Consider the following 72,089-nt stretch of genomic DNA (forward strand, 5'->3'; position numbering starts at 1 on the left):
ATTGCCACACTATCCATTAGAAGGTGCATAACTTGTATTCATTTAGTGTTTAGAGAGCATTTCAATCAAAAAAAAAAAAAAAATAAAAATGTGTCTCTATTAGCAATTGATGCGCTTCGGCGAATTGCCCCTTGGCGGGAGAACTAGACTAGGCACATGCCCGCCAAAATTTAGAACAGTCACAAAGCTTTCACACTTTTATTTCCCTATTCTCACTCTCTTCACTCCATATATTATTTTGCAAATTATCAGTGTTTATCTTGTCCAAATAATATGCCGATATACGATTACTGTTTAATGCAATGCTTAATTGCTGTGGTTAATGAAGTATATAGTGTCAATGGTTTTTCTTATTTATCATCCCTACGAAATCCGTGCCCTTGTACACTGTAATTAAAACCTTGTTTACTTTTGAACACATGACTGTATGTGTAAGTATACTACATCATCATTATCATCATCATCATCATCATCGTCATCATCGTCATCGTCGTCGTCGTCGTCGTCTCCTTCATCATCATCTCCTCCATCTTTATCATCATCTTATTATTATTATTATCATCATCATCATCATCATCATCGTCGCTGTAACCATCATCTTCATCAGAATTCCGTGAACATGACAAATTGTTATCACCATTCAACATGGACCATCATTACCATCACGTGACCACAGTAACCAATTTAAAAAAAAAAAAAAATCATTATTTCCATTAATCTATCATCAGTATCATCATTGACATTCAGTAAGGATCACGAACAACCAAAGTTGTTGAAAGGAAACATCCAATGATATTTCGCTTTAATAAAACTTCAGACAAACTCCCGAAAATAGCAATACGACTTACTAACAAAAGAGAACTGTGGTACACGTATATACGTCATGATATAAGACATGAATTATGCCAGAAGATGATCGGCTGGAAACTAATGGACGTGGAAGTACATACAATGCAGGACATAATATGGGCACGCGACATTTGCTCCTATGACAATATTGTTCCAATCTTATTTTTCCAAGGACTTGGGGTTAGGGCTATAGGGCTGTGACAGGGTTTTAGGTTCAGCTTGGCGTAAGGAATATGGGGTTAGGATTATTTTTTGTGGGGAGAATAGATATTTATGTTTGACTTTGCGTGTAGATATTTCATGGGAACAATAATTATCGCAGGAGCAAATGTCATGTAACACATAATACATCATAAAAAAAAAAATAATAATGGAAAACGATGGATGAATGTCTCTCTGGATGATGTATATAAATCAACAATGACTGTGAATGCAACTACCAAAGGAAGGACATGACAATGGCTATTCTTGCACATTGTGATGGTGAAAGGGTACTGAAATATACTCGGCCTGATAGGCCACTTATTATCTTTGTCTCTTTAATAGGGGCGCTTTGACGGGGAATTCATGGGCATCAAAAACAACAATCAAACAAACAAACACAAATATGTCGTTGCCAACATATAAACAAAGAAGACATAACATACGGCAGAACGGGATACGGCAAAACATAAAGTACTAGGCCTATAGCAACAAAAAACAGAGCATTCAAAACAAAACGTAGATTCTTTAACACTATTCGCTCATACTCAAGCACCAAACACGGGACATTTTCCAGTGGCAAGTTGACCAACAAGACACCACAAAGGAGTTTTGGCGTATTATACAGTATACATCGTGTAAGGCCTATTTACACTGTACAGAAGTCAGCATGAGGTAGATCATGTGAACATCTTTATATGACTGTTTTACTTCAGTCAATAGAGTTCAAGGTGCAGCATTTTCTAAAATGGCAACAGCAGCAACAAAAACAAGAAACAAAAAACAAAAAACAATATTATGCGGATAATGTGTCGACATGAGATGAAGCTACTATCTATAGTACTCATTTACCAGCGAAGTTGACTTAAAGCTTTACTTTACATGAATCATAATCATGTATACGATTTGTACTCATGCTTTCACTGCATGAAGCAGAATCCGTTCATGCTTTTAACTGAACCACTGCATGGCGAAGTTTAAAATGGACCAGACAGGCGTTATACCTTGACAGCCAAATGACAAAGGGCCGTTTTACACAATAAACAATGCGTAACAAACATTCGAGAGTCAACATCATTCAACCATTAACCCTAAAAGGGCCGGGGGGGGGGGCGGAATCCGCCCCCACCCCCCCCCCCCTCGACGTTTCGCGCTATAATTCTGTAACGCGAGAAGGCCTCGTCGCGAGGCTTCTTGACTTTCTTCGTTCAAGTCTCGCGCAACTTTTGAGACGAAATTTGCAATGTCCGCGCATACTTTTGCGAAGCCACGCCCATTTTTGTAACGGAATGTCGCCCCAAAACGGGCAAAATTTTGTGATTTTGTGTACATTTCCTATGGAAAACGTTCTGTCACGAAAGTCATAAAACCTGATTATTTTTACATTAATCACTTTCATTGATTAATTTTGTGCTAATTATGGTAGAAAAGTGGTCAGTGACAATTTCCAAGAAAAAGCAAAGAAAAAACAAAAGTTGAAAAACAAGGAAATACATAAGAAATTCTGAAAACAATAAAATACATAAGAATTGAAATGAGTTTTTAAAGTTTTTGTGATGTACAATTGTTGAATATGCTAAAACAGATTTACAGATCAATAATTAGACTCTCAATGCTTTTAATTAGGCTAAAATATCATCTTGAGCTTAATTTGCATAATTAATTGATTAAAATTAGAAATTGATTGTTTCAAAAAATCTTATGACACAATCTTGTAGATTATGACGCGGGTCTCATGCATGCAAAATTTCATCGCGATCGCACCTCCCATGGCCGACATCTCGGGGGGGGGGGCGGAATCCATCCCCCCCCCCCCCCCCCCCGGTCTGAGCATAGCCAAAAAGCCCGGCCCTTTTAGGGTTAACTCCGAAACACGTACATGTACAACATGTATATAGGCTTCGTCATGTGTGCATTACCATGACTGTTCTACTTGCCTGGTTCTGAAATCATGTCCAAAAGCGTAATATGTACTTTTCCTTTGACTGATTAAGTTTGACTAATAAATCAACATTTCAATTAAAGGAGAACGTCACACAGTTGAAAACTACCTTAGAATAGTGCAAAATAAACAAAACTGTAAACCTGGTACGACATGAGAGCAAGGATTAACACTTTATGATGTAGACAAGTGAAGTTTAAACGAAATTGGAATGTGCGACACAATATATTTCCGGAATGCAATACATAGTACAATATCCCTAAGGTTATGGTGACCTAATCGTACAATGTACTGAATATGACTCAACTCCCTCAACTTTTCCTTGAGAAGTCTAAAACTGACGTGTTCAGTTTTATCAACTTCAGTAAAAATGACTTTCTGTATCGTGAGTACGCGATGACAAGCCGGATTGCCAAGATATACCTTTCTTATCAAAACTGTTCGTAAAACCTTGCTTTCCCCATCATTTCTCGTGATTTCGATTTACATCTTTTTTTCTATTCGTCGATTGAATCTTTGTCGGCAGCTCCTGCATCCCTCTTCAGTCGCCTTCGCGTCCCCGTCTTCCTCCTCCTCCTCCTCGTCATCGTCATCGATATCACCATACTCGTCATCGATGTCGATGTCGTCGAGGTCATCGTCTTCGTCCCGCTGACCGGGAAGCCTTGGTCCCCGACTGGACTTCTTTTGCTTCATGCGCCGGTTCTGGAACCACGTTTTCACCTGACGATCAAGAAAAGAAAGGTGATCAACTTTGATTAGAATGATGTGAAATGATCTGCTGGATTTTTGCTTTCATTCAAATGATACCCATGGATGCTTTATCCACATCTGTGACGTGTGTACGAGATGGAAGAATTAAAGTTAGGTTCGGATTTTAATAGACTAAACAATCAAGGAGGTTTTGTCTAGAATCATTTCTACAAGCGATCTTCATCAGATAAATCATCTCGCACACGATCAAAATCTAACTTCCCATCTAACTTCCCAAAATCTAACTTCCCATCTCTACCAAAACTATACCATGCGTTTAGAGGTTATCGCATGATTCAATTCAGTTCAATTTTATTCATTTCGATTATTACCAAATTACAAAATCATTGTCAAACATTAACCATATGGTTCACATCAAAATTTTACAATTCATGATAGTATTCCCACAGTTGGTGTTTTCGATGAACACAATTTTATATTCATTCATAAACTTTCGGAACTATTGTTCAATCGATTAGTGCCCAAATAAGCTCTTATGCTCAATGTCACATTACCATGACAGCAAGCATGTTATGTCAATGTGTTCAGAATAAGAAAGCCAATCGTAACACTGAGCTCGCCTGCCAGTCAAACTCTAAAAAGAAGTTTATGCATATACAAATAATGTAGATTATAGGCATTATATATCTTGTCATGTCGGGTTTTTCTTGACCAAAGTCAGGGGCGGATCCGGGAATTCCGTAAAGAGGGGCGCCTTTTCAAAATAAAGGGGGGGGGCACCCGCCCCACCTCATATTTTTTTTTATTGCTTTTGTTTTAAAAAGTAATAAAGTGGCGCCCTGTGCGCCCCTGCCTGGATCCGCCACTGAAAGTAGCAACTGACTATTTGGTCGAGTGTGCCCGGCATTTTAAATCTTTAGCGCAAATGCTTTCTGTTTCTTCTCACCTCCCTGCTCTACAACTGTAGTTACCCTAAAACCACATGGCTTGTTTGCTGGCACATAATCATGACACCATCATTATCATGAAATACACAAAAGCCTCTTTGCGAAAGACTAACCATGGCAATTTAAAGGGATGAGATAGTTTTAGATAAGACGGAGATTCAGATACTTTTTGCGAGATAATGAGAAACCACTTATATGGAATATTTAAGAGCATGCATTCTAAGAGGTAAATGTATTCAAAGATTGTATGATGAAAATTGATTTTGAAATGGCTGAAATACATGTATTCAGAAACAATTAATACATCATAATAAAGGGTGTGGTGAGACCCACCTTTTATTAAGACCCATTAGTTTCATTTTGTTTTTGAATATCTCAGCCATTTCAAAACCGATTTTTATCGAATCAATTTGAAAACCTCTGAGGAATGTACACATGTTCTTCGATATTTCATATGAGTAGTTTTTAATTATCTCGAAAAAGGTAAAATCTGAATCCCCATGTCAACCAAAACTATATCGTCTCTTTAAACCTGCCCGTTGCAGAGATCCCTTATTGAAGTACAGTACAACCTATCTCCCGAAACCTTTGGCAAACTGAAAATATTTTCGTGATAGGAAATAAAGGTAGACATTATTACGACGAAACGATAATTACGTAGAATAGGGAGAGAGAATAATCTCAAGCAGGTGGAGAGAAAGTAGGGGTGCTCTTCAAGAGGATTAGAGGGTAAAGAAACACCCCTTCAGCAGGAATGGTCATTAGGCTACGCCATGCCGATTAGTAGATAAGCATGAAAAAGGGGGATAAAAGGGGAAGACGGATAGGAATTATTGCTGACAAAACAATCCTCACTTTTGGTTTCTGCTCAAGACTTCTCTCTTATCCAAAAACAAAAGTGGTCCTAAAAATAGGTGGGTCCCAACTTTCATTACAATTTATCCTCTTTGTTTTTGCTTTTTGTTGATATCTCAGCCATTTCAAAGTCGATTTTCATCACATAAGCTTTGAATTCCTCTTGATAATGTATTCCTTTTTATATTTCATAAGTAGCTTCTCATTTATCTCACTAAAACAATGACATCAAAATCTGAAGCACCATCTCAAAACTATGACTTTACTTTCTATGAGATAAAGACAAAGAACGAATACTGCCAAATGATTCACTTTATTATAAGACCCTATAGACTCGCATATTCTGCCCCATCTTCCAATCTATCTTTCAAACTGAAGAAAATAAATCAAATAAACAGACAAACAAACAAATATTAGGGAATTTCCCGTAATTAACTCACTTGTGATTCGGTGAGGAAGAGAAGGTTGGCAAGTTCGATGCGCTCGTGAGTAGAGAGGTACTTTGGCTGACGAAGCGAGCCTCCAAGCCTGCAGCTGGTACTCCGTGAACACAGTCCGGGCCTTCCGCCGACGGCAGTAGCGTAGCGACGAGTAGCGTAAGTCTGACGGGAAAGGTGACGGGATACTGTAACCGGCTGTGCCAATAAGAGGAAGGAGAAAAAAAAAGTGTAAGAGAGTTGGAGCTACAGATAAATTTGCACTTAAAGTCCATTAAATAAAAGTTTCAACGTTAGTATTATGATTACGTTTACGGTGAGAGAAATGAAAACACAACAAACATAACAAACAAACACAGTCCTATCAAACTGTGAGGAGAAAGAAGCAAAATGCAGCTTGGTAACGCAGAACAAGGAACTCCTCATTTCGTATTTATAAAATCAACGCGATTCCATATAGATAGTACAAATGTATTTACTTTTACATTTGTATGCAGGGGTGGATCCAGGAATTCTGTAAAGGGGGGGGGGGGGGCGTGACTAATTATTTCTGGTGCCACTTCCGGCTTTCATTTCATTTTTTATTTTTATTTCTTTTGTTTTTAACGAAAAATAAAGGGGGACGTGCGCCGGTTGCGCCCCTCTGGATCCGCCACTAGTATGGGAGGCTAGTCTGCATAACCCTTTACCTGTGACAGAGGGTTTCGCATTATTCAGAATTAAAATTTTTCAGCATTAGTCAATGGGATAGGGGAAAGAATAATACCAATACTCAAGTATGATTTCTTTTTCTTTCTTTCTTTCTTTTTTTTGGCTAGGACTCTGTTTAAAGGGATGATATACATTTTGGTTGAGATGGGGATTTAGGTTTTATCTTTTTGTGAGATATTATAGAAACCACTTACATGAAATATGACAGAGTATAAAGAGGAATCCAAAATTAATTTGATGAAATTTTGTTTTGAAACAGCTGAAATATCCGAAAAGAAAGTAAAGCAAAGTGGTCCTCGTATAAGAGGGAAATGCTACCTTTTATCAGGACCTCTTTGTTTTAGGATGTATATCTCAGCCATATCAAAACCACTCTTCATATATGTAAGAATTGTATGCTCTTCATATTTCATACATATCGTTTCTAATAATATCGCAAGAATTAAAACCTGAAACCCATGTCAACCGAAACTATACCATCCCTATCAGATTCATCAAGGGTAATATGCGTTCACGCCAGACGATAAGGGAAGGATGAACACAATGAGATGTATATAAATACAGCAAGGATGGAAAGAGTATAGAGATTGACGTCACATTACGATCAAAATACAGCAACAAGTTCTCATTATTCTTCCCATCACCGTCCTTTGTTCGAGTAAAGTTTAAAAAAATCCAATGCATTGTTTCATTGATAACTCCTTTACTGCTGTTCAACAAAATAATAATAATGTCAATTCTTTTCTTATTTTGAGGGTCAATTCCCATTCGAATCGTCATATGCATTATGACGTACTCAAACCATCACCCTACATTTTACAGATACCAGACTCCGTGTCACCAACCCCGGAGAAACCTCGTCATCGATCAATCAAAACCCAAGGCTGAAGTACCGGAGCAGCGTCTTATCTCGTTAGAGGAATTAACAATTCTTTGGGAACAGCTTTAGGGCCCTTTGCTGGGAATGCGAGACAATGCGCAAAACCCAATCATCCAATCAACCTGAACTAGGGACCATAAAAGAAACACTAACCAGCAATGACACGGAAATGGGTATTTAGCCCACGACCACAACAAGAGGAGTGGGTCGATGAGTATCGGTGAACTCTTCTTCAACAAAATATTTGGAAAGATCACGATACTCTGGACTTATTGGTAGTCCATAGAAATGAGAGAATAGAAGAACTAAAGGAAGCACCCCTCCTGATACCAACCCCCTTTGTGTGTTATGAAAGTGTTACCGTTATGCTCGCCGTCCCATGAAGCCTTAACAGAAAGACAATGACAGATAATTGGATTAGTACAGATGATCGTATCGACTTTTCTCTTCCCTAAAAGAATCGAAGGAATTGGACCAATGTCAAGGAACTATCAGCTGGTCTAAATCGGGCACCTCTTTTTCGCTCATCAGTGTTCAACCTGATCCGTGACATCTTCTCTCGTGGGGGTGAACTTTTCTGAACCCTTGTGACTCTTTCGTTTGCTTTCTCATGCGGAGAAAACAACAACAACAACAACAACAACAACAACAACAACAACAACAACAGAAACTTAAAAATTGTTTACGATTAATTTTCCCATTGCTGCATTAAACAGTCTTCATATTTTTAGAATAATCACTGATGTGTTTAAAAAGGAGAATGGATTGAAGAGTCCAACCATGATGTTGGAAGAGAGAGGGCCTAGTTTGTTCGAAAGAGGACATATACCTCTTTTTTCATTCAAAGTAGTATGAAGACTACATATAATAAATAATACATATACTAAATATCAGTTTAAGATTTTTTTTCTTTGCTCACGATCATAGTCCCGGGGCCCGTTTCATAAAACTTGTCATCAGTGACAACTGCCACATTTCTATGACAAATTTGCTCTCAGCCAATCAGATGCAAGAATTTCAGTAGCTTGTCACATCTATGACAACTTGTCACCGATGACAAGTTTTATGAAACGGGCCCCCGATATCTTTAATAATATCAAAGATGATTGATTGCAAGCATCGCATACGACGGAGAAGGCAGAAGAGATTATATGATTTTCTCAAAGCAAACTTTTACCCCAATATATACTCCTGACAATGTGCTATGGATGAAGTGGATGCCCTAATTACAGAAGCAGTGGTAGAACATTTTATCATAAAAACTCTCAGTGAATCCTTTCAAAATTTGTTAATCTTTAATGGTGCATGGTCTCATCCCAGTGCCATCTTTGGAACCTGGTTACCTGTGTGTTAAGTCTATGGGTATTTAAGAATTAAGTGTGGAACGGGTTTAAAAATAACTGCCAACACATTACAATTAGTGGAACGAAATAATGAATGTATTACTAACATAACATCGTATTTTTATATATATATATATATATTTTCTAGGATGATTAAAGGACTTTTTAAAATCAAGACAAGGATAACAATTTATCCCCTTCACATCAAATCAAATATGTATACTCATCTTGAATAAACTCAACTGTGAAATTACGAGAAACTAAAGAATTCTATAACTGTCTCATTTTTACTTTTTTTTTTACTCTTATTTTTTACTCTTTTTAAATTTTTACTCCTATCATTACTTTAATGGTGTAAAGTGCTGCTTCACTAACAACAAGACAGGAAGACGCTTATTCCATTCGATCAATAACGAAAGTCCTGAAATTTCTTCGAAGGTTTTCAATAGAAAGGGTGATGGATTGGTCAATGTCATCATTTTCAAATCAGATGCTCTGATGATGCGTATCGTCTCTCCATATTCCCACCAAAATAAATGACTTGCACGGAAACCTTAAATCCCACATCCCTAACTCTTCCATAAATTAAAGAGAGATTCCTCCTATTCATTGGTTCTATACTGCTTCATAAATTGCTTATTGAGTTATCTAGTCATATTTTCTTCTGTGTTTTTTTTTCTCTCTTTTGGAGGTTACGATGCCCCAAATATGACGGACAGTGACACTTAACAGTAACAATCCCTTTCAGAACTATGAAAAAAAAAGGAGGGAGTTCTCCCCCTCCCTACTTCGACAGACATTCATGTTCGACGCGACGTGCCTTGACTATTACGTTTGTCAGTATGTTATTGTTTAACAGAACATATAGTACATGGTAGTTCAACCATTATTATTCACTGAAAATAACTTGTCAACTTCTCAGGGAAGACGTGGACGTCTCTAGCATGCGCGTGTATACTTGTGGAGTTGTACTTCAATACAATTCAATTCAATTTTTATTCCATTTTTCGACAAGAAAACCCATAATTTATGTACACATCACTTTATTTGGTAACAGAAAATAAAGTTACATTTTACTGTTGCATATCAATATATTACGTACATTGGGATTGTGTAGTTTTGAGATGGGAGATTCAGATTTCAATTTTTTGTGAGATAATTAGAAACCACTTAATATTAAAGAGCATACAATTCTAAAAGTATTCAAACCGAATCAAAGGTTATATGATGAAAATAGGTATTGAAATGGCTGAGATATAAAAGAAAAACAAGGTATAACAAAGTAGTCTCAACAAAATGTGCGTTCCATCTGTTATCATGATCTTTTTGTGTCTGAATACCTCAACCATTTCAAACCAATATTCATCAAGTAAACTATGAATTCCTCTCAGAATTGGATGCTCTTTCATACTTCATTAAGAGGTATCTCGCAAAAAGATGGAAACCCGATGCACCATCTCAACCAAAACTATACAATCCATTTAATGATCTTATAATTCTGTTTTGATGTTTTACATCTTGGTATGATGAAACCCTAGTTTGGTATCATAATCTCACAAACTGCAGTTGTAAATCATTGCAAGATAGTGTAAGGTTCACAGTTGCATACTTTTATTTGGCTTTGAATCATTTGATCTCGATGGTAAAAATCATTTCAGCATTTGCTTTGTTCTCTTACCGGGAGTGAGAAGAAAGTAGGGTTCTTCACACAGCTGATCAGAACACGAGCAGTTGTAAGGGTGTATCTGGCCAGGTCCTGGCGCCGCGGGGCAGAAGGCTGGCGGGAATTGCGGATGAGGCTGCACCGGGTATTGGGGATGGTGGTGGGGACTCACGGGAGAGAAGTACGGATGGAGATGGGGGAAGTTCGGGTAGCCGTGCGGGTAGAATCCAGGAGCAGCAGCAGCAGCGAGTTGTTGCTGGTGGTATAACTGTTGCTGCTGCTGCTTCCTCTGCTGCCGCCAAATGAGCTCGTTGTAAGAGGCCAAATCGAGCTGCTTAGTTTCCTTCTCATACTCTGAGTCAAAAAGTTCCCCCGAATCCGTTGTTGAGCTGGGACTCGAGGTGGTACTGGAAGATGATTTCCCGCCCTTTCCACCCCCTCGCCGAGTTGCTGTCGTCTGCCCATGACATTTTGGAATTCCCGCGTCCCGGGTGTGCTGACGAGAGAGAATCCTGCTGATGGAAAATTCGGATCCAGTCGTCGCCTTCGTACACGGGCTCTGTGTCGAGTTCATCTTCAATGACTTCGGAGAGGACTGATCGTCAATGGCCTCATAGCAGTCTCCCTCAACATTTCTCTTGCGACTCCCCAAAGCCCGTGGCTCTTCCATGTCATCACCCATTGCACAAGAGCGGCGATACAAGTGATATGTAGAAAAGCTTTAGTGATAACTGCACGAAGAATGTGCTCGCGGTATCCTCTTATTTCAGTTTCCACGTGTCGCTAGTACTAAATAGTCACACAAAATCATTTCTGATTCATCTTCTTCATCTCATCTCAGGGCAAAAAGTGAAAGACGATGTTGCAAGCCTCTCGGATGAGAGAAACATACGCGATGCGAAGGTGAACAAAAAAGTGGCCGTGATGAACGATTACGGAGAACAGAGAGGTGGGTGAAGAAATGAGGATTTTAGAGGATGAATCTTCCAGGGCGTCCTCTTCTTGGAATAGAAAAGAGGATGATTCTCTCAATCTAAGACAATTGCTCCTACAAATTAAACGCGCTGAGACAAGAGTGAGCTATCCATCCATCAGTCCATGGGCGGCCGAGGAGTTAGGCCAAGTCTGGAGATAGCACGGAGATGATTCTCTCGACAGCAAGGCAGGTGGAACAAATCTGACGAGAAAGGGAGCGAACGAGAAGCAGAGGGGATTTGGGAAGTGGGGTGCGATTACGTAATCACGAAGCTCACGCTGTGGTAGTCCCGAGGTGGGTGAGATTCCTATCTGTAGCGGTCTGGGGAGATGCGAAACGCGCCAACAAGTGTTTCGGATTATGTCAATAAATCGAACAATCAAGATGTCTGTTATGTTAGTTAGTGGCATAATCCCAGCCAGTTATCACATCAGTCAGAAAGCGTGGAATTCAAGCGTGAAAGCAGAGGGGAGGGGGTAGGGCGTGGAGAATTGCGTAATGGTCCTTTTCACATTCTTTTTGATAGTCTCGAGACGAGACACTACTGTGTGATAATTTAGGGAAGTTTGGACATGATTATATTTGATAAGATGATGTACAATGTAAGATACGGATGCGTTGTTCAGCATGATAATTATAGCCCTGGTGATACACAACTGAGGGTTCCATGATGATCCTTGGTCTGCGTATTGAAAGTTGTGGATGCATTCAGTGAGTTTGAATTTTATGCAAACTTATAAGAAACTTTTTCATTTCAGCGTCTTCTCGCAAATTCTGTGAGAATTTGTCTTGGTCAGGGAGAGAAACGAAGTACATTCTTTGTGCATATTTTGTATTTCTGGGCCCCGTCTTATGAAGACTTGTGATTGATTCAAATCAATCACAACCTTACGAATGAATGAAAATCCATCTTTTAAAAAGTTATGATTGAAATTAAGACGGAGAACTGCAATCAATCAATCACAGGTTGCGAATGATTGCAGCTTTCAAGAAATTTGTGATTTATTGATTTCTATCACAAGTTTTATAAGACAGGGCCCCGCTATATTGTACACTGTATCTGATTTGTACCTCGCTCGGGTGATCATGCAACTCTCGAGAAGTCTTGTACCGCGGACAATGTTTTCTTTGTCTTTCCTTTTTCTTTTTTTTATTCTTCGACGATTATATTTCCCCAATTCACAAATTGTCATTCCTTTTAATTGCAAATATCAAGTAAGAATTAATCTCACATCCGCATCCGGGAATCTACACACTACAAGCAGTGCTTCTATGTAGATTCCTCATATTTCACATGTTAAATTATCTTAATAGCTGTACTTTGTTCATCCATGCTTTTGTATTGTTATGTTTATGGTTTATCTACTTGTTGAAACAAGTAAAAAAGAAGAGAAACTGCACGTCAGATAGAAAAAAAAGGAGGGATTGAAAGTGAGAGAGAGAGAGAAAAAAAAAGGAAGAAATATTTATATAATATATATGTAACATTGTGGTTTTTGTCAAAACAAAGAGAAAGAAAGATTTTTAAGAATCAAAAATTAAAAAAATGTAACATAAAAATACATTTTCTGGAAAATGAGTCACCCTGCGTCATTCAGGAAGTCCAATCCTTCCGGTCACATTCTCCACTTTTACTTGCCAAATTTGGGCATAATGTCCACTCTCTGCCCTCCTTGGGTCAAGCTATGACCTCATAGCCAGACATAGCCCTCCACCCAAACAAAGTGGCAGTAAGAGTGACGTAGAACTGTGCGTCGGTGGATTGGAATTTAAAGTTAAAATATATCTTTGGGAAGGGTCCTAAACCCAATAAATAGCGAAGTTTTCCTCTCCTCACTTCATATTGGAATCTTTGACAACGAAGAAGCAGCAAGATATTTTGAAGCAGAGCGAGTGATCGGGAGTCAGCTATCTTTGTCTCCGGCAGGGGGTTTGGGTTCGGTTTGATGATCAGAACCTGCGAATAATAAAGAACACCCGTAACCAACATAGCGAGTCCCGGCTCCATTTGTTGTCGTTACAAAAAATTTGGCGTCACGGACAGGATCGCATGTGTTCACTGGTCATCAACAGCCCCCTCGCCGGAGACATGATGGAGAAATCAGCAGAAATCGAGGTGTTGAACGGAAGTAAGCTGAAGACGGAACGGGTGGAAGAACGGTCATGTTCATGGTCTCTGGCCGTGTCTATTCAACTGTAATGAAGCAAGCGTTCAGTCGCAGTTGTTGAGGAGTGGGATGCCTCAACATTACCAAATGGACTCGTTCTCCTACCTACTTTCGTAAGGGTGCCCTCCTCGGGAAGAGTTCCTGTCCAGATGGTAAACTTCAGCAACAGCGACATCCAGCTTCAAGGACGCCGACAGGTCTTCTTGAACTATCTTAAGGCAATCCCGATTCATCTGGCGAGCGTAATGCTGTTTTGAGAGGATACGCGTGGTTCCTCCTCTGGCCTCAATTGGATATTGAGGATGATGCCCAGATGCGATGACGGAGAACCTGGAGATAGCTTAGGAGCCCTGACGTCCCCAGAGCAGTCGTGTATAGGTGACAACCCGGACGTCAACTACCGGAACGACAGTGACCATGTACCAATGACAGATGACGGCGAGGCAGCCATCATGAGGGAGGACGACCTCCCTGCTTTGGAAAAAGCAGGGGAGCGCCCAGAGGATGGACCAGAGTCAGCTCCAATCCCAAGGCGCTCGGCTAGGCTGCAGGGAAAGCCGCCGCCAACCGTCACTGAGGAGATTCTCGCAGATGTTGCAAGTCGCACTTGCTACTACTTACTCTACTTTCGGGTAGAAATCAAGTGTCTCATTAATTGATATTAAATAATTATGTTCATTGTTATGTTGTCAGGGATGCCAACATGAAGCAGGGGAGAATGTAACATTGTGGTTTTTGTCAAAACAAAGAGAAAGAAAGATTTTTAAGAATCAAAAATTAAAAAAATGTAACATAAAAATACATTTTCTGGAAAATGAGTCACCCTGCGTCATTCAGGAAGTCCAATCCTTCCGGTCACATTCTCCACTTTTACTTGCCAAATTTGGGCATAATGTCCACTCTCTGCCCTCCTTGGGTCAAGCTATGACCTCATAGCCAGACATAGCCCTCCACCCAAACAAAGTGGCAGTAAGAGTGACGTAGAACTGTGCGTCGGTGGATTGGAATTTAAAGTTAAAATATATCTTTGGGAAGGGTCCTAAACCCAATAAATAGCGAAGTTTTCCTCTCCTCACTTCATATTGGAATCTTTGACAACGAAGAAGCAGCGAGATATTTTGAAGCAGAGCGAGTGATCGGGAGTCAGCTATCTTTGTCTCCGGCAGGGGGTTTGGGTTCGGTTTGATGATCAGAACCTGCGAATAATAAAGAACACCCGTAACCAACATAGCGAGTCCCGGCTCCATTTGTTGTCGTTACATATATTACAGTCTACGAGACAGAAAAACAGGATCTTATATAGTAAGCAGCTGTGAAAATAAGAGAAATAGCGAGGGACTACCTTTTCTGACTACCTGTATTGAAGGTTTGTAAAGATTTTGTTGTTGTTGTTGTTGTTTCTGCTGCAAAATTAGCTTATAAAACATAATATTATTCCGGCTAACATAACGTCAAAATAATGATCAAGATGAGACTGGGTCACAAATGCCTTTGAAAAGAAATATAAAAATCTAATAATGTATTACAAAAAAAAAATGATAGTGCAAGTTATCAGGCAATGACATGAACTCACTCATGTTCATGAGTGAGTTCACTGCTGTATAATTAGCGAAACTTCACAAGAGAATATTTCATAACTTTCCTCATCTAATTATTCGATTTTCATCAAATTTCACTATTGTGCTTATAAAATTGATAAAAAAGAATAAAAATTCTGAACTGGTCCGGCATTGTGTTGTTAGGGTAAACTATAAGAGATGCTTTCTTGTCCAAATTTTGTTGCCCTGGTTCCCCCCCCCCCCCTCCCTTTAGTAGGCCTAGTAAGATGTCTCCGGAGGTGGGAGGAAACTTAAGTTGAATCTTGAATCTTGAAACAGACAAACAAGTAAAACATACTAGGAAAAAACTTTATTTTGACTCAGATTAGTACCTGGTTGAACCAAGGCGTTATTTAATGATTCTATCTTATTTTATTTTTTAGTTTATTTCTTTTTATCTATCTATCTATCTATCTGTTATTATTATTATTATTATTATTATTATTATTATTATTATTATCATTATTTTGATTATTGTTATTATTATTGTTATTATTATTATTATTATTATTATTATTATTATCATTATATTGTTGTTATCATGTATTTTTTTTCTTCGAGTGCTGAGTGGCACCGTTCCCGTCCGCAACACTGTACTGACTATCGAAAGTCCCTGACACAGAGGGTCAGTGCGCAGTTAAAGTTGCAATCATTAGTAGAAGCACAGGTACTGGATACTATTTTCTTGCTACAGCAATTTGTGTTTGTTAGTGTAAATTGATGTCAACTTTTCAAATTAATTTGCATTTGACCTGAACACTTTCTCTCATTGCCCTAACCAATGAGCAAGCTGTGAGACACCGATCATCTGCTCTCCAAAATAATCTTAGTCTTTAAAAAAAATGTAAAATTCGACTAGTGTCCTAACGTTCTTGCTTGCTTCATATCCGATTGTGATACAAATTCTACTGGTTTGACATCAATTCATAACAATTCAATCGGGACAACTTACTGAAGCCCTGCATTACATGGCCATTGTTCCCATCTGGACTCTCAAACCATGGACCCTATTAGGGCTCACACCTGTAAATAAAATGGACTGTCCCAGACCCATACCAAAACAAATGAAGAAAAAAAAATAATTAAAAATCAATGATGTAGTTTGGCAAAAAAATGAATAGCTGTAGACATTGAGTATGAATTCCTCTACAAACTGCATTTTGATTGGAAGATGAAAGCTTCTCTGATGGAATTTGAGGGGACTATATTTCTTTGGGTACGTGTACGGAAAATAGGTGATTTTTTGAGTGACAAGAACACGTAGTCTGGCTTTGCTGACCCCTGGACAGAATTAGAGCAGAACAACCCACCCTGGAAATCTGATTGATGAAAGGGTATATCTCCCTTATTCAGGTTAGTGAAGATGAAACACCTCATTTCTCCCTCCAGCTATTTTACAGAATTTTTTGAAATTTGAATTTTAACACACGTCTCTATGGGGAATTATTTACCCGTGTGAGCCCTATTAGGTAAGGTCCATGCTCAAACAATTTCAAAGAGATTGGTTTTCTCCTCACTCATCACGGAATACTGTAAAAGTTACAGTACACGCACGTAGTTCCGTGCGAGCTCATTGTTATGCAAGGCAAAGCTCTATACACCTCTAGATGGCGCAATTATGCCGCGGGAGTTCGAATCGGAACCAGTGTTGACTGTCGGAGTGTCGGAATTTCTAATATCGAAATTAAATGAGAATTTCACTTGGGATGACTGCGGTGTTTTCAGAGGAGTTCAGATCGTATGTTTATGAACTGTGTAATATACTAGTAGTAGTGCTTTGTAGCTTTGTCCTTTGCAGTTACTTGTGTTATGTCGCTTGGTTTGGACGTTGTCGTTGCGGTGCTGAAACACTTGCTTTGTAATCAGTCCCATACGCTTATTTTCGTGTGGTGTGCGAATATTCACATTACAGGTGGGTAGTGGGGAAGGTTCCGGAATGGAAAATATTATCTTAGTTGATAGTAAAATTCAAGTATGACCACAGCCACAGGTAATCTAAAATTTTATAGTTACAGATAGTCAAGACAGATGCATTTATACACCTCCACACTTGACTTGGTGTTAGCGGTCAGTAAATTTCATTTGGTCTGATTCAAATTTGATCTCCTCTTTTTAAATTATTAAATTTTTACTTAAAAATTCACATTCACCTTCAATAATGTTAGTAGTTCCCAATACAATTTATAGGCTACATTATGCTGGCTAGATCCCTACTCCCTATTGAGTCTATGACCAGTGACTATTCAATTTCTTATGTAGGCCTAAATCAAATCATTCAAAGAATGAGAAAGTAGGACCTACTTTGCACCTTGCCTGTTGCCTCAAGTAAGTCAGAACCACACTGACACCTGACTCTGATTCACCCTGACAGTCTCTGTAGTCTGAAGATCTTATGATGAAACGGGTTTTTTCTATGTGATGAACCTATTAGATCACCCTTATGTTATAGCTTGCATGATGGTGATGATGATTTCTAGTCAACAATGCAAATCATTATTTCTCTACGATACTCACAACTTAGTTGTATGTTTAGAATATCTAGTAGGCCTAGGTTCCTACCGTTGTATTACTCTTATAGTCTTTTAATATACGTTTTAAGTATGTTGCACATTTCAACTGCAGTGTTTTCAGTCTATTCTATACAACTGTAAATGTATTAGAGTACATATCTACAAGCTTGATATTATACCCATCATCATACCCTTTGTTTAGGACAGACAACCCATTTTATGATGAGCCAGAACCAAGGACATTCTACCATCCTACGCTTCCGAAAAAGTTGAGCAAAGCAGAAAAGAAGGTGAGCTGTTTGAACTGTGTGTGATACCATGGTAGACAATTACATGTGTTAAACAAACTTGTAAAAATGGTATATATTATGAGTGACTGTCCTCTGTGAGCTAATTATGGCCTGATAAAACTAAAATATGAAAGCTGACATCCTTGTTTGTACATATGTTATAAGCTTTGCTTTCTTTACTGTTCATCAGTAAAATGTGTCAGGCATCAACAGCAACATCAATATAAAAGCAAACACAAATTGTTGAAGACAAGCACAAAGAAGTTGCTCCAAATGTAAATTTCTGTACATTTCCACTTGATGTATGTTTGCACATGTGTAGCATATTATCATTATTTGATAATTTTCAGCTTGCCCTGAGTCCAGAGCGGGTGCAGTCATCGCTGCGCCCCACCCGTCCTGCCAAGGATGAGGGTGATGATGGGAGCCACAATCTAAGTCCAGGAGAGAAGGGATTCCTGCAGGGATCTAACACCATGCTGGCCAAGGAGCTCCCAACACACGACACACCGAGTCCTGGGTAAGGTTGTCCACAGGTCCGAATCAGCAGGGCACTAACTAATTATAATAAGGAGCGGCTTTGAGGGAGATTCAACATTTATAGCCTGAGGTATGATTCGTGGATGATTAATGTTATGCCCCCGAAAGGAACCAGTCCTTAACCCTATTCTAACGGGGGGGGGGGGGGGTCAAATTGAACCCCCCCCCCCCTCGATGTTTCGCGGCATGATTTCGCAATGCGCAAAGCTTTTGCCGCCTTTTCACGACTTTTTTCATTGAAGTCTCCCGCATATTTTGAGACCAATTTTGCGACGTCTGGGTACACCTTTTTGAAGTTACGTAATGTTTTGCATATATGCATGTCAACCAAAAAACAGCTCAAATTCATGATATCGTGTGCAAATCCAATGCAAATTGTGTTTTTTGGTTAAATTGATATAAATTAGATTATTTCAACTTTTAACCATTGAAATTAATCAATTCTAGTGTAGATAAGCCTGAAAAAGTGCCTGCAACAAGTTTTGGCAAAAAAAAAACAATAGAAAGCAAAAGGTTGAAAAAACAACAAAATACATAAGAAATTAACAAAACAAAACAAAAACAAAAGAAATTAATTTCAATTGAGCTATTTTTTTACACAAAAATTGTTTGATGTGTCTTGAGGAATTCTGACACAAAAATTTAGCAATCCAGTCTTTTTAATGGAGTTACAGGTGAAAATGTGATTTCATGCACAAATTTGCATAATTAATTTATTAAGAATAGAAAGGCAATATTTTTCTATTGTATGATGATGTAATCTTGTAGTTGACATCCAGCTCTATCTTCAGGCAAAATTTCGCGGCGATCGCGCGATTGGCCGCCAAGATCTGAAGGGGGGGGGGGTCAAATTCACCCCCCCTCAGTAAAAACTTGGTCTCAAATAGCCCAATTAGAATAGGGTTCCGTTAATATCAGACATTAGGAGTGAACTTGAAAATATTGACATTTAATATAATCATATCCTAAATTTGTTTCATGCTCAGAGTTAAATAATGTGCAAAGAAAACTTTCCCACCAAAACTTGAGTTAACCCATTGAGGACGGTTTGATTTTGCTACAACATGCATTTCCCATAGACACTTACCAGAATATACTTGGGACTCGTCCTCAATGGGCTAAAATATGACAGTTGTTGCGTCATACACTGCCCAGGTCAAGAGGATGGTACCAGGACTATACAAGTTAAACAGTTTGTCATTAGGAGCATCTTTCTCTATGGGATTGGTTGACAGACCTCCCAACCATTCTAAATTTGGAGGAAAGAAAGTGAATTTTGACCATTCCAAGCTCTTGCTTCAATAGGAGTTTCGTATTTTTCTTGGTAATTTTACAACACATTCCTATGGGAGCTGCTCTTTCTTTCCTACTTTTGAGCCAAACATCCTTAGTTTTTCAGTTAGAAAGGTTGGGGGTCTAGGTTGATTCTCCTGTGAAAGAGAAAATCAATTTAAGAGTAACAAACATGCTACATGGAGCTGTTGACTTATATCACAATAATGAAGAAGTACTGTAAACGTCAATATTTTTGCTTTACTATTTTTATCACGCTGAGTGGCTCAAAAACATATTTGCGGGGTCTTGAATTCGCGGTGCGCAATTATTGTCAGCCCATTCAAAATGTGCAGAGAAAATCTGAATATATTTTTGTTTGTTTTTGAATTCGCATTAGCCACAAGTAGCACGAAATATGCAAAAACCACATTTTGCAAAAATGTCTGTGTTAACAGTACATTTGTCAGAAACAATGTATTTTCCGTCTTCATAGTCAAGATGCATTTTGTTTTAAAATAGGCCTATTATGTTTTGATTTTCTGCATCATATCTTGGCTGTCAATCAGACCTGGTGACACCTCCTCAAAGTTTGACGAGTCTTGGCCCACGAGTGAGCGACCCTCCACCATTGAGAGTCCCGTTGAGATCCGCGACAGGTCGTCCACTTCTCCTTCGATGACCCAAGGTGTTCCAGAGATGTCATCTCTTGGTAAGGTTTAGGGACCTGATGCACAGAACACTCACAGTGATGGACTTGAAGTGATGAGGTGACTCACTTTATGTGTGCCACGTTCGCACGCCTCACTCAGTTTTTGCGGCTTGCTAACGTTGCATTTATTGCTCAAGTGTGCAACTGCTGTAAAAGTGGTTAATTGCCAAATGCCACAGTACAATAAAAAGCGTCAGTCGCAATTCCATTCCTCCGCACACAGCTATTTTCCATAGTAATTGAATAGCATTGTTCCGTAAAGTTTATTTTTTTATTCTTTTATTTTTTTTAATCTCATAGATGTGTATGTAATCATGAGCAAGAATACAATTTTGCAGCCTGTTGCAGTCTGTGTAGCTAGCAATTGTGTAATTTGTAAAGTAAGCTGTCCTTTCATGTTGAATACATTAATTGTGACAAAACTTGATTCAATCTGATCTTACAATTTACAGCTGACTCATCTGCTTCAAAGGAGGAGACTCAAGGTCAACCTGACAGCACGATTGGCAGGTAGGGCTATTAAAACTTGTAAGGTACTCTTCAAAATATTATGCTCTCCTTGCCTTCTCATGTATGGGTTTAAGATCAGACTTTCTATTTTAACAATGAATTCAGTATCAGTTCAGGGAATCAAGAGCCAAAATCTAAAAGAATGATCAACTGATAGGCCCCCACCCCTATGCACTGATGTATGTTCATCACGAATGTTGTAAACATGCTCTACAAATATCTACTACCCAATGTTTGTTGACATATTTCTCTTTTCTCTATCTCTCTCTCTCTTTTTCTTTTTGCAGATCTATATCATTCAACAGACAAAAATTGATATCAAAGGTGTATTTCTCAGTTATTGTTCATTGCACACAAAAAAAAAAACAGAAAAAAGAAAAATAGGAGACCAAGAAGAGAGTATTGTACTAATGATTTGTAAAGATATTGATGTCATGCTTTATTCAATAACCATAATATATTATGGTAAAGAAAAAAATGCATCTACAGTACAGTATTTGCAGGGGATGGACCAAGAAGCCTTTTGTTTTTCCTTTCTCCCTAGGTTAATCAACCGGTTCCGCTTTGGAGCGCCGACAAGCCGTGCTGAGCGCACTGTGAAGTCAGAAGACAAAACTGCAAGTTTCTGGTGGTTATCCTCCTCCTCATCTCCTCCATCACAGCTTCTTTCATCATCGTCATCGGCATCCGTTTCCAGGCAACCTTCGGGAGGGACCACGCCCTCTTCTGCCAAGGGGTCAAAAGGTCACACAGGACAAAGACCACTGGAGTCAGCTGGTGGAAGGGGGCGGGAAAGCACCCTTGGGCGTGGTCGGGGGCGAGGGCGTGATGCTTCGAGGACTTCATCCTGGTCGGGGACGTCTAGGAGAAGTACCTTGGATGCTAGGAGAATGAGTGGTGTGTCGACATTGGCATCAAGCTCAAGTAGTGTAAGTTTTGTTTTGAAGTTTTTAACCACATTTTGTCTTCACTTTCGAGACCCCTGCCCTATCTCTTTTCGCAATATCTTGAAGATGAAAACAGATACTCTTTATTCATGGTCTACATGTATTTGCAGATTTTGTTTTCAGGTGATTGCAAGAAAAACTTTTTCACATCGAATATGCATGTATCGGTAAACACCATGGAAAGCATGCCCAAATACAGTACTTTATATATTTTGACCTTTTCAAACAATGTGAATCGTTGGTAGCGTTAAACAAGCACTCTTCATGCCAACATACATCAATATTATAGTCATGTTCAAGCTATCTCACATGCCAGATAAACATACACTTGCATTCTAGGACCACTGGGAGGGGTTCTCTGCACACAGACAATGTTCAATGAAGATTTAATGTTCCAATTGAAAACATCGAGGTAGAAGCACAAATTTAGAACAAGCTATTTTGCAAACCAGTACTCGCATGAGAGGATGCTTTGTTTAGTGGAATAAATGAAGTGCTTTTTCAATTTTACGAAAGCATGCTCTTGCAACTGATTGACAAATTGCCCTACATCGACATAAATAAGCAGTGTGGCTACTAGCTACTAAAACACTGATCAATTCAGTGCTTAATTTACATTGCTGTAAGGCAATTTGTCAAATAGTTATAATAAAAACAACTCAATGCAAGAATTTCATCAATTTGAAAGGCATACCCCTTCTACATGTATTAAGTCACTTTCATTCTGTTTCCGTTGTAGTCTGTGAAACTTTCCTCCAGTCCACTGGATAATGACACTGATGAATTGCAACGAAGAGCAGACAAATTGCTTGAAATGAGGTAATAGCAAGATTTGTTTGTTGTTGTTTTTCCTAATAATGGTAAATATGCCTTCATTGCTTTCAAGGGAATGAAAACAGCAAACATCACATGTACATGGAGCAATTTTGGAATTTGCATCTGTTTATGTAATATGGTGTGCACAAGGTATAAGAAATTGATATGCCATGTAACTTTAAAACCAAAGAGTCTTTCAAACATTTAGTGGGTAATATCTTTCTTCATTTTGACAGCTATATTTCTAATGATAGCCAAAGATCAGACTTGCAGTCTCCGGAAACAAAAAACAAAACAAAAAAAAAAAACAAAAAATGCATCTGTTATATGTAAAATTGTGTACATATAGTAGAAATTGATATATCATTTAACTGCTTGGAAAAGGTTCATCTTTACAACCAAAGAGCCTTTCAGACATTGAGAGGGTAATATCTTCCTAAATTTTGTAGGGATATTTCTAAAGATAGCCAAAGTTCAGACTTGCAGTCACTAGAAACATGAAATTTTACCTCTGTGGAAGATTGTGTGTACACAAGTGAAGAAACTGATACATTGTTTATCATATGTCATGAAACTGCTAGCAAGGTTCATCTTTACAACAAAAGAGCCTTTCAAACATAGAGGGTAATATCTTTCTTCATTGTGACAGAGATATTTCTAATGATAGCCAAAGTTCAGACTTGCAGTGAATGATGTTTTTATGTTTCCAGTGAGAGCACCATTCTGACCGACCCTATGGTCAGTTCAGATGGACTTGGCCCATCTTCCGCCACCTCTACCAGCCCTGACGACCTCACCCCTCCATTGCCAGATGCCTACCGCTCAAGAATTAGTGGTAAGTGTGAAGAATAAACTAACAGAAAAAAATTATCATTCTTAGATCTTTTCTCGTGATGAATACTCTTTGAAGACCCGGTAGTGTGGCCATTCATGCATTGGGAAGGCTGACCACGTTCGGATATACTGTAATAGTGGATATTTTCGAACGAGTAATTTTACATGCTTAGCCGGGTAAAATGAATTTTGCATGCTTTTAATTCCTAGCTGGGTAAGATGAATGTTGCATGTTTATAATTCAGTGGAATCAGGACATTAGCTACTGGAACATATGGTGTGCAAAAATATTTGCGTGCTTTTATTTTCGTTATAGCATCTGGTTGCGCGAAATGCGTGAAAGTTTCCACACCACAAAAATTTCTGCTTTTACAGTTAACCTGCAATGAATTGCTTACAGCGTTATCACAGATCGCTGTGTTAGTACACACACAGCTGAAGAATCTCAACCAGAGTTGACTGTTAATGATGAGCGATCACTTCAATGCACATATCGTCGGTTGAGAATGATAAGGGCGTTAAGTTGTCACAAAACCCATAGTGTTCGAGACAACTTAACGCCCTTCTCATTCTCAACAGATGATATTTACTGAGCGGTGTTATTTGTAGTTTTCGAATGTACCCCGGTGGCAGCGAATGAATTTGGCCACATATGAATCCCCATGCTCCTGGGTCTGTAAGTTCGTTGTGATAGAATCGTCCTTTATCTCTTCCTCTCTCTCTCTTTTATTTTTGTTCTTTCTCACCTTCAACTCTCATTTATTGTGTTTCCCTATGTGACCTTGTGATTGCATCCATGAAGAATTCACGAGAGTTAGCCAAACCAAAGTGCATCAAACTTTTCATATATCCACAGCAGATGGACCACTGTGCATGTTTCAATGTAACTGACAGATTTTCACGCTATGTCTTAGAGTTATTGAAGTTTTACAGTGTCATCTGACGGGGCGAACTTGAAATCTCTGTAGGGTATTTTCTACAAGATAAAAGTAAGATATATAGTGTCACATCACCTTACAAGGGAGAAACCTTGACAAAACTTTGAAGGTAATGAGGTATTTGGTATTGCAGTTACCTCTCTTATTCGAATTCTAGTAATATATCTTGTGTGAAATGTCTATGGCAAGATGATTACTTTGTTTTTGAAAGTGTTGCTTTTTTGTTTTTGTTTTGTTTGCAAATCTGCTAAGCAGACAAAGAGAACCTGCCCCGGCCACCGCTCTTCCCCGCCAACCTCCAATTCACACAGCGCCCTCAGAGGCCGGAAGATGACATCCTCCAACAGTGGCGGATGAGAAGGCGAATGGAGGAAGCAACAGGCAAGGGAATAGGCAGGGACAGAGGAAAGCGTCCCCTGCAACCATCAAGCTCTAGGCAAACCAGCACAGTATCAAAGCCTGCTGAGGTATAAATAAAGTTCCTTCTTCCAGCTTTACACAAATTTTTAGGAAGAAGAATTCCAGTTGAGGTGTGAATTTTCAATATGTCTCCCTCCTGAAATGAAATTAGTAAGATTGCAACTGCTGATCAATAATTCAACAAACATGTCAGAATAAAGGAACCAGTGGGACTCGAACCTATCATCTACTGCTTTCCAGTCAGCGACATTACCACCAGGCTGTCCCTAGTTGCCGGCATTGACACGATGAACTTTGAACAAAGACTCATGTTCCATAAATTTGAATTGTTATGATAAATAATTACAAGGTGGACAAGGCATTAATGAAAGCAAGAGAATATCAGCAACTCTGTTTACTATTCACTTGCCTTTAAGAATTCCAGTTGCCATGACAAAAACAGAGGCAGCAAATGGGTGATTTGCACAGAGTTTACTTGTGTTGTGGAAGTAGTTGCACATATCATAAGGTGCAGCCAGTTAAAGTCCCTTTATAAATGAAAGAAGGCCATGGGTTACTGTGCAGTTGACTCCCATTACCTGTCAGACTCACAAAATGTCTTAGAATAAGTTCTTCCTGTGTGGTACTTGAGTGAAGAAGAAATGGCAATAATAGACATGATTAATTTTGTAGAACATGTCTCTCACTAGACTCTTAGCAAAGCTCAAGATGCAAACAGTAATTTGCATTGCTGCTAACTACTAATCACGTTCACTGTGTTTTAGACAGAGAAAAAGTTTGTGCATCCTTTTACTGCTTCTCACTTTCGTGACATTACAGGAGAGTCCAGATTCAAAGCTTGCAGAGTTTCGCCGGCGTCTGCAACAACAGAGACTGCTGTCGGGAGCCATGGCAACAGGCCACATCCCACGGATGACAGCGGGGGCGGGGACAGGTGGTACCACCCACACTGGGACCGACCCTATTCCACAGGCTGCATCCACTCAGACAAATGGGAGTATGCCTCCGTTGGATGATCATACGCATGGTTCCTACACTGACACAGGGGCATATGCAGAATGCCCAAAGAAGGCTGCCCGGATATTGCACGAGTGTAGAGACACTCGACCGCATCACGAACCAATCGCTGTCGCTAGTCCTAATGTTGATCCACCTCCCAGAACAGGCACTGCCTGGCATAGGTACAGTGGACCTAACCGAGAACCATCACAGCACTGCGATGTCGTGCCTCACATACATTTGGCTTGTGACATACTGCCGTGCGATGAAAGCCGACCTCATCGGCACACCTCGAGGGATGTGGATGCCAGACTGGCAAGGTGGGAACACCAGGTTCAGCCGGTGAGGGATACCACACGGATGGTTTCTGAGGACAGAAGAAGAACAGAGCCTGACCACCGGCAAAGTCATCCTTTCTCCCAAAGTGATCCTCCAAGAGCAGAAACAGTCAACCACAGAGATGAGGCATTAGTTGTTGGTACTGATCCCTCATCCAGGAGGGATGATAAATGGGAAAGAGACCATCCTGATCGAAGAGCAGAGAGAGATGCTGTCCCTGTTGCTAGGCAACAACAAAGTGGCTCCAAAGATGCTGAAGGTGGAGCAGATGATCAAGAATTGGACTCATCACCAATCGACAGAGCCATTGGTCAGGTATGGTTGCAATTCAACCAAGAAAAAGACTTTCTATTTACAGATTGGTATAATTATTGACAATGGGAAATTCAAAAAAAAATGAGTGATTTAGGGCCCTGTTGTCTTTTTCTCTTTAGCTCACTTGAGTCAAATGCTCAGGTGATCTATTGCGATCTTTCATCATCTTTCGTCCATTGTCCATCCTAGGTCATCTTTCTTGCGGTGTCCATAAACTTTTTACATTTTCAGCTTCATGAAAACACATGGTTACATTTTCACCAAACTTGGCAGGTATTCTTGCTGTTGGGAAGATGATAAAATACAAATTTGTATATTTGTTCAAAGGGGCATCATGTCCCCCACTTGCCCCCCCCCCCCCCCAAGTGCGCCCAGAATCCCAAAATTCGACAATCTTTTAAAATCTTCTATAATGTCAGAAATGTCAAATTGCAGTTTCAAATTTGTCCGTGTCAAGTTAAGTCATGTTAACTGAAGTTGTAACAAGAGGATTTTAATCATTATTGTTTGTAACAGGAGACCATTTTATGCAAATATTGTTATGATTTCTAGTTTCTGCCAACCTTGCCTTCTCTGTTCCAAAGGTCATTGCTAGCAGGATGTTTGCTTCTCCCGAAGGTGAGAGGTCATCGTCTCCCAGATTGCAGCCATTACCAGGGGAGGACACGCCCCCCTTCACACCACCAAGGGAGCTAGGGAGACTAGAGGATCTAGGTATTGGTGTGTGTGTGTGTGTGTGACAAAGGTGGCAAAGGAATCATATGCCCAATTTATTTAAGGGCTTCATTTCAGAAAGTTTTTTTTCTTTCTCTCTCTCTTTTGTATGTGTGTGTGGGTGTGTCGGTGTTTGTCTTTGCTGTAGTCTTGGGAGACATGCCCACACTGTCAATCATATTCCATGTTCCTGCTGTAGTCTTGGGAGACATGCCCACACTGTCAATCATATTCCATGTTCCTGCAAAGTTATACACATTGGAGGGTTACTTCTGTACTGTGCAAGCACATGAACGGGTTTCAATTTCTTCACCTGTCTAAATTATGGAGGAACCATTCACAGCTTTGGAGGGGAAAGTGCACTCTTTGGCCAGTGCACTGGACGGAAGCATCCAAAAGCTGTCAGAGGCCATAAAAAGTTTAGGAGTACGATGAAATCAGGAAATTCAGAGTGAATTTTGTTTCTATCTCGTATTGGGTGTGGCCATGTCTTTCTTTGACGCAAGTTTCACAAAATTTATGTTTGCTTACACTTGTTAACTTAGTCTGCAATATGTATACCTATTATGATGACAAATTGGTGTGGGAGAATCATATTGGAGAAGTTAGTTGATTCTGTCAGCATGACATTCCAGATTATTTCATATCTGTGTCAAACGGGGTCCATCTTTCCTGTGCTCCTACAGAAATTACTTTGTAAAATATTCTGTGAGAAAAAACATGAACTTTTGTTCAGCATTATTTGTGTGTAATATGATAAGAATTCAATGGAAAATATAGCAATGATGTTTTTATAGCAGTGGTTATTGTAGCAGTCAACCTATATGGCTTCCATATGTTCCTAATCAATAATGATTGTTGTTTACTTGTGTCTGTAACACTTCAACCGCCCCCCCCCCAAAAAAAAAAAAAACCAAAAAAAGATATGTGACCCGCTACAACAAAATGGTCCTAAAGTCGCGCACGGTCGAAGCCGTGAAAATCGAGTTTGAAGTTAGAGCATCAAAATTGGTCAAAACTTACGATTTTCTGAATTTGACATATTATTAGAGTCTGACAAGTCTTCTATCGTCTGTCAAAATTTTGAAGCAAAATGATGAAAGGAAAGACCAAAAAAATAGCGTTTTTCTGGGCCATGTTTTTTTGGCGTTTCAACGAAGCAGAAACTGTTTCGAACATTTGGATTGAGCGCCACACATAGGCTCCGCCCCTAACAACGACCAGAGTGATCTCATTGGTCAGTTTGCTGCTTGCCGCTAACCGAAGCGTGAAGCTCGCACACTGCCCAGTCGACTGTGCGTGCGGGCGGGTTGTGCTATGCCTAGCCGCTTCTCCTGACATCCTGGTCACTGATTGGTCGGTGAGGAGACCGCCGACGCTGTGTTTGAATGAGCATTTCGGGGGTTGCTAGGGCTTAACTTCTATTGTCCGGAGGTGAATACTGACTTGCGTGTCTCTTGATTGTGATTGCGTCGCAAGGAGACCTTTTAGGGCGCTTTTCTCGAAACAGTGATTTCCCAGACGTCTTGACATGCGCTCTTTTAAACATCGATATCTCCGCAGCCGATTATTTTTATAAGACATGTTATATATCAATTTAAAACAGAAAGATTAGGGAATTGTGTCATGCAATTTTCAAATAATCGACCTCGCCCGACTTTAGGATCATTTTGTTGTAGCGGGTCACATATTCATAGTGCTTGTGTATTAGGTAACTGAGTGCAATTCGTAGAGAAATACAAATCTACTATGAATCAAGTCCAAAATACAATTCTGTGCATGGGAAATATGTAACTGACTGCCATGACAAGTTGTACTTTATTGTTATTTAGTGATGTCAGTCTGAAGACTATACAGTGCACTCCTGTTAATAAAATGAACATGGTCATAACGAAATTCCTTCTACAACAAAGTAAAGATTCAGGCTGCCACATCGTCCGCTCTATGTTTGTTTTGTTTTGTTTTTTATTTGTTCAGTTATAACAAAATTTCAGTATAACAAAAGAAAACTGCCAGTCCCGAGGACTTTGTGGTAACGGGAGTTCACCGTACTTTATTGTTATTTAGTGATGTTAGTCTATTGTGGTTATTATAATCTCCATTCATGCAGATGATGGACGGGATAGGGGCGAGTCCAGAGCCAGTTCAGATGGTGAGGAGTTTGCTGGAGATGAGATGCTGAGAGTCCTCCGGGCCCAGCGGGAGGAGTGCATCAGGAAGCTCAACAGGCTGGATGATCTTCTGGCGCATCAGAGGTGAGGCAAGCTCGCTGGCAGATGGCAAAAATGGCATCAAAATACATCCAGGTGTATCCTCGCTACGACTGGATGCTTGTCGACTGGCAAACTTTCAAAAAAGAAAAAAATGTGTGAATCTCAGGACGAGTGACCATTGTGACAGTTTGGAAAGATGATTTATTTTCTCAGGACATTTGAAGCTTGATGAGCTTCTTCACACCCTTTAAATGATGAACATTGTATAGTTTTCCGCAGGTCCAAATTAGGCCGTCACCATGGCGATCCAGGTGGAGGAACTATTTCTGGAGGCATTGAAGTTGATGCAAACTCTTCTGCAAATGGCAAGGACTAGAATACAATCACTTTGGATGAAGGCTGAGCTGATTTTATCTCTGATTGCAAACAAGAATGAGTGACAAGTCAGTGCAGCTAAGCTTAGATGATATCCTTGGTAAGCAGGAACATCATTCTTTTATCTTCCCTTAAAATGTGATGTGTGATTGAATTGCTGCAGAGCAATAATGCCTCTCTGTTAAAATATCTTCTGGAAAGTGTGCTCTGAGCGTATGAACTGCTTATGAATCGTTGCGTTTTCTTTGGCAAATACGAGGTGAAACAAGAGATTCTCATTTCAATGAAGCTAAGCCAGTTGAACAGAAAATCATCTTTCAGCAGTGCAAAAATGCCACTGTTAAAATATCTTCATTGAAGTGTGCTCTTACCATGCAAACTGCTTAGGAATGGTTGCATTTTCTGTGGCAAACTATTTCACACAAGGTGAAACACGAGATGCTCTTTTCAATGAAGCAAAGCCAATTGAGCAAAGAATCATCTTTCACCCCAATACAAAATTTTGTTTTATTGCTCAATGAACACAATTTGTTTTTGTCTTTGTTTTATACAGCACCTTGAAAATTGGCAGTCATGGTCAAGCGTAGGCCTGATTATAGTGGCTATTTCTCAGGGAAAGACAAAGGCCTAAATTCACGAAGGTGATTTAAATTAAAACCATGGTTTATGCAAATTTCCTTTGCGTAAGTACGATTGGCAGATTGCTTATGCCAACAGACATCAAATAAGGTCAGGTCAGGCAAGGTACGCCTATTTCATGATTATTTTAGACCATGGTCTAAGTTTAAACAACCTTCATGAATTTGGGCCAAAGAGATTAATTTTGAGTTTAATGAAAAAACCTATCGGAGTAAAGTACATGTTTGATGTCGTCATCATGTGCCATCCAAACCTGAAGGCATTTTCCTTTGTGGTAGCATAGAGTACAATGGTACCTTTTGGCCAATGCTATGTAATGAGCAGGCAACCCTGCATTATAGCAAGAACCTTTTTAAGCACACGTAATGAACAAGTGATGACAGTGATAATGAACAAGCTCTTTTTCTTACATCCCATTTCACATATTATTTTCCCATTCCTTTTCTACCATGAGCCAAATGTCTCAGCATAGTAAGCAAGAAATTTTTGCAAATTGCCATTGGTATTCAATGCATAATAGTGAAGACAGGAATTTTTGTATGCATTTTGATTTAGCAGATCTTGGCTCTAGCAAAATTCGCGAAATTGATATGCACACGAAAATTTTTGGTTTGATGATAGTACAATGTGTTGAATTTAATAAACCAATCAAATTTTACAACTCTGTATGGCTTTGTGGATTAGGAATAGTACAATGTACTTCACAGGTCTAACATGCAGAAAGAATTTACATTAGTGTTGAGTAATTACACATATCATTCTGGGCACCGTTTCATGAAAGTTGTCAGTCTCTGATAATCATAGTAACAGTCAGTTACCACAGCTTTTCAGCCAATTAAAATCAATGATTTTCCTAAAATTGTCAAAAGAATGACCAGTTGTCAGGGCTGACAACTTTTATTAAACGGTGACCTGTTTGGGGAGCTGACTGTACTTTTTATTTGTTTCATGGGTAAAGAAGATTTGTCAGGCTCTCTGAGAAGTAATTATTTCCTTCAAATGTAGTCAAACACATATTTGGGCTGGTTTGCTTGAGAGTATATTTTTTAGAGTAAAGTTCTTGCAATAATAGCAACTGAAATAGTAGTGCATGCATCAAAACTAATGTATCAATTTTCATCACTATCTTTGTTTCTTTCTTCTTCTTTTTTTTTTGTACATAGTGTGTAACGAACACAAGCAAATTCCAGTTGGAACGAAGTAAAAATTCAGGCTCCAACATTATATGCCCTCTGCTTTTTTTATCATTATTTTATTTGTTCGGTTATGAAGAAATTTCGCTACAACGAAAGAAAACTGCCAGATCCGAGGACTTTGTTTTAACAGGAGCTCATTGTATGTATAGTTTTACAATTGGCCAAATGCTAAATACCTCAGTCCTTTACAAACTGGTAATCCCTAAAGCTCCATGCCTGATCCTCAAGGGGAAATATCAAAGTTTGTAAAAATATAAACTGGCCCTATTTGTAAGTTGCTACCATGGTGAAACTTTTCATTTCTGCAAATTAATCATTGGTGTAAATGAGAAATTTCCCGTAAGATAGGAATACACTGAGCTTTTGTTTCTGTTATACGTGTTATTCTTATTGTAACAGAGTGCAAGATGTATTAAGACCTACCAATAACTGCAAATCACCATATAGAGTTGCACACAAAGGCAAGCACACAAGCCTAGATAAGGTTACTTTTGAATACACTAACTTTTAACTACATTATACAGGGCATTCCCGTTATCATGAACATGGATTACTAGTAATCAAGATTTTGTTACAGCAAGTCATTATAAAGGTTCCAAATTTATGTCACATAACTCTATATAGGCCTACATTTTTTTGTTCAGGAATAATAAAATTTTGATTGAAGGGGAAAAAAACTGATGGTCCCAAGGGCTTCATTATCATGGGAGTCGCCTGTATTCTTTGTTTCTTGTATTTAGAGCTCAACAGCAGTTAGACCGATATATTTTGCTCAACAAGTGAAACCCTTTTGTTTTGTTGACAGGCACACAAGGTACACACAACACAGAAAAGAAAAAAAGAAAATGGTAACATGTATTGATTCATCAATGGCATTTTTATTCCAGCTGCTGTTTCACACATTAGATACTTTTTTCTAACAGAAAATAAGAACTCAGAATTTCCACTGGTCATTACTACATGACAATGCAATTTTAAACCTAAATGGTTGATACAAAGCAGATGTTCTACAAAAGTGCATGCTCAAGTGCAAAGTGAATTATGTTGAGTGTTTTTTTCATTTAAACCAAAGAAATAATACATTGGTACTGGCCTTCTGTCTCTGCGAAGCGAGAGAGACAGAGTCACAAGGAACATGTTCCCTCTGCTTATAATTCATTAAACAAATTTCATACTTTGTGTAGATGAAAATACACTAATCTCCAGAAGAAATTATTGGAATACTCGTTTTGTGTATCCATCATTTGAGAACCATTTGACCGAAAATAGAAATACACGATAATCCTTGGATGAATATGTTTTGCCAACCCAATGTTCATCTTGTTCAATTGTGACAAATGAAAGTAATTTCTGTCAGTTTTATATGTACCTGCATTTATAGTGTATGAAAAGGATTATTATGAAAAGTTGATGACAGATCAGCAAGTGTGAATACAAAACTTGCAATGTTTATATGTTCCATAAAAATAAATACAACATGTTTGGAAGATACATCTTGTCCACCCGCTGTTCGTTTTGTTCAGCTGTGATAAATGAAATGTTCAGTCACTGTCTTCTGTAATGCACGTGTGTATTCATAGTTTATTAAAAAGTCTACGGAGCGCGGAGACAGATTTGCACCTGTGCCCACAAAACCCTGGCTCCATCGGATCCCCGGCCCTGTCCGCTCCCGAACACAGTAGTTGCCTGCTCGCAGGTGGCAAACTCGCCGCTGACGGCAGGTCCAGTGGCGTGGTGACTGACATAACCTCTGACCACCTTGGCACTGCACTGGTAGGTGGATGCACACTCCTTGAAAGCTGTGGCCAAGGGGAAGAGGAAGGGGTGGAAAGTTATGATGAGATAGCATTGGGTTGGCGTCCTCTGCAGAAGTCTTGAGGCCGTTTACACTGAGTATGGCAAAGGCAACAGGATGGGTTTTGCCTGTGGTGCGCCACAGGGGACCATGTCTGATTTTGTTACAATATCACTCGCCTGCTAATAATTTTGTTACAAAATTAATCTTCTGTCGTTAATTTTGTTACTCTTGATTTTTGACATAAGAATTACATTTTGGTTGATTTTGTGTCAAATTACTGATTCTTTTTTAACAGTACCAAACATGGTTCCTTTTGATGCACCATAGCAAAAACCCGGACCATTGTCTGTACCATGCTTGTTGTAAACGGGCTCTTACTCATCAGGTGTGGCAGTCATGCCACAGGGTCTCTCTCATGCCTGTATGCCTGACAAGCTTTCTCTAACTCCTTGCAAAAAAAAAAAAGAGAGAAATAAACAATCAAAAAGTGTACAATTATATATTTATAACTTAAAGCATTCACTAGATAGCACAATCTACAACTTAATAAATGCCCAAATATCACTCCTAACTGGTTTCTGGCCTTAGTATTTATCTCTGAAAACATACTAATCCACAATACAAAACATAGTTTCATGGCAAATATACTTTGGTTACAAGAACAAAACATGCTCCCATCAAGCATGCTACAATTGTATGCTGAATGTCATGAGAAAAAAAAAAAATCAGCAAGAAGATATCTTTTTAATGTGTTATTAAATTGTGCATTATTGTGCATTAAAACAAAATAATCATGATTAAGCCTTCATCGGAAAACTCTCTTCATTAACTCCAAAAGATTACAACCCGACCAAAAGAATTGACAAACACTAACCATAACTAGGCCGGGCTATTTAGGTAGATGAGGTAGATAGATAGACACACATTGCCTATGATGTAGGGTTAAATCACGGATGCATGTAAGCTCTAAATTGTACCCGAAGAAAAAAGAAAAAAAAAAAAAAAAAAAAAAAACAGTGACATTGAACACGAACAACGACAACTGTTTGCAGGACAATGGGAAAAAAAAATAGTAGTGCTTTATTATGCTTTTTAAAAGGCACAGTGATGAACATTCAAAGCTAAAGAAATAAAATGTTAACAGCTTTCATTTACTTTGTAATCAAGTAGAGGTCTACTCTTAATACTGTACAATGTACATACTATGTATGCACCCCATACTGGCACTACAGAGCTTCATAGACGTACAGTAGTAGATTGAGAGAAATTTGTATGGTTATGATACTACTTTTTCATTCATTTAATTAGTTTTTTTTTTTTATTTCATGCATTTATTCAGCTGTTTATCTGCTACGGCCATACTTCCATTCATTTGTTTATAGGCTACATGTATTCTAATCAATTTTTCACTGTTTAGTGACACTTACCTAAAGTGAAAATATGTTATCTCGATTTAGTGGATTCTAGCTGTGTATATTGGCAAACTTACAAGCATCTCCAATTCCTTGTGTTGGGTCCTGAAGGGCATCAAACCAAGTACTCTTGGTGACTTGGAACGGGCCGCACGGCTCTTCGTCATTGTCACACCCGCGATACGGAGGGTGGCATCCGCTCTCTGCTTGGCAAATGCACCTCATGCAGGCTGACGAGATTTGCGCTGTATGCATTGAATTGGGGGGGGGGGGGGAGGGAGTGGAGGGCAAAGAGAATGCATTCATTGCATTCATTTAACTTGTACTGTGTGGTACACTACCAATAACGGTAGAGTACACTCTATATCAGCACACATGCATTTTTATATATACAGTGTGTACTAGTAGACTCTAGTCATAAACTCCTGAATGAGGTTCATCTGATTTGTGATTTCATAGAAATATGTTCTTTTTCACAATTATTCACATCAGGAAAACTCTTTTTTTTATATAAACACAATGAACAGAGAGACTGTCGAATATATTATGATAAAACTTTGTCACGCCCAGAGTCATACCAAGGATCTTTGATCTTTGATCATACCGCCATCTACGACGTTACGAGTACGACTCAGTCTGGAGAAGCCAGGAGTTGAAAATTCACCACGGCCTGCCTGCCCAAGGCTTCCCTTGGCTTGGATCAAAGGACCGAGACATGTATGCATACAGTAGGAATACCCGTAACAAAAGATTACATGGTACAAAACAATTTTTGTGATTGTGAAAAACAGAATATGTAGAACACATCATTCATACGTACGTGTTACTGTTAGTGTTACCCCCTTACTGTGTATGAACATGCAGCAGTAATAAACTAGAAGTCTAGACTCTGATACAAAACGAAAGATTTAGGCAAAACTGAGGACAGGGGTCCGTTTCATAAAGATGAAAGTCATAACATAGGAGTTTTTACATAAATATCAGAATAGATAAAACTCGCTCAAGAGCTAGGCATAGGCTATAGATCTAGTCCATTTCATGAAGTCTCTCAAGTAGCGTGTCTTAAAAAATTGACTCCCCAATTTTTTGCATTAGGGTGCCTAGTGATAAGTCTTGAACAGGAGGAGTGAACAACTGAAAAGTCTCTCATACACTGTAGTCTATGTGTAGACATCTATAAAACAGACCCTCCCTGCCCTGGTTACTTTAGAGAATGAATGTTGGTGTTATGGGAAGAATATAATTTTGATGTTCGACTTTAAATTTTGTTCTTGGGAAGAAAACGGGAGAAAGAAGCATACCACGTCGATGAGTAAAGCGTGGGTCGAACGTGTCAGTCATCTGCCGATTTCCTGCTGCTCCACCGGCAGGCACAGCCGTTGCCGTCCAACATCCCAAAGATAGCGTGAATGCAGCTACCAACGCAGCAGCGAAAGCGGAGGTTTTCATTGTTGCGGCTTTCACTTTCAAAGTTTCTGTCCCTAGAATAGGCCTTCTTTCAAGCAGGTCTGCGCTATGGACGGCCGGTTGTGGAAGTAGTTTGGATAAATTGCACTTATTATACTGTTCAAGAACTCCAAGAATTACAAGAATTCTGTATTCGATGTAATGTTAGACTGGTTTCTCGGGCCTAAGCGCCTATATCTGTATCTAACGATCCACGAACGGCCTGAGGTAGCTGCACGTACAAAATACACCCGAAAATGCAACGGTACGGTGGTAGGTAGGCCTAGCGCCTACAATAACAATAAACGATCTTTTGTTTGCGCGTTTGGTTCCCTCCAGCGCTAGCACGCGCACTCACGTCACGCGTTGCTTCAGCGCGTCCGTCCTGAAGCAGCAAAGCATGTAGCAGTTTAGGAAAATTTAGATCGATTTTCCAGACCCGACCCATTTTATTTTTTATAACTTGTTTATTTCTTTTAATTCTATGTATTGTTATCATATTTTATTTTTTTTTTTTTTTACCTACATGTAGGCGACATTATCATGGATAGACCAAAGTGACATTTTGTTTGACTCTCAGTCGTCCGGTTATGGCACCACTTGTCTAAAATAAAGCCCACTGAACAATCAGTGGTAGAACCGCGAGAGTATCTTAGCGGGAGCTTGGGGGGGGGGGGGGAGATGCAGCCCCCCCCCCCCACACACACACACCTTTGTAATGTGGGGGAAATGGGATGAAAAAAAAAATCACAACACACCCCATGACACCCCAAAGGTCTGTCCGAAGAGACAATATACCATTGTACCAGACAAGAAGTTTGCATTTATTACTTTTGAGGAAAGATACAATATTTCATACCCTGCAAGAACTTAATAAAGGAGTTCACGGTTGCGATTTGCGCATGTGCAAAATAAAGGTCAAATGAGAATGTTTGTGTATTTGCCATTGACTTTCAAACGAAAAGAATCCTCAGGCAAATGAGGATTTGGAATGTTAAGTTGTGTGTTTCACCTTGTTAGAACGCACAGGTGAAGCGATTCATCAATAATGTTTAACAAAAGCTGCACACGCATTTCATTGACATTGATTACAAAGGTGGCATGCTTCAAAAAAAAAAATGCTCTGTCACACGTTCTTTCCATGTTATTTGAAAGTCTGGTGTTGGGGTCAAATGAGACATGCGCTAACCATGAACTCCCTTATTGGACCACTCTGGAACAGCACAGAGAAAATGACAGGCTTACCATTATGTACAAAATGCACAATAATCTTACTCATCTTTCGGCACGTGACTATAATATCAAACAGGTTACTCAGTTGACGAGAGCCACCAACCACATCCCTATCAGATACTGACCGTAAAAACAAGGGGGGGGGGGGGGTGATGAACAGGTGCAACTTGACGGTTCTCATCAGCAGCGTGCATCTCATCCAGACTACTACATGTGGCACCAAAATAAAATATTTTGTTTGTAACGCTCTCCATTATGACGTCATAGAGGCTCCGATGGAACGCCCGTCGGTTGTAATGTATTTCCACTTTTCTAAATAGCATCGTAATGAAAGAGCACTTACCTCTTTCAGAGAGCAGGGGAATACCCGTAAGATAATGTCAGTCCCATTTAAGTACTTTTCATAAAAAGAAAATATGACATTTTGTGAAATTCTCTTTATTTTCTTTATATTGCTGTGCATGCATGAAGTGATAAACTCTGGATGCTTTCTCCGATTGAAATCCAGTCTTTGTAAAACGGGATTTACATGTATACCTTTAAAAAGGGTCAGGCTGTTTTGAGACTATCCTAATGTGCCAGTGTCTGCAATCGTCAAGCTCTCAGCACAGAGGCACGCGAAGAATCTGGGCCTGGGCGAGGCTGCTATCCGATTGCCGCAAATTGCCAAAACGCGTGCATGACTGTGTCCGGGCCTGTATACAATACAATAATTCCCAGTGAACATCAGTAAGTGTTAACATTAGTATAATTATGTATTAAACCAATGTGGTATGATACGCAACCTTGGCAAACCGATCATAATAACTTAGACTTTAGAGATATGACTGACAATTTCACATTTTTGTTTGATCATTGAGTTTGAACACAAAATAGTAATAATAATAATGATCATAATAATAATAATAACAATGATAATAATAATTTATAATGATAATAATAATAATAATAATAATAATAATAATAATAATAATGATAATAATAATAATAACAATAACGATGCTCAATGCATGTAGTTAAACTCACTCGCAAAATCAAATTTACTGAGAACGGATATGCGGAGAAAGACGAAAAAGGAGAATGAGAGAAATTTAAAAGGAACTTGGAGAAGATAAAAGGAGGTGATGGGGCATTATAACCCTTCCTGAACTAGGGACTGTGCGTACTGGTAACAGCGCTATGGGATTTCCTGTTCCAAGTGGCGGCACTCGGAGCACACCGTCTCAGTCATTTTCATTATCGCAGAGCCCTTCTTGCATGACGATGGTGATGCCATTGATGCCACAGGGCATAAATAATTTCGGTAGAATCATGCTTAAGTTATATTTAACAAAATTGAAAAAAAAATACTTCGACATCTTCAGTAGATGACAAAAACTCGAATTTTCATTACATTTCATTTCAATTTATTTTCATATTTCTCACATATATCACAATAAAGTATATAAATACAAAAATCATACAAAACATAGACTAGATGAAACTTCACCGGAATGTACAAAAGTTTGTCTTGGTATAAACTCAAGGTTTGTATACATGCGAATTGAACTGTGGTCATGATGCGAAAAATGCAGCGAATTATGATAGTACTATCGCTCGACTGTTTTTCTCTCTCTCTCTCTCTCTCTCTCTTAATGACACACTGAGCTATCTGCCTGAATGGGTATACAATGTAGACATCTGCTTGCATCATTCATCAATTTCGAAGATGCACCCATTTTCACAAGGGATCTATGAAAAGAGAGTTGACTATAAGGGCGGTGAGTTGGCTCAGTCAGTAGCGCGTCTGCCTCACGATCCTAAGGGCCTGATGGGTTCGAACCCGAGTCTGGACTGAGCAATGTTGTGTGTGATCATACCGTCCCCTCTAGCAAAAGGCAAAACACTCTGTCCCTCGGATAGGACATAAAATGGAGGTCCCGTGTACTGTATGAGAGAGTCGCAACACATGCACGTGATTGATTGATCACTTTTTGTGATTTGCCACAATGTCATATGACCACCGTATTTTTTTTTATATCATGTCTTTTTGTCATTGTTTGTACAGAGCATTGAAATAATCTGTCTGTTTTAATAATTATGATTGTAAAACATGTACAATTCAGCCTTTGGCTGCCAGACATGATTTTTAATGAAACCTGTTCAATTCAATTCAATTCAACGCGTAAAAGATCCCGCTTCATTCATTCATCGCAAAGAGCAGGGTGTTTAACCCAGTGAAGTGGTCCCTCCTCACATCCAACAGGACCCTGCACATGGAAGACCAGCTTAGTGTAGCTGAATATGGGCTATCAAGCCATCTTCTTAGATGGAAATGAATGAACAAACTAGAAAATTGACACACTGGAAGGATGTATTGAAGTATAAGAAAGGTATACTGTGACATTCTAAAGTAGGCACAGAGAAGATTCATATTTAGAGGATATTTATCATTATAGCATGATATATAATATATTCATTTTAATTGTATACACTATCACTAAAAGATGATTTTCGTTATCTTACGGAAATTCAACCAACCCTTTCACAACCATTTTATAGCAAAAATGTCATTGCTGCGACGGACGTAATAAATCATGGTTTTCTGGCCAAGGTGGGGTTAAACTAGAAATTACCATGGTGAAACCTTGCCCAAATTGAGTTAAATAACAATACTCTTTGTCCCCGTACAAAACATGATGATGTACATGGCGTCTCATTATGCATGCACGCAGTTCACACTAAAACTATCATAGCAGTCACATCTTTCATAAGCTAACCCTTTTATTATATAAAAACGATTTGGAACGCCCTGAACATCAGTGATATTTAAGATATCATCGGAAGCTATTTTTTTCGCATTGATGAAAGCATGGACATATTGTCGAATTGCATTTCGTCATCGACACCTACTCTTTTCTGCTACAAAATGTACGATCCTCGAGCTTTTCAACCTTTCTTTCCTTTGATTTCTTAACGCAATTTTGAAATGCGAAAAAATGAAGGCCAGAAGAAAAAGTAATAAAACCTTAAAATGTAAAAAGCAATGTATTTTATAGACAAAGGGGAAGGTGTAACTCTAGCTACTGGAGAGTTATATCGTTAAAATTCTCGTAAACAAATAAACGGGGAAAAAATAAACACGCGCTGTTGAATGAGAGCGGAAAAATGGGTGAAGATACCATCCGAACTGTTGTCATCAGCCTTTGCCATAACATTGTCATATCCAGTGCTTCTTTTGCATGCCTATCTTGATTGGCAAAGCATGTTCTCTGGCTTGAATGAGATATTTTTATTGTCTAGCGATGAGCTACTCAAGCTGTAACTTTACCGGTCGCTAAATGTCACCGATCACTGATATATTTGAATGGCGGCCTATACTCTCTGTGCTATAACTACCGCCTGTTAGCGAGCTTTAGATACCACGTGACCGCCGGCGAATCTGATAACCGGATGGCACGCCGACTACGCGATGAGGTCAATGTCGCGCAGTGAACATTCCGTTCATGTTACCTCATTGTGATCGTGGGAGGGCGTGATGCGGCCTCTGCGATAGAATTGGGGAAGTCTTGGATTCAATAACCCTCAGGCCCCCTTGCCAGTATACTGAACATGCAATGAATGTATTCTTATGAAAGTCTTAAACTGTTCGACGTTCTTTTCTCCATATACAATGCAATAAATGAAATCTGAAAAAGAACTGAAAGAAGTTGCGGTGAGCAGACACACACATCATAATACATAATAACACATACATACATATCAAGAGTAAAAACAGTCGTATAAACACCGCAGGAGCCATTTTTTTTTTTTTTTTTTGGCTCCTGCGGTGTTTATACGGCTATTTTTACTCTTGATATCTATTTACTACACACCGACGCAGACTTTCATATTTTGATATATATTATCAGTATGTATGTGGCATTGACGAGGATTCGCTATACCTTGTTGCGTTGTTCATCAATTAAAAGAGGGAAAAAGGACGACTGACTGGATTTTTGTGACATGTCTCTCTCTGTCCTCTATGGCTTATGACGGAACCACACTCAGATTCTCTCCCCCTCCCCCTCTCTTCATCTCCATCTCACACGATAATACCACAGCATGCTTTCTAATGCGCCTTGTCCTTTCCGATGCCACCATGCATGCACTTAAAGTTTATCAAACACATGCGACATCTTTGCTTTCTTTCTTTTTTTTTTTAATTGCACATCTGAGAAAGATTTTTTTTTTTCCATAATCTTTTATTGATTCCATATTCAATACAATTTCATGATAAATCGAATCATATATATTACAAAATTCACGATTTAACAAAACACAATTATAATGAAATCAAAACCAAGCTGTACTTTCAGCAGAAACAGTGCATTAGCAAAGGAAATACAATTCACCGAGAAAAAAACAAAAACAACATACACTGCTTACTTGCTTTCATTAAAATCAAATGGATCTGTCCTTTTAACATGACAGCGCATTCAAAAAAAAATATATATATATATATTTATATTAAATGGAGCTGTACTTTCAGCGTAACGGTGCTTCATACAAAGAAATATTTAACACATCAATATGCACCCAAATAAAATCGATATACAACCAAATGGAATCGATATTCCCATTAATCACCCCCCTCCCCCTCCCCCCTCCCTCTCCCCTCTACCCTTCCCCTCCCTTCCCCCCTTCCCCGTGGACATCTGGCTCCGGGTCCTTCTATACTTATTTTCAAATTTTCCCATTTACTAAAATGAATGGTTAAAGTTCCCTTCATTGATGCTAATTTCTTTTCCTCAAATCTATCCTCTAAAATATTATTTTTTATTTCACGATATGTAGGCGGCTTTCCATATTCTCTACTTTTAAAAATCAAGTATTTAACCAAAATTAAAATGTGATTTAACAACTGATGTTTTCCCCTATTATCCTCCTTCCACCCAAACAAAATTTCTTCCCAAGTACAATTTTTAAATTCAACATTTTTTAAATTCAACATTCTCTATTCATCAGAAAGATGAATATACAGATCGATCATAAAGAGAGGGAGATGGATACTAATCTTATGTGTATATAATCTTATAAGCATATCGTTATAATGTATGTAGTTAGAGTCACTGGGCAAATAACAACAGGATCCTATGCCAAGGACAGAGAGAGGAGGGGACCTCTTATCATAATTCACGCGTACTCTACAGACCCCTCCTATTACCCCACCTCATTGCAGGCATGCATTATTTTCATTCCATCTCGACCTGTACCGATCCGCTTAACTCACGTATCCCATGCCGCCACAACAATCTCTCATACCACCAGCAGCCCCACCTTTCCATCAACCCCGATCTTCTCTGGTTACTTGAGTCCCGACAAAAGTGCCCGATGTATAGGTCACGATGGACCATGAGTATCATGAAGCTAAACAAGCCAATCTTATGAGACAGATGAAGTACATAAAGATATTGATAACTCAGTCACAGGCATCCACGGTTCACAAGTGTGAAGCATAAATCAGAACGCATTAGCTTCAGAGGTTAAACTAACAAGAGAGAAGGAACTATAATAGGGTGTAGCACAAGTTTGTGTTCCATTGTAATTCATTTATCAAACCACAGCAGGTTGATCTTTAACTGAGTTACTGGTCAGTCCTATACTCGAGTTGACGTTAAAGGACAAGTTCACCTTCATTAACATAAGGATTGAGAGAATGTAGCAATATTAGTAGAACACGTCATTGAAAGTTTGAGGAAAATTGGACAATCCGTTCAAAAGTTATGAATTTTTGAAGTTTTTGTGTAGTCACCGCTGGATGAGAAGACTACTGCAGTGTATGATGTCACATGTGTACAACAATATAAGGAGAATATAAAGAGAATTTCACAAAATTTCATCTTTTGAAAAAAGTACATATTATTCCCTTGACTCGTTACTGACATATGTTATGGGTAATATTATTCCCATTGCCTTTAGAAAGAGGCAAGTCAAGTGCTCTTATATTATGCGAAAAAAAAGTAAAAATATGTTGAATTTTCTTTACATTTTCTTTATACTGTTGTACTCATATGACATCACGAGCCTTAGTAGTCTCCTCATCCAGCGGTTCCAACACAAAAATTTTAAAAATTCATAACTTTTGCATCGATTGTCCAATTTTCCTCAAACTTTCACTGATGTGTTCTACTAATATTGCTGCAATCTCAATCCTTATGTTTATGAAGGTGAACTTGTCCTTTAATTGAAAGGGAAATCGTGAGAGAGGATGATTGGGAAAGGTATAATGTTGGTATTGTGCAGGAGGGAGTGATAAGAGTAATGACATGGTGATGCTCCTGCCTTCACCGTGGACACATTTGAAGAGTTTGTTTGCAAAAACCGATAAGTCCATATTTGCCAAATGGAGATATTTGCGATTAAAGGTCAAGAAAAATAAAGAGAATAATAAGAAAATGTTTGCTTCTTTTGACCATAACTCATCTTCAAAAATGGACTTATCGGTTTTTGCAAACAAACCCTTCATTTATTTTTTCTTTTCTCTCTCTCTCTCTCTCTCTCTTACAAAGACGCTCGTGATATTCCCTTGGAAAAAAACAAGAACAAGAACAACAACAACAACAAACGTTTGTAAGAGTGGGCATGTCAATTGATAAATTGTGGGCCCAACGTAAAACTATATGACCTGATTTTGACAATTGTGAATTAAAATGTATGGCTTGTTCGGTAAAATATTCCCAGTATTAGAAAGGGCGTATTATAGTCCCCCTCAAGTTGGAAGTCAAAAGTTAATGGATTTCGAATGTGTCCTTGAATAGATAAGGATGACTTTTCACTCAGCCCTGTCGATAGCTTCTGTTACCAACGACCATTGATACCATGCACGGTGGATACGGTGTCGGGTGTTCACTGCAGTTAAGCCTGTACAGCATTTGTGACAGTCGACTTCTGTTTGACAGTCCAAGACGAGAATATGAGATGAGGGGCACCATACCTCTAAACCCCATCAGCCCATGGTCTATTGCTCAGCTCACAAAAGATCCACCCACCCTACCGGGGAGCTTGTAATATTTGCTCGATGACAAGTGATGGTTTGAGGGGGTAAGGCTGTGAATACATGAAGTGGGAATGCCCTGGAACGAAGCCAGCTTTATAGCGGGCCGGCTCGGGAGGGCGGTTTATTAGCGGACGCGTCTGGCGAGCAAAGTCACTCCAGCCCTGTCACATTCAAGGAATAGTTATCCGGAACAATACACCGCTGCATTTGGGAAAGGTATGTTCACATTGACATGTTGTGTAGTCCCATACAGTAGAAGTTTTCTCTCCGCAGTGCTATTACTCTTCGTATATAGGCTCAAAACGAAGCACGTAAGGTTTAATTTCTTCCCTTTTCTGCGTTTTACAAACTAAATGTCAAAGTTATTTCTATAATTTAAAAATCTGAACTAACAAGGAGGTATCAGTACTAGAGAGTGACACCTCCTTGGTTTGGAATATCTATGGTGATCATCGAAATGTACAATAATTAATTATGCATAATTAGGCCTACAGTGTAGTGCTCATCTTTTGGGCAAAGTAACTGAATATCACCTCATCTTGAATTAGTGAGTAGCACGATTTTTAAATGTATGGAATAGCCTTATATTGAGCGCATCCTTTCACATGGAGTCCCATTCCGCTTGCGTCTGTCTTTACTGAACTTCAGTTCAGTGTGCTCAAATTATATGCATACTTACCTTTGGATGTATTTCCTCTCCAACTACCCCCGTCTCTACCCCGGTCTCCCGACCCACCAATATCCTTACCCATTCCCCTCCTCAATCATCTATCGTATAATTTCACCTACTTCTCTTTTTCCTCGTCCCGATCTTTATTAGATTCCCTTGATTGGATTACACTCACTTTGAATTAAAGACCAGCGCGATGTCGCAGCCGAAGGCTATCGGGATCGACCTGGGCACCACCTACTCCTGTGTAGGGGTCTTCCAGAACGGACGCGTGGAGATCATCGCCAACGATCAGGGCAACCGCACGACGCCGAGCTACGTCGCCTTCACCGACACCGAGCGACTGATCGGTGACGCGGCTAAGAACCAAGTTGCCATGTGAGTTTATAGAAGAATGATTTATTGAGATAATTCATCTTATACCTCAAGTTATTCTCACCTAAATCTCCTGCAACGTTTTGATTAAATGCTAATTGGTATATCGTTTTGTTTGAGAGTATTAATATTCAGATCTTAAAGGGATGGTACAGTATTGGTGGAGATGAGAATTGGGCTTTTAATTTTTTGCGAGATACCAAGAAAACACTTATGATATATTACAGAGCATACCATTTTAAGAGGAATTCAAGGTTTATTTGATGAAAACCGGGTTTGGAATGACTGAAACATCCGAAAACAAAGTAAGACACAGCGATCGTAATAAAGTGTGGGTCCCACACTTTATTAGAATCGCTCTCTTTTGGATATCTCAGCCATTTCAAAACCAATTTTCATCAAATAAACCTTGAATTCCTCACAGAATTACATGCTCTTTCATATTTCATAATGGGTTTCTCATTATCTCACCAAAAAGTGTTAGAAACCTGAAATTAGGTCTCAACCAAAACGATCCCTTTAACTTTATGGGAGATACTGTAATTAGAAACTAATGAGATATTAAAGAGCATACAATTTTGAGAGGTATTCAAAGTTTATTTGATAAAATCGGTTTTGAAATGGCTGAGATATTCAAAAACAAAGTGAAATATAGTGATCCTAATGAAAGGTGTGTCCTGCCTTTCATTAGGACCTCTTTGTTTGCACACAGAACACCACAACGTTGTACTCGACGTACGCTATAAGAAGTATTTATGGATAAGGATATTTCTGTAAAAAATACACAGAACACACTTTCTTTCCTCCACAATCGTGTGCTCACAGCGTTATGACCCAAGGGGCCTTTGGGGGGGGGGGGGGGATTGTGAAGGTATCGATGTTCAAATATTGAAATTACAGTAGTTCATGCTGGTATCTTCGACACTGTGTCAGGCATGTAAATGCAACATTTTATCGCTGAAATAAAACGCAAAACGGCAGGAACAGAATTTAAATCAGCTTGTCCATAAGGACAAACGGTTTTATGCATAGTCAAGGGGGAAAAACAGAATAAGATTTAGACATTGAAAAGAAAAGTATCAGTTTAATGTATTTATTTTACTTTGTTTTGGTCCGCTAGATAAATGAGGGCCGATCTAAACAAAACCAACAAACAGACATACATAAAACATTATTTTTTCTGCTATTTTAACTAACCAAAACCGACTTAAAAACGTCGTGTCAGCACGTTTTCAAGCCCTTCACATTAAAAACAACAACAAGCAAACATCAAAGCCTTTTAACGAATAGAAGCCAACACGTAGGCTGTACAGCCGTCTCATCCACATTCCGTCTGCCGTGGGTGCTCTAAAAGAAAACACCGGTCAATGTTTAGGCGGAAAGTGATTGACATTCCCCACATGCCAACATTCATTTTTCATGGGCAGCCTTCAAGCCTACGAGAAATATAACACAGAGCGCACATGTTGCCCGGCTCGCTTGAACTTCGCTTGGGCTATTTTTGGCTACCTCTGATGATGACTGGGATGGTGGGGGTGGGGGGGGGGGGGGCTTAAAGATGGAAGGCATGAAGAAAAGAAGGAGGAGGAAGAATATAGAACGATTTTGCATTTCCTCTCTCCTCATTCATTCCACTTGAAAACATTCCTCCGTTATCGACCAGTGATCGTGGCGATGAAAACGCCCGAAGAATGTGAACATGACATTGAATGCCGTCGAGGGAGGCATTGCCGTAAATGTTCCACGATGCGGAACAATTCCCTGTTTCTGGCTTAACTGTACTGGTCAGGGAGGTTTCTCTTACCTCCCTGTACTTGTATAGTACCCTGTAATGTGCTTGAAGAATGTAGAGTGCCGTTCTAATAGTATTAGCATAGAGCTACAAGGTAGCTCCATGGTCGTAACGGGCAGCTGTGTTTTGTTCATTATCATGCAAGGACGATTTGATTTCAGTGATGTCTTGTCACTTAATTATCACCAGTTACAGAAGATGATACGTTTGACGGTACGTCCTATTGGAGATAGTCAAATCCTCTATAAAGATTTTAGGTCAGCAGCGCACCCCTCTCGAATGCATAAAATGTGCAGAGCCTTGCTCTGAAAAATGTGAACTGGTAATGGCGAGTGCACTCTCCCGTTGAGGGCGTTGTCTCGCGTGCAGGATCAGAGCCGTATCCTCAAGATTACGACCGGACGGTGTTAGACAATCTACATTCGCATTCTGGCGATGTGCAGATGAGGAGGGGGCAGTAAACTTGAGGATGCTACATACCATCACAATAACGGATGTGAAAAATGGCACACAGACTCCATCAACATAATAAAACTATTTAACTCGGGTTACCCCAGTCGCATAGTGACAGTAATCACCTCCTTTTTTCTTTTCTTTTTTTCTTTTTTTTTTTGGTGAAAATAGGCAAGATTTATGGCAAACACATTGCATCGCTAATCTACAGTTTACATCAGACACACTGGTCGTTGTTCTAAGTTGATCTTTGTTAATGATTTATTTGTCTTTTTCTTCCTGCTATGGTGCTGACAAAAAGGATCTGATTACAGAAATTCATGTAGATTATTCTCCAAATTGTCGAAGTTTGCTGAATGATATGAACAAATAATAAGCTTTAAAAATACAAGAAAAATGTTCTTGCGAATAAAAGGTTTATTATCCAAAGATCTACGGACGAGTTTAGTATAACCATGTCATTAAAACCTATACAGGATAGTTTGTCTCACAGCATTACAGAAGATGGGAAATAATGATAATGCCCCACAGATTTAACCTTTTTTTTTTCATGCACTAATCTTTATTTTCAACCTGATTTATTCACGTCTTTGCTTATACACAATGCAATTATTGCAGCACTTTTGACAATGCTGTTCGGATTTTCAACTAGAGACATTGTTAAACAGTGTCCTTATTCTAAAGGGCACCGAAGGGCGTACGCAATTTTATCCGTGTATAGATCGTGCGTATGATTGTAAATTTGTGTGTGTTCATATCATATATGATATTTACGCTAATATTCACACACACACGTATCTATTCATATGAGTATGAAATACCACATAGGTATGTACAGTAAACACTTAATTACGCCTTGTATAGAGAATTATATCCTTTGCATTTCTAATTTCAGCTTGTTTTTATTTCCTAAACTACTTGTATTTTCAAAAGGAATGTATGACGGCATTGTTAGGCAACCTGTTTTTAGTTACGATGATAATATTTCGACCAAGGTCCTTTTTCGCATCTTTGTTACCAAAATGATAACAGAACATATAACAACATGTCCTTTACTTCTTTATTACCTTTCGCTAATCACAGGAATCCGAAGAATACAGTATTTGACGCCAAGCGACTGATTGGTCGACGCTTCGACGACGGGCCGGTGCAGTCTGATATGAAACACTGGCCCTTCACGGTGGTCAACCAGGGGGGCAAACCCATGGTCCAGGCTGAGTACATGGGAGAGGTCAAACGTTTTGCCCCGGAAGAGATTAGCTCCATGGTCCTCACCAAGATGAGGGAAACTGCAGAGGCCTATCTGGGCTATCGGATCAGTGATGCTGTCATTACGGTGCCGGCCTACTTTAACGACTCACAGCGAACAGCTACTAAAGATGCTGGCAAGATTGCTGGTCTGAACGTCCTACGCATCATCAATGAACCAACGGCAGCGGCTCTTGCCTACGGCTTGGACAAGAAGCTCCGCGGCGAGCAGTACGTGCTCATTTTCGACCTTGGTGGTGGCACGTTCGATGTTTCCATCCTAGCCATCGATGAAGGAATCTTCGAAGTTAAGTCGACGGCAGGAGACACTCACCTCGGGGGTGAGGACTTCGACAACCGCATGGTCAACCACCTCGTTGAAGAGTTCAAGCGGAAAAACAAGAAGGATATCCGTGGCAATGCTCGGGCTGTTAGGCGTCTACGTACGGCAGCAGAGCGCGCCAAGCGCACACTGTCGAGCAGCACGCAAGCAAGTATCGAGGTGGACTCTCTCTATGAAGGCATAGATTTCTACACCAGCATCACACGGGCTCGCTTCGAGGAGCTTTGCTCTGATCTTTTCAGGAAATGTCTGGAACCAGTCGAGCGCGCAATCGTTGACGCCAAGCTGGACAAAACAAAGATCGACACCGTCGTCCTGGTCGGCGGCTCTACTCGCATCCCGAAGATTCAGAAGCTTCTCCAGGAGTTTCTGAATGGCAAGGATCTGAACAAATCCATCAATCCCGACGAAGCTGTTGCCTATGGTGCAGCGGTACAAGCTGCGATCTTGTCCGGTGACCAGAGCTCGGAAGTAAAGGACGTTCTATTAGTGGATGTTGCTCCATTGTCTCTAGGAATTGAAACAGCCGGAGGAGTCATGACGAAATTGATCGAACGTAACTCACGCATCCCGACGAAGGCCCAGCAAACTTTTACTACTTACGCCGACAACCAAAGCGCCGTCAGCATCCAAGTGTACGAAGGAGAGCGCGCAATGACCAAGGACAACAATCTTCTGGGCAATTTCCAGCTGTCGGGAATACCGCCAGCACCGAGAGGTGTTCCCAAGATTGAAATCACATACGACATCGACGCCAATGGCATCCTCAACGTCACTGCGAAGGACGAGAGCACCGGTCGCACCAACCGTATCACAATTACCAACGACAAAGGTCGCCTGTCCAAGGCAGACATTGACAGGATGATCAACGACGCGGAGAAGTACAAGGCCGAGGACGACATGCAGCGAGCTCGAGTCGGGGCACGCAACCAACTCGAGAGCTACGCTTTCAGCATGAAGTCTACGATCAGCGACCCGGCCGTTGAGGGTAAACTATCGCCCGAGGACAAGCAGACAGTGGTGAATGCCGTGGACGGCACCATCCGCTGGCTGGACAGCAACAATCTTGCCGACAAGGAGGAGTTCGATTTCAAACTGGAAGAGCTGCAGAAGACGTGCTCCCCGATCATGGCCAAGCTGCATCGCGGAGACGGCCAGGGTCAGCAGACTTCGGATGGCCCAAAGGTCGAGGAGGTTGATTAATGACCCTCTCATCGAATGAACTTTTTTGAAAATGTTAGTGTAGATAAGCACAGTACAAGTATGACTTACCAAGGAGATACAGCAATGAAACGTAGACGTTAAGAATATATGTTATAAAGATTCGTCTCATCTTATAGTCAATATGAATTGTCTATGATAATTTTGGTCACATTTCACACAACAGCAGGCAGTAAGGCCAACATGTATTTTCGGTTTGGTGCCACTCATTTCATGCCTTCAAATAAGGTTCGTTAGCATAATTTGAATACACCTGTATATGTAACAGAATTATGTGCGTAGTCATCAAAACTACATCGTACAGAACGCAACTCCACGAAAAATTGTCTTTGTGTTTAATACAATGATGTCACTTGATGTGAATAGCGTGCGTTGCCTTTACGGTCAAACCAACTGTTTCAAGGAAGAAGTTAGAAGTAGTTGGTAGTATTTGCACACTTCCCGCACGTTTAATGACTAAGCGTTTACAACGTTTATTTGTCATTTTGTTCTCGGTAGTAGGCCTCTGATAATAAAGGAGACGTTCAGTCAGACCCTAAGGGCCGACATTAGGTTTTGCCCGGACAAAATGTCGGTCGGGAGTAAGCCGCGTCGCATATTGAAACCAGAAGTTAAGCTACAATAATGTTAAATCTCTTTGCGTTTGTAGGATACAATGTAGTGTGGCATTGTACAATGAAGTTCAAATTCTTATGCTTGTATTAAAGTGTATGATTTAGTCACGTTTTGTGCAGTCATTGACAACACATTGTTATGTTTTGTAATACCTACGATTTGATCCAATCCAGAGCAGCATTGATTGGCTTGTTTACACAATATAAAGCTCTGCGAACTTTTTATCTATAGTGATGACTATTTCCATGTTAAAGGGATGGCATAGTATTGGTTGAGGTGAGAATTCAGCTTTTAGAATTTTGCGAGATACAATGTACTTAAAAACCACTTCATGAAATGTTAAAAAGCATAAAATTCTAAGAGAAAGTCAAAGTTTGTAAAAATTGGTTTCGAAATGGCTGAAATATCTAAAAACAAAATAAGAAAAAGCTATACTTATGAAAGGTTGGTCAAACCTTTTATTAGGACCGCTTTATTTTGGACATCTCAGCCATATCAAAACCGATTTCCATTAGATAAACTTAATAGTTTCTTTTGGAATCATATATGCTCTTTCATATTTCATTAGGTTTCTCATTGCTATATTACACATGTATCTCAAAATATCATCATAAAAAACACACAACTTTGGAAACATTAAGCCCCATCTCAACCGAAACTGAACCTTCCCTTTTGAATAACGTCACGTGTTAAATATTGATTGAAGCATGACTAGAGCTTTGCCTTATTACGAGTGTCTTATCCTCATAGCAGTATACAAATAATGATGACACTACATTTGCTCATGCAATATTTATTGCCTTGATCTTATTTCCTCCAAGGACTTACGGTTAGGGGTAGGGTTGTGATAGGGTTTTAGGTTTTAGTTTGATGTGAGGATTAGGATTGGGGTAGGGTTTTATTTGTGGGTAATTTACTTTTGGCTTAGCATGCAGATATTTCATGGGAGCAAATGTCGCAGGAGTAACATATGTAGTGGAACCACAAATGATATGAAATTACACCTCTCAAAATTACGACAAAACCCCACGGAGTTGGTGCAAGTAAAACAGAAATAGGAATAGGAAAAAATAGGGGTGTAATTATCAAAGGTTGATGGGGACGAGTAGAAAACATACTACCTAACAGAGACGGGGAGAGGTACCCAGAATGAGAGGAGATGGCCGGGGGGGGGGGGGGGGGAGGAGGGGGGAGGGGAGGGGGCTGAGAGATCAGAGAGGGAGAGAGAGTGAGTATTATAAGAGAAAGGGAAAGATATGGAGTGTATGTGTGTGTGAGTGTGCGTGTGTGTGTGTGTGTGTGTTGTATGTGTGCGTACATAGGGGGTTATACTGTGATATGAATGTTCGATTGGAATTTAGCGGTCGTTCCATCATTAAAAATCAATTAAGACTATAATCCATGTTATTGACCTTTGGGTCGAATGGGTGAAACTCAGTACGTGTAACTGAAATAGCCCAAACGTTGATTATGTCAAGATTATTGTCAAGCCAAGCCATGCACAACCACGCACACACACACACACACACACACACAAACACATGCAAAACAACCATACAACATGTAGAACGTATGTATATATGACGTGATATCTTGTTTGCCTATACCTTTTTTGTTTTGTTTTCTGAGGCACATTTTCTTTATCTCATACGGCGTACTCCTATTAACATTAATAGTAATTGCATGAATACACTTAGAAGCATGTGGAGTTAAAATGCAGTCGTTTCTCCTTAATTTCAAAAGTGGATTAAGCACCTTTTGGAAAGAAACTTTTCATTTGTTTAAAAAAGGAAGCAAAATACAGAAATAAGGATATCATGAAAAGGAATTTAAGGTAAAATCCCAGCCTTTAAGGTAAAGCCAAATATTTGTACATACCCGGTGTAATTTCTTCTTTTTTTTGGGGGGGGGGGGGGGATAGGTACCATAGAATAATCTCATCAGGATTCATAGTCTCTCTTTGGTTCAAATGAGTTTATACGCTGGATTTAAACTCACGAAACAGCCACCTATCGGGAAATTTCCAATTACTGTATTAACAAAATTGTAATAGTCAGATCTAATCATCATAGATGAGAGTCCCAGTGCTTCAATTAATCAAAGTAACACGTTTGGTTCAATTGAATACGCGGACCTATGTAGATAAGGATAAGGACCTAGCCACTATATTGGCAATTTCCCATTACTGCAGTGACAAAATTACAATAATCAAATGCACTCCCGTTGTACGAACAATGATCACTGTTTCGAAAATTGGTTGATTGGTGATATTCACTATTCAACGGGCATTTCATTCATTTTCCTTTTTATGTAAGATATTGCTCTGTTTTGGATATCTCGGCCATTCCCAAACCAATTTGCATCAAATAAACATTGGATCCCTCTTGGAATTATATGGTCTTCCATATTTCATAAGAGGTTTTCATTATTTCACCAAAAATTGTTAGAAACCTGAAGTTAGGTCTGAACCAGAACTGTACGATCCTTTTAATATTTTCTCTATTATACCAATGAGACAAGTGCGCACAAAGTTCACACACATACCTATGAACATTATTAAACGAGACACACAGAGGGTTAATCCTTACGGACTTTGTCAGGGACTTTTGACAGCCGAGAGTTATCCGTACCAATCGGGACTCCTCTAAATATATAAGAAAGGGTGAAGACGATACCTTGCCTTGTCATCATGTAAAGGTACTATAACTGTAACATTTTGATAAACTACCGTTGAAAGATGATGATGATGATAATAACAAGGGCCGAAAGTACAACAAGGGCAGAAAGTACAAAATAGTCCCGATAACCTGAGTTTAATAGTGCATATCACATACGTATAGCTTTCGTTTGTGGAAGAATATACTTTCATTGTGACTTTTAGAAGTTGCCTTAATAATGTTGATGTGTTCGGTGATATCAAGGAGTTATAAAGCAAAAACAAAATACTCTTAGGGACATAACACCTAAGCTTATGGAGTATGCCAACATTACGAGACACTCTATCAGAAATGTATTGCACATGAGTGTTCCTTTTCAAACTTTAATTTTTACATATCCAAAGAAATTTTGTCCTTTCTTTTGATTCCAATAATGTATGCCATCCACGATAATACGTAAAATGTTGCATCTCGTTTTTATATTTCTTATTATGCCAATGAATAGAATTTGTCTTCTTGAAGTTGAGTGATAATTTATTGTTCTTACGCCATGTATACATCCTTATTAACAAAATGCAATACAATCATTATCTCTAATTCAGTGGCGGATCCAGATGGGCGCACCGGGCACCCCTTTAATTTTTGTTAAAACAAAAGATATAAAAAGAAAAAAAAATGACTGGGGTCTCCCCCCCCCCCTTTTTTTTTAATAGATTTTTGTAAAGGCACACCCTTGTACAGAATTCTTGGACCCGCCCTGGTAATTGTTACTGATAAAAAAAAATAAAAATAAAAAAAAATGTGCCCTCCTTTCTCCCTATCGCACCATTCCCATGATTCCCCTCTTCCACGTTATCATCAGGATGAGCCCTTAAATCGGAAGACGTCACTAAAAGGGGAAAAGAGACAGATTATTTAATTTTCAGGTGAAAAGACTTATATTTTATTTTCGGATTAACAAACCTTATTTAATTTTCAAATTAACGACCTTTATTTTCTTATAAAAAAAAACCACACCTTTGGAATAGTGAGCCCTATTTAATTTTCGGGTTAAAGAAACTTGGGAATAACGACCCTTCGGAAAAAACAACAACAACCTTATTTTATTTACCGATTTTAGTGATTAACGAACCTTCGGAATACCACACCTTGGGAATGTTCGGATTAAAATCTAATAGCCCTTTGTCATTATCGGAAGACCGAACCTCTATATTATAAGTATTGGGAGTTGAAACAAAGCCTAGTGTGATGTGTACATGTGGGCTGTATATTCTACTTCCTTTCTGAGCAAGCCTTTTGAAGACCAAGACAAAGAATGCAAAAGGAACAAATTAATTTATTTTATAAATGACTGTGCCGTGTCGTTCAGATAGGGTTGCGTAAATGGCAATATATACCTAAAACGTCTATTTGCGAGTGGATTCTATCTATTCATACAGTTGACGGAATAAAACAGAAAGAAATATGTCGGTCCATGCTCTCTTCACTCTTTCGTTCATGAGAAATATAAATTCAGAAATAATACAGCTCTGCAGGTTATACAACACGGACAATGCAAGATAACGTGATGTAACCACGTTTTCTGTTAATTTCTGTGATTTCTCCCCTTTCTGGTTAGGAGAAAGAGGCGTACTTGAATATCTTCTTGTCTACACTATGCAATCAACGAACCGAGAATAATCCGACATGTGAAATGTCCTTGATATACAGAATCATTCATCTGGTCACGTTTGGGCACTGTACATGCACGTAATATATAGATTATCACTTTTGTTCTCTCTCTCTCTCTCTTTCCTTCTCATTAGTCTTTCCACTTCCCTGCACGTATATTTTAGTTTCTCCACAAAAGGATATTAATTAAGCCAACTTTATACTGTAAGTGTGTGTATGTATACATGTAAATATTCTATATTGTATATGTATATATATATATATATATATATATATATATATATATATATGCGTGTGTATGTGTGTGTGCGCGCGCGACTGCATGTGTGTGAGGGGTACTCCAACAAGTACTTATAGTGCTAGTTTTGTATGTGTGTGTGGACGTGTGTGTGTGTGTGTGTGTGTGTGATATCTGAATTCTTTATTCCATTTGCAATTAGACTTTTCAATATTATAGTACCCGTATGTGTGTGAGTTTGGATTCTGAAGTTAGATTGAGTAATTTGAGGTTAGGAGTCAGCAGGGGTGTGTCGGAATTGTTTCTGTGATGACCGGGTTTTTGGTGGAGTCTTCGGGCTTTCAAATGAATGGATGAATTGTGATAGATAGGGGTAAATATGCGGTGATTTATTTGTATGGTTTGGAAAGTTGTCGGTATTGTAAAACGGTAAAACTTTGTTTTGGATATCTCACCCATTTCAAAATCAATTTTCAACAAAGGGATAGTATTGGTTGAGATGAGGATTAAGCTTTGACTTTTTGGGAGTCTGAGAAACCACTTACAAAATGTTATAGATCTTACAATTTTGAAAGGTATTCAAAGCTCATTGAGGATAATCAGTTTTAAAATGGCTGAGACATCACAAAACCAACGTAAAAGAATGTCATTCTCATAATAGGTGGGTTTCACGTTTTATTAGGAGTGCTCTGTTTTTGATATCTCAACCATTTCTAAACCAGATTTCAAAAGCAGATTTCATAAAAAAAAAGAACACGTTGAATCCCTCTTAAAATTGCATGATCATTATTTCATATTATGTTTCTCTTTATCTCACCAAAAAAATTTTTATGAAGGTAGGTCTCAACGAAAATTATACAATCCATTTAAAGGGACTGTACAGAACTGGTTGAGGTGAGAATTCAGCTTATAACGTTTTGCGAGATATAGAAACCACTCTATGAAATGTTAAAGAGCATACAATTCTAAGGGGAATAGAAAGTTTATGAAAATTTATCTTGAAATGACTGAGATATAATTCAGGAAGAACAATGCGCTTTACATGTAAAAGATCGAGAAAAACAACTGTACTTACATCCTGAAAATAATTGAACAAAAACATGAAGAAAAAAATACTTTTGTGAATGTTAGGTTTGCCTAATGAAGTGGAATGATCATAGTGTTTAAAAAACTGGCAAGAAGCAAAATAAAAATTAACAACAACAAAACAAAAACGCTCAATAACCGTGTAAACAGGGAAAACGCTAAAGACTCACGTATTCCTGGTAAAATTATACAATAGGCACATTCACGTAGCACACACGCTAGGAGCCTAATCTGTTAACACACATCAGTTCATGAATTCTCCTCGTCCTTCGCAAAGCGTTACGTAAATATAGATTTTCTCCGCCACCCCCCCCCCCCCATTTCTTCTGGCCTCCAGATAGCTTACATCTATACGCTAGGATCTACGGCAGCACATCTAACCTATATTTCGTTATTCTTAGCTTAAGAGTTTGTTTCATTCACAGGTCCCGTATGGTTCTTGTGCAATCAGAATTATTGTGTTAATTGATAATGGACGAAATGCAACGGAATGCAATGGGTTTCTCGTTGACACGCATCAGCAACATCGGTTGCCTGTAAATGATTGGGGAAACCCATCCTTACCGTACTTTACAATTTTACAGTTTGAGCTACTTATGATATTGTATGATTTGACCGTATTGTCTTGGGCAATTCAATCATTCACCAACGTTCAAAAAGGCACAACTCATGTCTCTCGCCCCCCCCCCCCCCCCAAAAAAAAAAAAAGTTTGAAAAAGGTTTCGGTCGCAATATCTCAGCTTCGTTTTCAACCAGTTATACTCCGCAGTGCGCTACTTGTCTTCACTATTCAATTTTCCAGTCTTTTCAAACTATACATTCATTCAATCGCAAAGGAGGACTTGGAACATTCTGACGTCAGAGATTTCGTTTTTCTTTCACGCGACATGACAAGCCAACATAAACAATTTGGACTAAATCCTGACTGACTTTGCATCACTTGGCAGAGCACGAAGTGATCATGCATTTCCCGAGTCACACACCAAGCTGCGTGTTCATTCATCCTCTCATAAAAAGTAGTTCCACCATAGAAGTTCCACCACCTGATCATTTTGTTTTAGCTCGAATGACTACGTAAAATTTACAGTTTTGTGTCTGTTTCGAAAGTCTCTGTACCCCCAGAGATAAAAAAGAAAGAAAGAAAGAAAAGATATCGATTTATTTACTTTATTGCAACTTTTTTTTTTCTCTTGAGACAGAGCCTGGCTGATTTTGCGCATTGATACGTTCTACCTTGATTTAAGTGATGACACGTGGGTCGAACTACAAAACCTTCCCCAACTGTGAAATGTGAACATTTTGTGGAAGTGTATCAGAATGCGACGGGTTGCGGTGATTGGGGCCGGGGCCTCCGGCCTTGTTTCTCTGAAGACATGCCTGGAAGAAGGGCTTGAGGCGGTATGTTACGAGAAGAAGCATGACATCGGTAAGATACTGTCTGCCCTCTTGATTAACTACAGTGCACTCATGTTATAACGAGCTCGGTTATAACGAAATTCCGGTTACAACGAGATAAAAATTCGTTATAACGGGAACGAAGTAAAAAATATTACGTTATAACGGGAGTCCACTGTATGAATTTAAATCCCCTTGAGAGCTTTGATTTAAAATTTTCATACTTTCATACTTTTATTTTTTCTATTTCATTGCTATTACAGACTTTTGTTAAGTATCTATTCGTATTAATATATTGTAAGTTTTAATGATAGCAATATTCTGAGCAAAATTCCGCGGAGTGCAAAGCCTGTAAGCTATTGCACTATTAAATATTCAGTACACGTTTATCATTACAAATGTCCAAACTGAGTGGGTCATAGATTTTATTGCGATCAAACGTTAAGCTACGGCATATGTATATTGAAGGTTTTAATGATAATAATATTCCGTGAAAATATCCACCTCGTTGTGTAGGACTTACATAAGAACGTTCCTCCTTCATTCACTCATTTATTCAACCATCCATTATTGTTTATTAATTTATTCATGTACTTCTTTGTTGGATGATCCGAGTATATCCTCTGGGATCACCGTCTATAAATTTTATTCTGTGTCCTTTATACAGGGCACTAGTAGTCTCTTCTGCACATAAAACTGCTTTACAAACTAGTGATGTATTACATAAACTTGATAACAGTTTACAGTTTAAAACAAGTTTTAAACATTAATTGATTAATTCATTCATTCATATAAATAATATGTGGCAAAATTTGTGGCAACACAAACCATGATATCTACCAAATCAGACAGAAATAACATTTTAAAACAAACTCAAACCCAAGCAAACCAAGCAATATTATCTGGCATAAGCAACGTGGATTAAAAGAGAGAGTGGGAGAGAGAGAGAGAGAGAGTGGGAGAGAGAGAGAGAGAGGAGGAATGCATGGAAAGGGGTCCATGCAAGAAAGATACCTGCAGGTTTAAAGGCATTATTTCGCATTTTTAGATGAAACAAAAAAAAAACAACTTTAACATAGTGCTTCAAAATAATTCTAAAATGTGAGTTAGGGAAAGATACAACTATTGCAAAAATTTTAATCGGTGTAATCAATGTTAAGTATTGTAAACAATAGTTAAAATAAAACTGAAACTATAGAGTAAAATCGTCTACTGTTATGGTTTATTGCAACAACAAACAAAAGTGTTAGGATGTTTTGTAACACGAGATATTGCACTATACATATGCATCAAATGTGATAACTCGAACATTTTTTTAAATCACTGCTCCCAAGGGTAAACAATACCTTTAAGACGCTGATTAAACGCTTATAGGATCAAAATGTCAATGGAAGACAGCAATTAACGTGTGCAGCTTTCTGTGATGCTGGATTCCCAATGTCGTGCGAGCTGCTACGCACACCACGATTACCAGAATGATCAACGTGATTGCCACGACTGACCTCGGGATCTGATAAGATCCCCATGATCACCCCACGATTAAGGCCACAATTTCTATCGTGGCGCAAACTACGACTGACATTATCAAAATGTCCTCGTTCATTTACTGTCATGTTTAATGTTGTTTCCAGCGAGGATGTAACTGTGATGTGTGTACCGTAACTGTAAATTCCAGTTTTGTTTAATCGACGAATTTGATGAAACTGGTATGGAAGAAGGAAAATTAAAAATTGAACTGAATAAAAAAAAAATATTAAATTCACGTCGTCGGATTTCACTCTATTCCTTAATCACGTCTTAACTCATTATATTGAGTAGTAATAGTTAAAAAAAAAAAAACCGAGTCAAGTTTCTTCAAGAAATCTTCAATGTGCCCTCACAGATATTCATTTCGTATACGTATTTATAGATACAGTGTTTTATTTAATGTAGAAATGTCAGTCTGCACGGTCTTCGTTTCGTGGCTACCCGTCGTCCTTCGACTTTAACCCCGATTCGAGGCGCAATGACGAAGGGACTCACCAATCTATTGTCTGTTTTAAAGTATGATTATTTTGATTTTACCCCCTACATTATACAGCCGTGTATACACAAACATCATTGACTAGCTGCGTTTCATGTGGTCACGCAATGTCTTTCGTGTTTCTTGTAAGCACGATTCTGCCTGTTAACGAATGATCTGCCATCTGTTAAAGGTAAATGTGGTTGTTGTTTTTTTCAGAGAGCGTTCCAGTTTTGGGCTTCCATCAGTCCATGCTGAGAGGCAATGCAGTAAAACTCGATTTGAATTCATTTCCATTTTCTTCAAAAATATAGCACACTTTTCACTTTCTTTTGTCACAGAGAATGATACAAACGAGACAATGTGGATTGAACAGAGTATACAATACGGAAACTTTGTAGTAAGGATATTGCAATGATTAGTGAAGTAGACAATATTATTTTGAATGTGCAAATAAAATTTAAATAAAATTATGATACAGATTATGATACAATATGCCATGTACGCAAATCAAAAGCTTTTATGAGACATTCAATGTTTCACATTGTTGATTTTTCCGTCAATTTTTTTTTTATGATAGTTGAAATATTTCAGTCCGATTCGATTTAATCAGTCAAACTTTTCATCCAAAAAGGAGTAAGACAAAATACAATGCATACATTACACAAATAATATAATTGCATGAAGTTGCAAGAAATGCATAAGGCATTGTGAATAGTAAAGTATAAAAAAGGTACAAGTAAGTAGAATGACTAAGAACAGTTATGCGTATACTTTGCAAGACTTTACAAAACAACGAATTTTGTAGAAGAGAGAGAGGACAGGAAAAAGAAAGAAGAGCATTTTTTTTTCATTGATTATTTACAAAAAGAAAAAAGTTTTTGTTAGTAATAGACATTGTGTATGGCATTTTTATATTAAATTATCAGTTATATTCATCATGTAATGAATTTCTATCATTTTGCTTTTATTAGCACTAGAATATCTTATTGATTATTGACTTATTGAACAGTAACCGTGGTAACATATTACTGCATCGTGCTCTTGGAAGGAAGGAGTTTGCATGGTTGTGTTCATGGCATAATTATGCTCAGTTTTCGGTTCAATTCAATTCAATTCAATTCAATAGTTTATTTCCATCATCAAAAAGAAAAGAAAAAGTTGACATAATCCAACATGTGTGAGTCCTTAAAAGGAATGTTAGAATGAAAGGAGGAAAGAGAAGGTAGGAGAAGAAGCAAGAAATGGAAGGAGTGCATTCTCAGGAGTGACTCATGAGGAGGGACAGTCGACTGTCAAAAACGTTGAGTCCTCCGTGCTCTTCTAATCCCCTCTGGTTCACAGTCCTTTTCAGGTCGGACTACACACACTCTAGAAAGAATACTCTGCCTCTATTTCTTGCTTCCTCTTCTTCTACCTTCCCTTTCCTCCTTTCATTTTAACAGTTCTTTTAAGGACTTGCACATGGTGAACCAAAACCGAGCATATGATATTACTGTATAGTTAAAAAAAAACACACACACACATAAGAAAACTGACTTTGTAACTGCCTGAACTTCAAGGGGCCAGACTCGACTAGCATTCACGCTGTTTTCTGGTTCCTTATTATCCATGCATTTTCCATGTGACTGCATATTTGTAAACATGTACACTGATTATGATATTTCATTGGATAATAAATTCACATTTATTCATTCACTCGTTCATTTATTCGCATCAAAGGGACATTAAAATTTGAAGAATGTCATTGCTCCGATGGTAAATGTACATGTACGTACAGTTCAGAGTTCAGTTCTGTCATAACAATATTCTAAGATGTTGTGATATTATGTCAGACGAGGGGAAAAAGCTACGATCACCTGACGATATAGGCAAATATTGGACAGTCCCGATGCATTCATCACTGAAGAGATTCTATTTCAGTTCTTTTAAGAAACGTAACATATGAAAATAGTAATCGCGAAGAAGAGAAAACTACAAAATGAGTAGGTCAATATTTATGCTTCTCCTCTAAATATTAATGCCAATGCCGGTGCTTAGAATTACCATCAATAAATAATTAATAAATTGCAATACGTTAGTATTGTTACATGATTTTACATGCCACGATATAAACTCCCGAATGTGCAACACGTTAAACACACACACACGCGCGGGCGCACTATTATATTATTCAGAAATACTTTAAACTCGTTGGATTGACTTTCCTGTTTTTCGACTGTTGAGAGAATTATATATGCATCACCGCGGTTTGACGTAGAGAGAGAGAGAGTGTGTGTGTGTGTGTATGGGATTGCACACCTCTAGCCCGATTGTGATACAATGTATCAGTATCACATAATCGTCACTCTCGTTTTATAATCTCAAATAGTAGCTGCATAAGAAACACCATCAATAATTGAAACAATTATCGACAACACTCCAAGTCGTTTGCAACTGATTGACAAATTGCCCTACATCGACGTAAATAAGAATAACAAAGCAGTACCCGCTGCATGCTATAAGGATTAGAACCAACACTTGCTGTCGGGCGGAAGCTCGGTGGTCTAGTGGAGATGACGCCTGTCCGGTGATCAGGAGGTCGTAGGTTCGAATCCTGCTCGAGTATGTACGCCCATGATTTTTTTTTTTTTTATCATGCATGGCTACTACTAAAACACTGATCAATATTCAGTGCTTATTTACGTCGATGTAGGGCAATTTGTCAATCAGTTGCAATGAAAACATCTCGATGGAAGAATTTCATGAATTTGAACTCCAAGTCGTTTACTTGTTACAGTTTCTTTTGTCCGTCTGTGCGTCCATATCTAGGTGGACTCTGGTTGTTCTCCGAGGGGCCTCGGCCAGACCCCAAGGGTCCGGGCGCCGTGTACGTCGGCTTGCATACCAATGTCTGCAAGGAGATGATGGCGTACTCGGATTATGCCTTCGACAAGACACTGCCTCCATTCATTAGGGTATGGTTCACTCTTTGAGCATCTTATGACACATTCATCACTCCCAGAAAGGAGGCTGCTTGATGAACTCAATCGTTCTGGATAATCCTACGTTCTTTCCTGCTTTAACTACCATACTATCCTTTGTTTTGGCCCACTTATTTCATTTCTGGTCCTTTCTTATGGTGATTTACCATGTTGATGAGCTCCTTTTCAGTCACGTTCATTGCTAATTCGAAATACAGTCAGATGTTTTCAAGAAATTCCGCAGATTTTGTAGTGTGTTTTAAGCAGATCGGAAGAAAGCCAAAACCCCGTGCAGAAGGTTAATATAAAGTAAAGTCTTACTGTTCTCTGGTGGTCAATTTCCTGTGATGGTATTACAGGCAGTAGAACTTTTTGGGACTGAAGTAAGATGGCTGTAGTAACTTTTTGAAACGAACTGATTTTTAGATGTCATTTTTGAAAACTTTCCAATTGGAAATTCATATCTTATTTAGTAGGAGTGAATAAAGCTACTGAAAATGAGTGCCAAAAAAAAAAAAAATCAATTTTGATGAAGACGGTTATAGTACCTTTTTGAAACAAGCTCTTTAAGTTACCTACTTTACAGTGCAACTAATTAGCATGTACTCTCTCCGAACTTCGTTTCTACAACGATGGAAACAATCTTTTTAGAACGATTGGGCGTCTGCTAACAAATATTTGCGACTTAGTTATTGTTTTCATCTATCAATGTGTTTTGCTGCAGGCGTCGGAGTTGCTGGAGTATTATCGAGGTTACGTTGACCACTTCAAGCTCGGAAAGCACATACGTTTCAACACCGAGGTGGTTGATGTCCAACCCACGGAAGACTACTCGAAGACGGGGCGATGGCTGGTCACTGCGCGCAGCGGGTCTGGAGCCGAAACAACCGAGACCTTTGATGGAGTCTTGGTCTCAACGGGACTCTACTCCAACGGATGGACCCCAGAGATACCGGGGATAGAAGGTTTCCCCGGAGAGGTTATTCACAGCTGCCAGTTCACTAAAGGAGAAGATTATAAAAACAAGAGGATCCTTGTTGTAGGTAAGGCAAAAACTATAGATGATGGAGCTGGTGATAGTAACATTGTTTACTTATTTTAATATGACTTCTTTCACCACCTTTTTGTGGCTTTAAAGATAGATCTCTCTCTCTCTCTCTCTCTCTCTCTCTCTTTCCATATATATATATATATATATATATATATATATATATATAATTTTTATATGTATATATTTTTTCTCCAAATATATATATATATATATATAATTTTTTATATGTATATATTTTTTCGCCAAATGAATATATATATATAATTCTTTATATGTATACATTTTTTCGCCAAATATATATATATATATATATAAATTCTACGGCATTTTTATATATTTCATACTGCAGGGTTGGCCTGTTCACTTTTGAAGAAATTGCTTTCCAAAGGCGCCCTGTAGTAATAGGAAATATCATACTACATAAAAACATAAAATCCAATTACAGGTAACATTGTACACTACTTATACATGTATCGAGGTGGATTAATGATAAATAAGTACATTTGTATACGTTGACGCTTATATACATTTGCATAGCATTGTTACAAATCAATCGAATCGTTTATGAGGCTTTGCATCGGTGTTGTTGTTGGTTTGTTTGTTTTTTTTTTGTGTGTGCACTAAACAAACTGGCAGTATAGTACAGCAAAGAAAGATTGATGGCAAAGAAAATACATCGTACCAAACCCAAAGGCCTCCCACGCATTACAATCGGTTGTACCAAAGACCTCGCGAGATGTCGACTATTTCAAGACACCTTCAATGACAAGATGGCCACTCCTATCGTCAGTGTCATGGACATTGATAGTAATGGTGGTGCCACCTTTGTGGCGCTATCTACTCCTCAACCTTTATTAAGTTCGGGAAGAAGCAGAGTCAGAATGACGACTGGTACCAAACTCATTGGGAAGAGATGAAACCAGACGTTGAAGCCGCAAGAGGACCACTGGTCCAGGAAAGGCCTGCTGGCCTACAAACACAACCCCATTGCACCTCTAGCACACACTACCTTCTTAGAACTCCCCAGAACAAGACTCAACAGACTACACAGCGCTGTGCTAATGGCATCTGGTTAAACCTGTACAGCTGGATTCAGACCGTTGCACTTATTGGAGACGCAAGGAACATGTACGACGGCATCAAAACTGCCATCGGTCCTACCACCGTCAAGACTGCACCACTAAAGACTAATAGACAGGAGAGGCAGTCACAGACCATTCAAGCGGCTGGAAGGCTGTATGGAACATAACCTGGAACTGTAGTGGGCTTCCAGACTTTTTTTTTTTTGACTTTTTTTCCTGACTTTTTTCCCAGCCTTTTTCCCCCTTTTTGCATTAGTTCATTTTTCTATTTGACATTCTGTACCTGAGGGTCCCACATTCTAGAAGCTTTGTCTTTTTAGTGCGTCCCTCCATTTTTCGATGTTTTGCGTATTGTTATAATTATCGTCTTTAACACTTCAGTCAGTCAATTTTCATGACATCGTATTTGTTACCCCAAGGTTCCACAATCATATTTTTCTCAATTTACTTTGTTTTGATTATGTAACCTTATTTTCTATTACCGAAGAAAGTGAAATGTTTATGTTCTTTTCGAAAAATGAAATAAAGTTTGAATTGAATTGAATTGAATTGTACGCAACCCACTTGAATGTGGTGACAAAGGCTGGCTTGGACACCTTATATCCTAGTCTCTCAATCATGAAGGGGCTGGATGCCCTGCCTACAATAGAAGGACTCAACAAAGCCATTGACTGTCTTTCCTGCAGAAAAGCTACTGGAAAAGATGGTATCCTACCGGAAGTGCTGAAGGGCGACAAACCAGTACCACTACAACTCCTCCACGACCTCTTGTGTCTTTGCTGGGAAAAGGCCACGTCCCCCAAGACATCCTACAAGAACAAGGGAAACCATAGCGACTGCAACAACTATCAAGGCATCTTCCTCCTCGGTGTTGTAGGGAAAGTCTTCGCACGTCTAGTCCAGGCAGAATGTATCTAGAGAAGCAGTGCGGCTTCAGGGCAGGCCGATCTACAGTCGACATGATCTTCACGTACACTATGCCAGCTGGAGGAGAAGTGCCGAGAGCAGCAAAAGCCGCGCTGCACATTGCCTTTACAGACTAGACAAAAGTCTTTGACTTATTCAGCCGATGTGGATTCTTCATTCTCCTGCAGAAGATTCCCAGCGAGACTGCTCCAGATTGCCACATCCTTTTACGAGGATATGCAAAGTATAGAGTGTGCTGTAACGGTAGAACTTCTCATTCTCTACCAGTAAGCAGCGGTGTGAAGTAGGGCTTTACCCTCACACCGACACTTTTCGGAATCGTCTTCTCTATGCTCAGTACGTTTTTGAAAGCTGGGCAGAAGACGCCTACATCCATACCAGAGCGGACGGGAAGGTATTTACCATCGCCTGAGTGCATACCAAAACCAATGTTAGAGAGGTTCTTATCAGCCTGCAAAAGATTTTAACTTGACCCAAGCAATGACTGTAATTCGGATGCTTTCATCAATGACGCGCATCTAGAAGTGGACTGAATTCACCTAGGTTTACGCACCATTTCCAGTTCCTCCTCGCTTGACACTGAGATAAGCAATAGGACATGGAAACTACTGCAGTCATAGTCATACTGAACAAGCGTGTATGGAACAACAGTCAGCTGACCATGAACGCCAAGCTCCGCGTTTACCAAGCTTGCGTCCTCAGAACCTTGCTAAACGGCCCTGTGTCAGGAGTAGAGGTTCAACACGTTCCACCTACGTGCCTCAGACAACTCCTGCACATTATGAAAGTGGCAGGATAGGGTGACAAACATAGGTCCTCAAGCGTGTCGGCATTCTCAGCATGTTTTCGCTCCTCGCCAGAGACGACTTAAGTGGTTGGGTCATTTACGTCGAATTGAACCAGGCCGCATCCAAAAGGGCATCCTGTACGCATTGGTAAGGAGAGCTATGCGAGGGGTCTCGCCTCATGGAAAGGCCGCATCTTCGCTTCAAGGACGTGTGCAAACGCGATATGAAGATATCTAACATCGACACCAAACACCTGCGAAGGTGCAACTGACAATCGTCAGCTGTGTGGAGGTAATGTCAGATAGGGCGTCAAGAGGGCTGAAGCTGAAAGAAATGCACAGCAGACTGACAAGATAGCCAAAAGGATGGCAAGGGCAGTCTCAGTCTCAGCCCCAACGGACTTCATCTGCTGCATGTGCTCCGGAGATTGTCATTCAAGAGTCGGAGTATTCAGCCACTCCAGGCGATGAAAATTATTTGGCTAGTGCTACTCAATCGTCTCTGGGTGCCAACCTTATGCGTGCTGTGTCAATATTAAAAACATTAAAAAAAGACCCACGTTTGAAGCAGCTTTGGATATCATGTTTTGTGACATTAAGATCGTCACTCTTATCGCGCTTTTATTTCTTTCGTTTGCAGGCGGAAGCATTTCTGCCGCGGACGTTGCAACCGTCGCGAGTCCCTATGCCTCTCAGGTAACATAACGTGCAACATTTTTCTTTGTTTGTTTCAGAAACGTTATTTTTGACAATGTTGTATAATGCTTGAAAACATGTCGATAATTAGTGAGAGGTTATAGTTGAAAGATCATAATCTCCATGCAATAGTGGCAAGTTTCTATAGGCTAACAAAATTGCTACTTACTGTTAAGAAAGTATGAGACAGGAACGAGCACCTTGTATTACACTCACACAAACACACACACACACACACACACATGTATATTTACATTTATGTGCATTGACCCTAAGCAAAGATCTAGAAAGGAGAATACAGACCAAAGAGATGAGATCCTATCGTAAAATAATTGGCATCTCCTGCAAAGATCACATTATCAATGGTGAGGTAATAAACCGAGTCCAACAAGCCATCGGGCCCTCTGAAGACCTACTGTCAACAGTAAAAATACGCAAACTCAAATGGTATGGGCATATAGAGAGATCATCAGGATTGGCCAAAACAATCTTACAAGGCACAGTGAGAAGAAAGAAGGCAAGAGGTAGACTAAAGAAGAGATGGGAAGACAACATACGAGACTGGACATCCAGGCCTTAGGTTGAGAGAGGCACAAAGGAAGGCAGAGGAGAGGGAGGGGTGAAGGAAACTGGCTGTGAAGTCTTTAGTGGTGCCCCAACGGTCTTCTCGACTACGAGATATGTAAGATGTGAGATTTAAGATATGTGATACATTTCGCTTTTTTTTTTTTGGGTTGTTGTATGCGTTGCATACCAGATTTACCTCAGCATGCGACGAGGGGCTTGGTATTGGCCCTTGATGATTCGGAGGCGACCGTGGAATTACCAATTCAACCGACGATGGCACGAACTCCTTCCCGATAGCTACAGGGCTAAGAGAATGCAGACAATCGTGGAAGAAGCCACTGACCACATGGCACTCGGTTTCCAGTGCCCCAGCCCAGCGGCACTGAAGCTGCCGATGATCAACGCCGGCGCAAGCGACAGAATCATGAACGGCGACATCAGAGTAAGGAGCTGCATTCAAAGAGTGGAAGGGTCAAAGGTCATCCTGAGCGATGGGTCGACAGTAGAAGACCTTGACGTCATCATTTTCGCCACGGGCTACGATGTGAAGTATCCCTTTCTCCGTTTTGACCTCATCCCAGGTAAGTGGAGAAAAGCACACATTGTGTTCTTCAGGAGATACAAAAATTACTAGTAGCATGTGATTTATTTTTTGAAGTCCCTTGACTTCAGATTCACGAAAAGAAAAGAAAAAACAACGATGGTTGCAGCGCATTGGGATCGGATGAAATTTGTTCAAAAGGCATAATGTTTTCATAATCTTAAGATCTTACCACTGCAGTTTTCTGTCTGCGTTGTGACGTTGCTGTTGTTTTTTTTTAATCATTATTATTTCTGTAGCACATTCACAGAGACGAAACTATCAGGCAAGTAAAACAGTTTTAACGCTTCTGAATCATCAAGGGGGTTCTAGCCGACAATGAAAAGTGAATGCTTTTGGTATGTGCATCATAACTTCGGATAAACTAAAGTTATTGTCCCGCGTAGGGTATATAGGCCTACTCATTAAAGAAAAATAATGGAATAGAAGCACACACATACACATAACAACAAACCGCAAACAGACGGCAGACACAAAACTGGAATTATTGGGGTTTTTTTTTATAAAGTCATGTCTGTTGGGAATCCCTCTAACTTGCTGGGCTTAATTTTTAGGTGCAGGTTTGATTGCATTTCCGTCATTGTATCGGGCTAGCTCTGGTGATCGCGCCACGTTCTTGTACTCACTTGAGGCAAGGGCGGCGTCCGTTCTATTTGTAACCTGCTGCGTCGCCGTTTGAATTACGCATCGCCCAGCGATTTTTCGACAAGTTGAGAGGGCTGTATAAAAGCCCCAGCCATGCCTGAGCGATACCCTGTCGATTTCCCGTCCGCCACAGGTAGATGTTAAGTAAATACTCGGCGAAATACGGGGATCTTCTCGGGGCAGAGTCCGAACAGTCACCGAGTGATGGCCCACTTGCAACTGGACGGTATCCCACAGCTACTGGCCAATTTTCAAGAAATCATCAGCGACGACTGAGCGCTGCCCTCAAAAATCAGTGGTGCCCGGTCGGTCGCCGGTCAGTGTCTGGCCGATATTGGCTAAAAACTCGCCACCCAGCCGTTAAGCAGGCTGATTTTGTAGGTTGTCATCGTAGCATGTCTTTTTTTTTAAGGGGGGGGGGGGTCTTTTATACCTCGACGTATGTGTTCTCCCACTTCATAGTTCGTCATCCTTTTCACCTGTAAGTTTTATTGGGAACCTACTCCCTGCATGCAATTAGATTCAATATAGATTCCTCATATTTTCACAACCCTTCAAAATCAGCCTGCTCGTTGCCCGGGTGGTAAGTTTTCAGCCATTCTTGGCCGGGCACGCATCCCGGCTACGGACCGGGCACCGCTGATTTTTAGGACATCATCAGTTGCCGCTGAAGTATTACTGTAGAGTTAAAATTTCGATGGCGACATCGAAGTGATAGCAGGGACCTGTGGGCCGCCGCCGATACGCGTGCGGGACACAGGCAGATGTGGTACCGATCACCAGCCGGCCGCCGGGTGGTTTCTTAAAAGATCGTCCGGTTATTTGTGGGTCATCACCGCTTGACTGCAGCTGGCAGTAAAGATTCCTCCATTTCGGCAAGGTTTGACCAAAAATCGACTGGTGACCGACGGGAAATCGTTAGGACATCGCTCGGGCATCGCCGCGGCTTCACTGCGCCCTCTCGACTTCTCCAAAAATCGTTGAGCGATGACTTAATTCCAGCGGTTACCCAGCAGGCTACAAATCTGCCGGATGCGGCCCTGATTTATGATCGTAGCATTATTTCATATTGCCAATAAATTCACTCATTCAATTTCTTGTTATGTTTTTTTGTTTATTCGTCAAAACATGTATTATAGAACAATAAAACCAAACAAGAAAAAAATAATTACTGCATTTCCATTGTATCCGAATATTTTTCATGCTAGCGCTGAAGAACTAATCGTGACTAACGTTCATGGTTTGAATATCTAGATTTTCTTTGTCATTACCTGTACCTATAAAGGTCTCCTAGCCGACGTGGGGCCGCTTCACTGGTACAAGCACGTCATTCCGATAGAAATGTCGCCCCGTACACTGCTATTCGTTGGTATGGCCGTCCCTGACACCATGGGGCAGAACATCGTGAGCGAAATGCAGGCGAGACTCGCAGTTAACGTGCTCAAGAAGCAGGCCCGTTTGCCGGACATGAAATCTATGAAGCGGGAGATTGCTCGCGAAAGAGAAGAAACCGAAACTTATTTCGGCCCGCGGTACGCCTTCGTGGTAAGCTTCCCCCCCCCCCCTTTTTTTTTTAATTCTTTTCTATCCTCACAGTAGAATGACTCCTAAACTAAACAATCATAATCAAAATCATCACCTGACGTAACACGTCTCTTTGCCGTGTTTTATAGCCAGCTAGCTGCACTTTCACAGAGCACAAGTAAATTTTTTTATTTAAAAAAAATATTAGATATACATTGGTCATATCCACTCTGAACTTTTCAAAGCGCATTGTAGCATTCAGCACTGTCAGGCGAGTTTTTCCATCTCAGTGTAGCCATCAGCTTTCAAATATGGTGATAACGACTTCTCATGATGCTACGCAAAGCAACTGTATCACCTTCCATAGTGACAAAATTACAACTAATTAATTTTGTCACTGTGGAATGTGATACAGTTGCTAGATTTGCGTAGCATTATGAGAAGTCGTTATCACCATATTAAACTTGAAAGCTGATGGCTACATTGAGACAGAAACACTTGCCTGAGAGTGCTGAATGCTACAATGCGCTTTGAAAAGTTTAGAGTTGATATAAGTCTACCTGGTAATTTCAACACTGCTTTAATCCTATTAAAGCCCAAGCTATTATTTTTTACCCCTTCCAGGCCCAAGTTGGGGGGGGGGGGGGAACACTTTGTGCCTCCCTTTATAACTTCTTTGTTATATGGTGCATCACCGTCATATTTGGCAC

At 39.5% G+C, this 72,089-nt stretch overlaps 4 protein-coding genes across 4 annotated transcripts in view; 3 read left to right on the top strand and 1 right to left on the bottom strand.

Moving 5' to 3' along the window:
* Positions 1 to 13,568: 13,568 nt before the first annotated feature.
* LOC140229673 (uncharacterized) lies at positions 13,569 to 32,781 on the top strand. Its single transcript, XM_072309915.1, has 13 exons — positions 13,569 to 13,678; positions 14,000 to 14,329; positions 17,997 to 18,084; positions 18,435 to 18,604; positions 20,466 to 20,608; positions 21,061 to 21,118; positions 21,663 to 22,047; positions 22,805 to 22,884; positions 23,592 to 23,716; positions 24,909 to 25,120; positions 25,893 to 26,726; positions 27,311 to 27,440; positions 29,551 to 32,781. The coding sequence occupies exons 1-13, from the start codon at positions 13,569 to 13,571 to the stop codon at positions 29,697 to 29,699; spliced, it is 2,814 nt and encodes a 937-aa protein (XP_072166016.1). The 3' UTR covers positions 29,700 to 32,781.
* Positions 32,722 to 36,781, bottom strand: LOC140229482 (lysozyme-like). The gene is made up of 3 exons (XM_072309733.1): positions 36,375 to 36,781; positions 35,151 to 35,318; positions 32,722 to 33,662 (listed from the first exon to the last, which is right to left on the bottom strand). Exons 1-3 carry the CDS (start codon positions 36,520 to 36,522, stop codon positions 33,457 to 33,459), a joined length of 522 nt encoding a protein of 173 aa, XP_072165834.1. The 5' UTR covers positions 36,523 to 36,781; the 3' UTR covers positions 32,722 to 33,456.
* An 8,855-nt stretch (positions 36,782 to 45,636) lies between these two features.
* On the top strand, positions 45,637 to 50,854 carry LOC140229674 (heat shock 70 kDa protein IV-like). Its single transcript, XM_072309916.1, has 2 exons — positions 45,637 to 45,818; positions 49,144 to 50,854. The coding sequence occupies exons 1-2, from the start codon at positions 45,637 to 45,639 to the stop codon at positions 50,852 to 50,854; spliced, it is 1,893 nt and encodes a 630-aa protein (XP_072166017.1).
* A 7,602-nt stretch (positions 50,855 to 58,456) lies between these two features.
* The window catches only part of LOC140229675 (flavin-containing monooxygenase 5-like), a 15,779-nt gene continuing 2,146 nt past the window's right edge, over positions 58,457 to 72,089 (top strand). The window contains exons 1-8 of the mRNA XM_072309917.1: positions 58,457 to 58,565; positions 63,348 to 63,493; positions 64,224 to 64,538; positions 65,410 to 65,786; positions 66,319 to 66,542; positions 67,987 to 68,042; positions 68,800 to 69,190; positions 71,141 to 71,400. Of these exons, the coding sequence (XP_072166018.1) occupies positions 58,457 to 58,565; positions 63,348 to 63,493; positions 64,224 to 64,538; positions 65,410 to 65,786; positions 66,319 to 66,542; positions 67,987 to 68,042; positions 68,800 to 69,190; positions 71,141 to 71,400 (1,878 nt within the window). The remainder of the gene's footprint in view (positions 58,566 to 63,347; positions 63,494 to 64,223; positions 64,539 to 65,409; positions 65,787 to 66,318; positions 66,543 to 67,986; positions 68,043 to 68,799; positions 69,191 to 71,140; positions 71,401 to 72,089) is intronic.

The sequence above is a fragment of the Diadema setosum genome, chromosome 6, assembly GCF_964275005.1.
Source record: "Diadema setosum chromosome 6, eeDiaSeto1, whole genome shotgun sequence".
NCBI classification, from domain to species: Eukaryota; Metazoa; Echinodermata; class Echinoidea; order Diadematoida; family Diadematidae; genus Diadema; species Diadema setosum.

Bases quoted from the DNA above. Each gene is read 5' to 3' on its own strand.
- LOC140229482 (XM_072309733.1), bottom strand. From the start codon at position 36,522: ATGAAAACCTCCGCTTTCGCTGCTGCGTTGGTAGCTGCATTCACGCTA. The intron at 35,319-36,374 runs GTATGCTTCTTT...CAATGCATACAG, and splicing joins ACGCTTTACTCATCGACGTG to CGCAAATCTCGTCAGCCTGC. The intron at 33,663-35,150 runs GTAAGTTTGCCA...CCTTGGCCACAG, and splicing joins ACAAGGAATTGGAGATGCTT to CTTTCAAGGAGTGTGCATCC.
- LOC140229674 (XM_072309916.1), top strand. From the start codon at position 45,637: ATGTCGCAGCCGAAGGCTATCGGGATCGACCTGGGCACCACCTACTCC. The intron at 45,819-49,143 runs GTGAGTTTATAG...CGCTAATCACAG, and splicing joins GCTAAGAACCAAGTTGCCAT to GAATCCGAAGAATACAGTAT.
- LOC140229673 (XM_072309915.1), top strand. From the start codon at position 13,569: ATGTGTTCACTGGTCATCAACAGCCCCCTCGCCGGAGACATGATGGAG. The intron at 13,679-13,999 runs GTCATGTTCATG...GATGATGCCCAG, and splicing joins ACGGAACGGGTGGAAGAACG to ATGCGATGACGGAGAACCTG. The intron at 22,048-22,804 runs GTAAGTTTTGTT...TTTCCGTTGTAG, and splicing joins TGGCATCAAGCTCAAGTAGT to TCTGTGAAACTTTCCTCCAG.